Here is a 72089-nt window from a genome sequence, read left to right as displayed (position 1 = left end):
CATGTGATTTTATAAAACTGGGACAATCCTTGTAAGTTTGTAGTAAATGCTGACTTAATTTTTCCTATTTTTAGCTGGCATAGGCTAAAGCAACCCTTGCAATCAGTATTGAATGGAGTCAGCAGGAAAGATCAAAGAGAAAGATTGCTGTGCGGTGCACATGGCCTTGTGCTGGGATTGACGTCAGTGCTACCTATTATCTGCAAACGTACATTCAGTGGAGACACGAGTAGATCTCTTTGGCTGCTATGTAAGTGAGTTGGGAATTGGACTTTACTCTCATTTGTGATTAGGAACTTTAATTCTGAATGGGAAAAAGTCTTTCTTCAAATTCATATGCTAGAGCATATAAAGGAAAATGTCCCTTAAATGCCTGCTAGTATAAATCTTCAGGTTGGATGCTTATAATAGGATGTCAACTGTTAATATTCCTGAGGCCACCTTACTTTATCTTTTGTGTACAATGCCTGCAGCCATGAAAAATATATTGTGATTTAGTACCTGTCTGAGGAATGTGATTTAGATAAAAAGAATATGTTGATAATACCAAGGTAAAAAGAACAGTGCTTGAGAAATTAGTTTTATAGTCCCTTAATGGATGTATGAATCAATACCTTTAGTTAAGACATCAGATGTTAATTACTAATGTCTTTATGTTCCCTTCCATGTATTGTCCTTTCCGATTTATATTACATTTTATGACTTAAGCTGTGCTTTGCCTGTGGGATGGAGGTACTCACTGTTTGCTTTCCCTTTCCTTCCTGCAAAAGTGGGAATTACAATCCACTGGGGGCTTTTAGACTGGGAGAACGATGGACACAATATCCTGAGGAGTGAGGCAATTACTCCTGCATCCTTAGAGGGCTCATGTTGAGTTTCAATCTTTGAAATGGGAGCTGGGAAATGAGTTAGGCATGCATGGTGGCAGTTGGAAGGGGAAGACATTGCAGAGGCACTTGCTGAAAGCTTTGGAAAAACACAAGCAGAGCCTTTCCAAGCTGTTTCTGTCTCTGAATTTTTACTTGTATTTTTATTAATGCTGACCCTTACCTCTCAATTACCCTGAAATACCCTACAGTAAGTCCACCCAAGTTATAGTTTTGTAAATTACCTTTAAGGGACTGTACCACTATCTTTGTTCCAGAATAGAGACTAATTCTGCTTATTACTGATTCTAAAAATGCATAAAGAAGTACTTGCTTTAGATATTTGTTCTATGTATTAAACTTCATGGACTTAAGTTTAATTTAAACATATTCCTAACATGAAGAAACTGCCTCACTGCTTTATAAAGAAAGGATTTTTCAACTGAAGTTTTTAATCCAAAATTATCTAAATCCCTGTAAATTAAGTGGCTTTGTTTCTAGAGCTACTGAACCCTAGATATACTCACTGACTTAATTCAGAGATGGAACAGCTCATTAATGCCCAAATTCAAAATATTAATCTCTTTTATAACAACTGAAAATGCATTTAATATTTTAATTTCATTGACTTGTGATGTGATGTTGTCATAAGATTAATCATGTTACCAAACGGGAAAAAAAAAAAAAATCAATATTCTGTAAAGAGCAGTGGAGCAGGAATAATGAAGATTAGGAAACACTTCTAAAGATATTGGTGTGAAAAAATTACTATCTTAGCCTTACTTTGTAATGTACTCTATGAAGCCAGCATATTCTGGGGTAGCCAAAAGCATTTTCTCTATGTTATTTCTACACAAGCAGATCTCATTGGAGACAAATTATAGATCTGTAACTTTGTTCTCAACCAGAAAGTTGTGTGGAACACAACAGTGGGTTTCTAAGACTAGTTTTAGTTGCAGCATTCTGTGTGTGATGTGGAATGAAGGCTTTCATAGTCTAATCACTTCCTGTATCTTTATAGCATTAACTTGCCACATAGGCCCTTCAGGAAGTTAGGCTAGAAGAAAATTTCCTTTTCAAAAATATCTAATATTACTCCACCCTTGCTAAAATGCAAATTGCTTTTTTTTTCCTCCTTCTTCTTTCTAAAGGTCTCCAAAGTTTGATTTGATGCATCTCATACAACTCCATCCTGTGGATCTGACAAATGCCTGTGATTCTTTCTAATTACTGCAAAGCAGAGATCTTTGAAGTTTCAGAAGATAAAATTTATCTGAATTAAGATGTCAGATATAATAGCATTTGGGAATTATGCAAAAGTAATATAGTTATGTAGATAATTTTGCTAAGAGGCAAATATCTGTGTTACAAAGACCCAGAATCACTGTGACACCTTGCATTTTCTTACATTTTTACATTTCTAAAATTGAAAAGTTTTTTGGTTCTTTTACTGTGAAGTTCAAGTTAAGGAAAAAACCCCTTCATAATTACCATGCACTTTAGGTGCTGGGCTACTGCATAGAAGAAAGGCAGCTTGAGGATGGTGAAAAAAGCAAATGACTACTGGTATTCACTTTTACAGAGAACTTGAGCTCAAATTATATTTTGTAATGGTAGAACGGTTACCAGCTGGAATATTTTCTGCTGTGGACACAGAAGAAAAGCTCTCTGAGAAAAACACCAGTGCCAGGCAATAAAAGGTCCTTGTTCTTTTCACAGTCTTACCTGCAAACTTCTGTCCAGTTAATCTCCTGCAGGACAACTTCAGACAGCTCCTGAAATTCATGTCAGTCTGTCTGTCCCTCCAGAATTACACAGAGTTACAATGCCTCAGGCCTGGGATGAACAAAGTTCAACTCTGCACAAGCAGCAGCTCTTATAGTCATTGCTATGTTACCTTACTTACCAGAGAAGTTAAAAATACAATAATGCATAGAATGTTTGCAGACTTATGGTATATGCTACATCATAACTGATGTATAAGGTGAAGAGGTAAAATTCTTATTCTCATGGCTTTATTAGACTGAATTTTTGGGTCACTTTTCCTGTCAGTGTGGTTTAATTAAACAGCACTCTCTAACAGTGTGCATCAGCAGTGTCAGTGGAAAAGGAAAAAACACTGAGCAATGACGTTGTATTGACGCCGTAAGCCAGACAAAAGTGTCTCAATTAGATGCTGATTTGAGGAGTGAGAGGTTGTTGACTTCAGGGCTGGAGAATATGTTCTATTTTCTTTCTTTTGATGTAGACTCCCAGTAAACAAAACAGTAATGGTACAGAGGAAATCTGCCAAAAATATTGCCACAATGCTCATAGTAGCTGTAAAGAAGTTCACTGTGTTCTCTCTGTCAGTGTCATTTGTGGTCCAAACAGCAAGGATGTGAGCTGATCAAAAGGCAGATGTAATTGTGATCTTTGTCATTCTGGTGGCAGGATAATCTATATGGCACATCTGTGGATATCCTGTCAAATAAAACAAATGCACAAAGGCTTTATGGCAGCACTGCGGACATGTACGGACACTTGTCCCAGAGTTAGTCTTCAGGTGCATCCTCTCTGCATCTGTGATGTTTTCTGGTTTAAAAAAAATGTTGTAATCAGGTATTTTGGATTCACACAAAATGTCACAGATTTCATAAGTTCAGGTGTTCATAGTTTACTACAATATGACGGCTTTGGTTGCTTCTTACCCAAAAGAAGCTAGGGCAAGGGTATTTAATACCTATAGATGCTCCCACTGAATAAGGTGATAATATGCTTAACACTTCTGAACATTGGACCTTGAAAATTTCAAGGTGATGTCCAGGTGTCAGTCATGCTGTCATGTCTAGGACATTCTTCAGCAAACAAGAGTAGAACAAAAAAAGCCTCAGGGACCAGATTTTCAGATGCATGCTTTTTCTTTTCTTCCAGTGGGCACAGCAAAGTTGGAGAGCAAGTTAGACTGGCTGTGGGCTACCAGAGCCAGCCACAGGTGAACAGGTTGGGCACTGCCAGAGCCCCCATTGCCTTAGGTATGAAGTGCTTAGCTGAGAGAAGCCTTAAGTGTCTGATTTGAGACAAGTTCTTGTGTAAACCAGGAACACCTAAGGTGGGAGAAATTAGTAATCAAGGTAGCACTGTTCAAGCTGGAGAAGAGAAGGCTCTGGGGAGACATTACTGTGGTCTTTCAGTACCCAAAAGATAGGGACAGACTTTAGTAGCAGATCTGCAGTGACGGGACATGGGGTAATTGTTTAAACTAAAAGAGGGTAGATTCAGAGGAGGTATAAGGAAGGCTTTTTCTTCAGTGACAATAGTGAAACTCATGATCAGATTTCTCAGAAAAGTGTTGGATGTCCCGTCCCTGGAAAACATTCAAGGTTGAACTGGACTCTGATCAACCTGATCTAGTTGAAGATGTTCTGGCTGGTTGCAGGGGGTTGGACTAGGTGACCTTTAAAAGGTCACTTCCAACTCAAAATATTCCATGGGTCTATGAATTTTATGCCCAAGACTGCCTAGATCATTCTTTTATTCTTGTATGGGAAATGGGAGAAATACAAAATTAGTGTAAATGTGCCAAAAAATGACAGGTAAGCAAATGAACTAGTCTGTACTGACTTGTCTCTTCTTTCCTTGCCATCACAGAAGAATTTGATTGCCAAGCTAATTTGTCTCTAACTCATTTTAAGAGGTCATAAATGAAGTTACAGCCATCCTAGAGGAAGTAGTGCCAGGATCTTTTTATCTATCCATTGACTGCATGCTTCTGGAATAGATGTCCAGGCCATGTGCCAGGTCTTCCTGTGTGTGAGTGTATGAATGAGGAGCAGGTTGTTGCTTTAGCAGCTGCTGGGATAGAGCTGTCCTCTGCCTCCCTCTAAGCCTAAAGGTGTTAGCCTTGAAGGACTCAGTTACTAGAAGTATGCATATACACACTGGCAGATGCCCCCCACCCCACTTTTTTGGTTAGATTTTTAGAGTAAGAGGAAAACATCTGCTTATTTTATTTAAAAAGGTATATGAGGGGCTTATTTTTGCATGAAATATCTTTGTAGAATATTAAGGAGTTCCTTGCCATCTGGTGTTAAGCCATGAAAAGACCATGATCTTCAGTGGTCTAATATCCATCCTACAACACATTCCCTTATGTGGTAATCTGGCTATAAGTAAATTAATCAGGTTGAAGCTGTTCTGTTTTGTTTTGTTTTGTTTTGTTTTGTTTTTTGTTTTGTTTTGTTTTGTTTTGTTTTGTTTTTTTCTTAAATAAGGACGTATAATGAATATGTAATAGAGAATTCATAATGTAATCTAATGTTGAACCAAATGTCCAAGGAAAAATTTGATTTGCATGATGTTCACAAACCCTAGATAAAGTCCTTAAATAGCCTTGTGACTAACTCCAATCCTATTTTTAGGTACTAGTAAACCAAAGATATTAAAAGTTTTTGCCTTGTTTTGTCCTTACAGGTCTGTTTTCTGTCAATAAATCCATTGCAGGGCAGGATAAGAAAAATCCAAAGAATAATATCCTGAATAAGAATAGACTCCTGAAAGATAAGAATAATATCCTGAAAGTATACAGAGTAATGAAGTCCATGTATAAGGTACCTTGATTTCATATTTACAAGTAGAAAAACTCTCTTAATACCTTATTGTTATCCTAATAACATATTCTGAACACCTTTAGTAGCCACTATTTTTCAGATATCTGAAAAATTTCTGATCACTTAAAAACTGTGAAAAAACAGACATCTGCCTAAATCAATTTTAACTGCAGCATATACCTGATGTAAATGGTCAGAATTTAGTCAAGGGTGCATGGAAGAAATATCTTTAGATTAGCACTTCTTATCATGCGTCCTTTATCTTATACAACATTGTCAAGGTACTAGTTTATAGATTAGAGGAGTAAAGTGAAAAATACACTTGATGATAGTATTCATCAGAGCAGTCATGCATTAGCAGATCTCTTGAGCAAGAAGCTTTCCTTTCAATATGTTCTCCAAATTCAACAACCAGAATTATTTCTATAAATCTGATTTTTTAAAATGTATTTCAACAGATGAAACCTTTGTAAAAATTAACTTAATGAGGCAGTCGGTTTTTCATGCCTCTCAATTCTCCCTCACAAAAAAATGTTATTTTCAAGGTGACTCCTCTATTTCCCACACAAATACATACGTCAGTTGCTTCCACCCAATGTGAGCACATAATCAGGGCCCAGACAGAATTATTGTCTCTGTGACTTTTTTGGAGGAAGTAGATGGAAATAAACCTACATTTTGAACAGAGATCTGAAATATGCCCATTACTTCAAAGTGGTAGCAGCTATTTTTTCACCAAAGTAATATAAATATAATTTGATAATAACCCATACATTCTTGCAAACTGCTCAATGAAAATTTTCAGATATTCTCATACATAATGATATGAACATGAATGATAGCTATACTGTATGGTGAGTAGGAAGAACACATAAATACATATTCACAGGTGAAGATGTTACATATAAACTCTTAATACTATTAAGCTGATTTTTCTGTTTAAAGTAATACATTCAGTCCTATATTCTTAAAATTTCCAAAACACTAGAAAGCCTAGTCATGGGATTAATTCCATGGAGCTCATCTTACTTTTTGCTCAGTGCATAAAGGTTGTATTGCAATGAATGCAGAGGAGTTACCTGCAGGGGAGTGATTTGCTACAAAAATTTGATAAGAAGTTAGAGTTCAAGGATGCTCTAAATTGTACACAGTAGTGTACACAGTACTCCTCTGACTGTAGGGGGAGCTTCAGCAGTTGCCCAGATGATGTGATGGCTCTCTCCAGTGGCGCAGAGCCAGCATCAGCAAAGGTGCACCTCATTTTGAATAACCAGGATCCAACAAGAGTGGCCACCTCTTATACAGACTGAACAACAGGAAAATACTGAGGTGAAAGAGGAAGAGACGTCTCTGTGCATTTATGTGTGTGTAAAGCTACGAGGCTTAACATTTAGTATACAATTCTACTGGTGAAATACATTAATCACGATAACTGCAAAAGAGGAAAGGGAAAAATGAAATTTAACACTAGCCCTTTCAGACAGAAGACAGTATTTCTGGATGTTTTAAAAACAGAAGGCTCCATGCAACACATCTGGTTTTTGTGGATCTCCTGTTGACTCCAGACTGAGTGCCACACAGTTGGTGGCTGGGTATAGAGAAGCTGAGATGCAATTAAGATGCTAATTATAGTGGTCTGGTGTGTCTTTCCACTTTGATGTATATTCTCATTTGTGAGAATATACGTGTGTTTCTTACTGTTTTGCTTATGGAGTAAATTCTGTCATAATCATGTGGAAACAAAGTGGAACATTTGGAAAATCAGAGCATGCACACTGCAGGAACCTGTATGGATTGAAGGGCACAGACAATGTGCCAATATAACCCAGGAAAGTTGGAAAAATTTCTGCTAGGCAGCACAGACTAATAGCTAAATACAAAATGCTGATATCTAGTTTCTGTTCATTACAGTAAGAACTTGTCATGTTTAGGAGAGTCATGCAGTTCTGTGAAACTGCAGTAGGATCCTATATATAAATAATTAATCACATTTAATAGAAAAAAATTCTCTCCAGTTTCCTTGGTTTTTTACAACTGCTACCTCTATACTCTCAAATTTAATTATTTGAATAACACATTTTTTGAAGAACAAAACTTTATGTATGTTTAAATAGTCACATTTTGTAATTATGGGAGTAGCTGATATTATCAGATCTTGTCCATTATTTTTATTTTAAGGATGAGAAATATCATCCTTAGGTTAAGGCCAGCATTTTCAAAGCACAAAAGTTTAGCTACTCCTGCGATTTGCAATAAGTCCCTTTCATAGAAAATTGTGAAGCAACTTACTCCATGGAGTGTTAGAGTCTCTGAGTTCAGTTGACAACATTTCTAACTTTCAAACCAGTTAAACATCCACAATTACTCTATTTCCAGTACCTTTAAAATTGTTCTCAGAATAGCTGCATGATAGATACCTAATATTAAATTTCCCAAAATCTGGATGCTTCTAAAATAGATTTATGTGAGTCATTTGAAACCAGCCTGTGGAAGAAATCAGGTGTTTCTTGTTGTCTGGACTACTACTAAACCCACTGACCTGTTTCCTCAGCAGTCTGGTACAGATTTCTGTTTTACAGTACATGGAGATAGTGATTTTTCACTCAGCTGAGCAGCAAATGCCAAAGTGTAAAAACATACATCTCTATGTTGACTTAGAAAACAGTGCCATATTATGAACTGAATAATCATGCTTTATGTAGCTCCCTTGTTCAACAAGCATTTTGGAGCTAGTACTCCATCCTGATTCAGAAAATATTTTTTACATACAGCTTTTTTTCAAACACAAGAGCACTTTTTCATCAAGAAACCTGGGCATTTTTTTGGTTCATTTTCATTACAGACAATGTTGTACCTAGCAATCCAGCTTGCATTTCATAGAATCTAAAGCCATGGAATTAATCATAGAATCACAGAATCACAGACTTCAGAACCATTGGATCATAGAATGGCCTGGATGGAAAGGGACCTTAAATAATGATCATGTAATTCAGCCCTGCCTGCCATTGCCAGGAACACCTTAGACCACATCAGGTTGCTCACAGCCCCATCCAACCTGGCCTTGAACACTTCTGGGGATGGGACATTCACATACTCTCTGAGCAACCTGGTCCAGTGCTCCACCACCCTCTTAGGTAGAGTCATGGCTCAGCATAAACAAGAACTGAGCCAAATTTAAAACAAAGATTTTAGAGTGAAAACTTGTTTCTTGTTTTTCTCTTCTTTTTCTTTCTCTTTTTTCCATAGTCATCTTAACTTTCTCTGAATTATTTAATTACTGTGTTCAAGTCTAATTTTTGTGTAAGACTTAGATTATTCTTCATGAATGGAGTAACGTGGATCTATCAGCAGTATTTTTCATCTTTAACGGTTGTGTACAAAATAATTATTTCAATGCCAAAGATCAGTCTTCTATATGTTAGCAGCAAATATGTTTCCCAATAGAAAACTGCGACACAAAATTTTGTGACACACCTATGGGAATTCATGAGGTTTCTGTGTTAAAATCCTTAAGGGCAATCAAAAGGCTGTCACCCACTGTTAGCATAACAAGGACATGTGCTTCAGGGAAAGCAGTAGCTCATGAGAGTATATTCCATCTTCTAGGGGATTTTAGTTCATTTGTGTTGGTGCTGCTCTTGTTTCCACTTTAATGGACTATTTAGCCATTGGGATTTAAAAGACCTGGCAGCCAGCCTTGTGCAGTCCACAGAGCTATCCTAGCTGTGCAGACTGCATGTCCTGCTTGGCTCCAGCCTCTCCATGTTGCAGTCTGCATCTTGCACCAGGAAGCAAAATGAATGTTAAAAAAGGCTGTGGGAGTCAGGGCATTACCAAGCAACATGGGGACACAAAACTGTAGGGAATCAAGTTTCATCTGTGCTGTTGTTACTCATAGAGCTGTTTGTTTTTCAGAGAGTAATCCATGTGCCATGAAGGTCACAGATAGCTTTTTTTTATTTTCTTTTTAGGGTAATCTTTATCTTTCCTTTCTGGAGGTTTTGGTTTGTGTTTGAAATGAGAAAAGAGAAACAGACTTGTATAACAAAGTGGCTGATGCACATCTGCACTTCAGCTCAAAGGCTAAGCAGCTATTTATTCTAACATAGTCTAGAGCCAAACAAGTGGGACTAATTCTTCTTCCTATCCTGCCCACCCTCAGATTGCTGAGTTTGGTGCCAGAGGGTTCCTGCAGGAGACAGTGTCACTTTCACCTGGGTCACAGACAATCTTCATCTATGCATAGTATGGTCCTGAGGCTGTCACTGCCCCTCCTGCCTTTGTGCTTCTTCTGTGGAGGAAAAATAGCAGATAGTCCATGTAGCATCTCTGGTACTCCTCAGCTTGTCTGCTTCCATTATCTATACAGTCTCCAATTCATTACTCTTCACCTATTTGAATGGTCAAAGGGATGTCTGGAGATGTTTAGGAAAGGACTGATTTCTTTAGGGCTGATTGCTAAAGTGTAAATGTGCCCACTGTGCTGAGAAGGCTGAGGAGAGAAGTTGTGCTGCTCATAGCCCTCTGTAGTGCTGGGGTAAGGGTGATCTTGTGATTATGACGTGGAAATGCAAACAACTGACTAAGATGACAGAGACTTTATCCAGGTATCATTAGGCTTCAGTGTTTCCAACTGAGCAACTGTGACACTGACATGTCCCTACCTTTTATATCTCTGTTAAGAAGTAGGATAGCGTGGGAATGTGGATGAATGTTTCTAGATGAATAAAACATGCAGAAAAACATATCCATTTAATTTTTATCTGCATTATTAGAGGTTGGAATTATCTGAGCATCTCACTGAGCTCACACTTGGGCCCTGCTTTGAATCCTATTGTACATATTGTCAGGAACAGAGCAATGTATTCTTTTCAGAAGAGTAGAAGTCTGAATGTTGTCCCCTCATAATCAGTTGATCTGGTTTTAATTTGCTCTGACCAAATCCCACATTTTTCTGTGAATGATTTGCATCCTGGAGGGACTATTCCTCTGCCCCCTCAAATGATGTTGTAACTGGAACAATACTTAGAACTTTTATAGTGCTTTTTTCTCTTTTTCTCTCTGTCTTTTTATTTTTTTTTTGTGTGTGTGTTTGTTTTTTTTTGTTTTTTTTTTTTTTTTTTTTATAAATGGTCTCTGAACTGCTTTTTATTTACTAGTTTCATGTCTATATTTTCAAGGCATACACAGGGACCCTTTCTCTCAGCCATAGCTATTTAATTTCTATTGAAACATACAGTGAGCTAAGTTTGATTTTTCTTCCAAAAATGTGTAGAGTTTTTTAAAAGGAAATTATTCCCTTTCTCTAAATATTAGTTCAAAATCAGGTCATAATGAACTAAGGCTCTAAATCATATCCAGTGGGACTGCTATTGGAGTAAAACTCAATTCAGCTTCTTCTATCTAGCCCAAATTAATTCAGTTCAAGATAAAAGACTTCAAAAGATTTTACATCAGCTTTAAGGTAGTGTAGGATTAGGTCCATAATCCTACATTTACTTAAGGTATTGCAGATGAACTCGGAGAGCACCTTCTCCCTCAATCATATCCTTCAGGCACAGAAAGTTACTTTAAGCTGCATGTTTAGTATTTAATTATGTTTAAAATACAAGTCTTCAGTGAGCCTAATATGATTATTCCATATTAGTGCTGCTCATTACACAGCTGTCACTGCTACCTTCTGTGGCTGTCAGTTTATCAGCTTATCAGCTACCTTCTGTGGCTGATAAAATTTATACAATTATTTGAGAATTAAGCTTGCAAAATTCTGCGCAAAATTCTCCTCATGAAAGTATTGTGCCAATTTTATCCTTAATGACTGCATACATATGTAAACAAATATTTTATATACATATAAATATTTTAAATTGTTGAATTACAGCTTGAAAAGCCTTATAAGGAGCTTTAAATCAAGCACAGTGGAAAAGATAGCACAAGATTTTGTGATTGCTGAATGGAGTCTTAACAGATCCACAGTTCTGGTGCTAAATTTATTTAAGAGATTCTCCTCTTTAGACTTCGCTGTTGTAAAGAGGTGGGCACAGAGGGAGCTTAGATAACAACACTGACAAAAGAAATTAAGGTGGTAGCAACTCCATTCCAGATCAGGAATCAAGTTCCACAATACTGCAAAAAACAGAAGAGAAAGAATACTGCTAGGGTGAAGGAAAGAGCTGGACAAATATATTATTTGAGAAGATAATCTGTGTTCATGATAAGGTGTCATGTGATTTTGTAAGCCTGCAATGTTAATTTCCCATGACCTTTTTTTTTTTTTTTTCTTGGTAAGACTATATAAAGAATATAAATTTTAATCTGATATACAGGTTTCCAAGAACACTATTGTATTTGCTTGCCAAAATCTGCTAGCTTCTTGTTACTGAGTTAAATAAAACAGACAGCGCCTGAAAAAATTAATGTTGTGTGGGTGTGAAACAGAAAGAAATATAGCTGAAATTTAACTGGCAATGTATATTCACCTGCAAACCCCCTATAAATGGGTGTGAATCCTCTGTTCTACACACTCAAACACAGAAACAAATAGATTTAACATCCTTGGTTTTCTTCTTTCCAGTAGCATCTGTGCTGCCAGCTCTCTGTAATCTCATAGTGTAGTACGGACCTAACTCTTGAGGGTATTTTATATTACTAATATTCCTTGGTAAAGATATTTATGTGTGTGAACAAAATATTTTTCATGGTGTACAAGGCACTTTTTGCAGCATATCAACTGGTGTACTCTGAACAAAACTTCATGAAAAAAAAGGAATTTCTCTAGTTTTGGGAGTTTTACCTGTAGGTAATTGAAATTATTTTACAAATAATTAAATTCCTCTTCAGATACAACAAAAAGTCTTTTCCAATAGGAAATGCGATGCAGCTGAAACTTGACTTTGTACCAGCTGTCCACTAACAAAGTAATCTGAAGGACAAATAGAACAAAAGTAAATAACCATTCAAATGCTTACCTTGAACAATGATGAGTCATTGCACAAGTGGTTTTGATATACATCCTTCTTCTGAAGCTGCCCAATTTAACTACACTTTGCTTCACAAGTGTCTTGGATATGCATAGTGGGGAGAGATCTTAAGAAAACCACTGTAGAAGTTGTATTGCTTGGAAGGGAATTGGCTATATTGAGACCAACTATAAAACTATCTGTCTTAAAATCCACCAGTAAAGGACTTTGTCTAAAAACCATAGCTAGTTTTTTTCTCAAGTGGTAGACGGTCTTTATTATTGTAATAAAAATTTTTCAGAACAAATTAAATTGAAATTTTTTTCCTACCCCAGTGGGCAGGAAAGAAAATTGAACGATTTCTTCTTTCTGCTTTCCTAACCTAAGCAGCACAACTGTTTCAAGCTACACATCTTACTCTGAGAAAGTCCTTGGAAAGTGAACCAGATTTGCTTTCTCAGCTATTGTGCAGTTTCTGGCATAGTTGGTGTTAGGATTGAAGCTGTTTTTGCAACACAAAGAAATGAAAAGAGCAACAACTGATTTGTGAGAGAATCTTGCATGAACTATGTTCATCATGCATTGACGTAAAACACACATAATTTCACAGTATGTGAGTATCCCCACCAGCCTATTTCATCACAGTGAACTTTGGGGCCTTCAAAAATGGGCTACTTATATCCTGTTTCTTTCCACTTTACAAAAAGACTATCATAAGTGAATTTCATCAGTCCCAAAAGTGAATGCAACAAACAAAATTGAGCTCTTCAGTTATCTCAGAAACTCAGTAGTCTCAGGGTCATGGAAATGGAACCATAGGATGGTTTGTGTTGGAGGAGTCCTTAAAAATCACCTGGTTCCAGTCCCCAGTGGGAACAGGGACAACTTGTACTAGACAAGATTTCTCCATCCAGCCTCTAATCAACTTGGTGACCCTCTTTGGGACTTACTCCATCAGTTCCCTGTCCCTCCCGTGCTGGGAGCCCAGGCTGGATGCAGTGCTCCAGGTGGGTGTCAGCAGAGCAGAGCAGAGGGGCAGAATCCCCTCCCTCCCCTGCTGCCCACGGGGCTCTGGATGCAGCCCAGGACACGTTTGGCTCTCTGGGCTGTGAGTGCCATGGCCGGGCCATGTGCAGCCTCTCACCCACAGCACCCCCAAGCCCTTCTGGGCAGGGCTGCTCTGGGTCTGCTCATGCCCAGCCTGGGCTGGTGCCAGGGGTTATTCCTACCTGGGTGCAGCACCAGCACCTGGCCTTGTTAAACCTCTTCAGATTCTCAAGGGCCACTTCTCAAGCTTGTCCACGCCCCTTTGGATGGCATCCCATCTTTCAGAAGTGTCAAGCTGGTGTCATCTGCTAATTTTCTGAGAGGGCATTTGATGTCTTTATCTACATCATTAATGAAGTTATTAAATAACATAGTTCCAATACAGACCCCTGAGAGACTCCACTTATCACTGATTTCCATCATGACTCCAAGCCATTCATCAGTCTCCTCTGGATGTGACTGTGCAACCCCTTTCCTATCCATTTTAGCTGTCCTAAAGCACGTCCCTGTTCTCCATGTGTCTTAGCACAGCTTCTAGGAGTATGGTCCATGATCTTCCCAGGCACAGAGGTGAGGTTGACAGGTTGGTATGTCCCAGAGTCCTTATTTCTACTCTTTTTAGCTGTGTTCTATGTTTTCCTTTTTCCAGTCTCCTGAGACTTCACCTGACTTGCATGACTTTTCAAATATCACGGACAGCTAAAACCACAAAGAGGAATAAAAATTCAACCTGAAACAGGTAGTGGAAAATAGAGATGTAAAATCTTAAAAATAAGGTAAGGCTGTATTTTACTTCAGCTGGTGTGGAAAACAAATTCCACTCAACTTCTATAGAATTGGCTTTATCCAATGTACTGTTGTATGACCATGGTCCCCTTTGCTGGAAGTCAGAGGTTGCAGGGACACCACGGAGTAACAGGGTGTGCAGAGGGCCCCATGACTGCTATGTGTAATCTGGGCTCCTCCAGTCCAGCAAGTTTGCAGTTTTAATCTAAAGCTGAAATGTCACAAGATTTAGAAATCCCACCTCTTGAAATCAGACAGCAATCTTGACAGCTTCACATTTATTTAACTTACCTTATAAAATGGTATGGTTTCTTAGAGCTATGTGTAGCTGTCAGTCACTGTCCTTTTAGTTCATGATTTATCAACAAAGATATAACAAATATTTTGCACCTATTATATGATTTTTCTCTATAAATATTTTGTATGTGAGTGTGTAAACTGCATTTTCTAAATCTTTGATTTCTATTTGTAAAGCACGAAGTAAGCGATTAGCTTTATCTGTATCAACCTCCATAATAACATCTTTGCTATGCTTGCCAAAGGCCCGATTAAGGACATGTGTTTTGACACAGCAGTTTCTGTGACAGAATCTGTACCAGTTACTAGCAGCTGCAGCTACACTGGTTGCTGAAAATTAAACTAAACATATGGAGAGCTACTTGAAAAATGTGGTTTTGATGCTCTGTCTAGAGTTTTGCAAAGTAAAATTTCAAGATTTAGCTCAAAAATAACACTCCCTAAATCCTATTTTCAATCCGAATGAACTCACAGTTTGCTAATTTGTGTGAAAAGGAGGACATATGATTCAAATCCAGCTTGTGCTGGTGATTTTGGAATCCATCAGTAATACATAATAATTGCAAAGGATGTTTATTTTGAAGCAACAACTCTCTTGGAAATGTGAATTATGTGATTCATGCCTTGAAAGGGAGAGGAGAGGAGAGGAGAGGAGAGGAGAGGAGAGGAGAGGAGAGGAGAGGAGAGGAGAGGAGAGGAGAGGAGAGGAGAGGAGAGGAGAGGAGAGGAGAGGAGAGGAGAGGAGAGGAGAGGAGAGGAGAGGAGAGGAGAGGAGAGGAGAGGAGAGGAGAGGAGAGGAGAGGAGAGGAGAGGAGAGGAGAGGAGAGGAGAGGAGAGGAGAGGAGAGGAGAGGAGAGGAGAGGAGAGGAGAGGAGAGGAGAGGAGAGGAGAGGAGAGGAGAGGAGAGGAGAGGAGAGGGGAGGAGAGGAGAGGAGAGGAGAGGGAGAGGAGACGACTGGCTCTTTTTGCAGCAGCAGCCTAACTGTTTACCCACCCCAGTAATAAGGGTTTGACAGACTGGGTTTTTGATCAGATAAAACCTCTGGCCTTGTATTTAATATCTGTATTTTTAATATATTAAGTCATTAATTGAGCAAGCTGTTGGAGGCTGCTAAGCAAAGTCCGCTCAATTTATGCAAAAAATTTCAATGAGTGGTAAAATTCTTCAAAACTGTAGGGGAACTTTGGGAAAAGTGAGATGAAATGAACAGAAATACAATTCATGAGTAGTTTAGACTACAATTTAGTGAGGGCAAGGAAAAGAGGGCAGTAGATTGACTTCATAATATGACCTAAAAATAAGAATTTAGACACTGCTCTGCTTAGAGAGAAATCCTGATATCACAGGAGTCTTCTGAATAATCAGGAAAAAAAGTCTTTTTCAGAAGACATACTTAGATTCTTTCTATCCTAATCACTAAAATTTGTATTTCCATAGAACATATGTATATTTTCATTACTTGTTGTATATGAGCCATTACATTGTGAAAACCATAATAGAATAACACACAACATAGAATTAGACATAAGCTCTTCTTTTGCTGAGTTTGTGTCTAGATTTGTAAAACAGACTCTCACCAGGGGAGGAAAGAAAAGCTGATGCAGCTAAATCACAAATTAGCTGCTAAAATTTAGTCATACATTGCAAAATGCTCACCTAATTGCCACCTTGAAAACCCTAGTGATAAAGAAAATAAACCTTCAGTCCCATATTTTATTTCTAGTATTACACTTAAGGATTGTTTCTCTGTGTGTGCAGTGTGCAGCACTGCTTTTATCTGGGAACTGCAGCTATTCTAAACATGAGAGGATAACTTCAGTAGCAGGATAAAAATTTTGATGAACCAGAAAATATTTTGTGATCAGAGGAGAGTTTTTTTTCTCCTTTTGTGTTCTGGATGATAAATAATGGATTTCTGGCTGGTACTTGTCTCATCTGACAATGACAGGTTCATTTTTACAAATACCCTATTATCATTTTACCATGTTTCAGAATGCAGCAACCCAAAGAAGATTGTACTTACAGACATCAAAGGAAATGTCGCTGAAATTTCTTATTATCTGTATATAGATAAAAAAATAAAAACTTATATGCCATTAAAATAAAAAATAAGGTGTATCTATAATCATTTAAAGACAGTGTGCTGTGGAAATAAATCCTATGGCCTTGGGTGAAAAAACATGTGCATCACGCCTCAGGCTGTAAACTGAAGTGGAAATGCTGAGAGAAGTTTTCCCTGTCATCCCCTGTGGAAGAAAGGAATTGCAGCTACATGACCTGCATTGTATTTTCCAAATGGCCAAAAATAAAGATGGGATGTAGTCAGTACGAAGAGGGAACAAAAAAAAAGAGATACATGCTAACTCCAGGTCATTGTCTTGGCTATATGTATTGCCTGAAGTATTAAAATTAAAATGCTGTCTACCAAAAGTATCTCCATTTTTTTTTCAAAGGTGCAACTGAGTAAATGATGTTTTTGTGGAAAACAGTTATTTTCAGTTATCTTATTCAGAAAAGTCGACTTTATTTTACTGTTTTATTTTTTTGGACAGCGTGACAGTAAATCATAAAATAATCCAACACGCTTTTATAAATGGAATACTGCATAATGGCATCCTGATGTGACATCCAGCCCAGAAAATCTCAAGACAAAGTGAGATACTCAGGGAAATAACTCAGCAATGCATTCTGTGAAAGCAACACAATTTGGAGTAATGGGAAAATGCAACAAAGTTACTTCTGACTTTTGCTGCCATCACTGTCAGTGGTTGCCTCAATTAAAATTTGTATCGTACACAAGCAAAGCTATGATACAAAAATCTCACTGTCAGGACTTTTAACAATGTATTTTTTTCTTTGTCTTTTGCTCGGAAATGGTTGAATCATGTTAGCTACAGTTTTCACAAAAAAATTTCATGGGAGGCAGATTAAGCAGATAAGAAAGTTGATGAAATGATGTTCTAGACAGCATAAGTGATGAAAAAGATATTAAAAGCAGGCATGAGATGCTGTACCTCCCACATGTCAGGAAATATAGTAGTAAAATTGTAATTGTAATTTAGTAGTAAAACTGTAATACAGTAGCAAAAACCAAAATGTTATTTAAATCTTAAAATTATGCAAGGGAATGATTTTTTTTTCCTTAAGCTTTTTGTAGAGATAGGATCTGGGGGGGTCCTGTCCTGAGACTGGCAGCAGGAAGGGCCACTTGCACCTGGAAGTCAGTTGGATGTGGTTCATGGCAAGATGACAGAAGATGCAACCTATATTTCATAGTTTGGTCCTGAGACCACCTGGATCCTTGTGTCCATCTCTTCACTGCTGCATGGTGTAATTTGCTCATTCAGTGCATGTCAGCAGGTGGATTTTAGCTGATTTCCTAGAAAAAAGACATTGTCAACTGGCCACAGTGGCTCTCTGACACAGCTGAGGCCTGACTCATGCTAGAGTCAGAAGTCTGGCTCCTTCCCTGAGACAGGATGTTCTCTACTATGAGCTATTCATTTGTCTTCTGAATAGAATTACTCCTGCAATTTTTCTGACTTTGACTTTATAGTGAATATTCTAGGAAAATAATTTTCATCAGGCATTACTCAAAATCCAGTTGTTTTCAACAGACAAAAGGTCTGAATGATGGTAGTAGACAAGAGAGGTACTAAAATCACACAGCCCCTTTTTTCACACTTATCAGGTCACTCACGGCAATAGCCATAGAGGGTAAGAAAATAATGGACTTCAGAATCCAAACTCTGCCTCTGTAGCTGTGCAACTATGTCCAGATGTTGTCTATCCTCCTCCTCGAGTGATGGTGATGATCGGTGCATGCAGACTCTGTAAACTGGTTTAGAAGTGTTTGTGTTTTATCTGGCAGTGAAAGTGGCATATCTACTTATCCTGCTTGCTGAAGAGAAGGAGGACAGGACACTGGGAATATTTCTCTCTCTGCTCTGGGTTTCCGGAAGCCAAGAGTCCTCCAGAAAAGACCCACAAAAAGAAAGAGCAAAAGATAAATATTCCCAGTACCCTTTTCTGGCCTGAAGAGATGTGTGTGCCAGATCTCAGGCTTCTCTCAGTGGCCCAACCAACCACATTTCCTTTAGCATGTTCTCACAATTTATGTGTTTTGGTGCCTGACTGCTCTCCTATGCACTCTTCTCATTTGCACCAAACATCTGGTCTACTTAGCCAGTGCTAAGTAGAGCAGAAGGATTTCTTCTTGTCTGGTGGGGTGTATTCCTCCAACTGGAAATTTGAATTTTCTTTGCAGTATCATGATGGGGGCTCTTGTTCTGCCTGTGCTTCGTAATGATGTTGGGATCCTTTTCTTCAGCTTGTTGTTCTTGTTCCCATGCAGTTGACACTTTTCTTCATATGGTACTCTGCAGTTTTCTGGTTCATCTGAGGTGTTTTGATTTCTCCTTGTCTGCTTCAACATGACAACTGTCAGTTTGTGCAATAAACCTCCTGTCTGTTCTCCTGCCCAGCTACCAGTACCAACTCAACAGGACAGGACCTTTGACAGCTGTCTGTTGCTCATCTTGCTGTTATCTTCTTTAGGAATATATATCTATATCTACATCTATGTATATATCTACATATATATATCAATCCAGTAACTGACATTAATTCAGGTAGTCTGCAATGCCTTCATTCTAACTTTTATGAAAAAGCCCATTAATGCCCTTTTCATTGTTTTAGTTCAAGAATTTTGAATTTTCAGCATTAACTACTCACCATTTCTGAGGTTGTTCTGGTCAGGCTTTTGGATTTTTGTGTTGTTATAGTTTTTCTGTTTGGATTTGTTTCTTTGTGGGTGTTTTTGTTGTTGTTTGCTTGCTTTGGTTTTTCTTTTTTTTTCCTTTTTTAAAATCCTAGTTTGCCAGACTTATGTAGTTTAAATAAATAAATCTCTAGAAGGACGTGCTCTTTAATTTGCTCCCAATGTTTCTAGTTTGGAACAGCACCCTTTTGTCTTTAGTATTAGACAGATGGTTCTACTGAATCTTCTTAGTGAATATTGATATAAAGAAGACAATAAAGGTTTTGGCTTTCTCCATCTCATTTGGCAATAGACTCCTCTCCTCCTGAATATGCGGCCACTGCTCATATTGGTCTTCTTTCAGCTTCCAGAACAAATTTCTTCAGGTCTCTCATTAGCTGTATCTCTATTAGTGACTTGCCCTTTCTGGTTTCCAGCATAAATACTTATTTACACATGTCCTCAGCAATCTGTCTTTGTGTTTTTGTGTTTGACCTTGGTAAAAGGCCCCTCTTGCATCTTGCCTGTGTAATAGGGAATTTGATGCTGCTCTCACTACTTCAGAGACTAACAGCTTTCTGCACTTCTTTATGCACTTGCAATTGTTTCTCAGCTCTTGGGCCTGGTCTTTTTAAACTTAGTTCTTGGAAGTCAATAATTTTTTTTTCCCTTTTCTACTCCTGTTTCTTTTTCTTCTCCAAAAATTACTATTTGATTATTTTTCACTCAGTCTTGCCCTGGTTTTTCTCTGCTCCTCTGTTAGAATAGAAACTAGGATACTGTTTTTGCCATCTCTGACAAAATGCTCACATGTGTTCCAAGTACTCTTTGGATATTTCATGTCTTACTGTATTTTTCTGAGAAATTATTTCCAGATATCTTATATTACATTTATCACCTGTATGACAGTGCAGAAGTACAAGAGACAACATCTGTTTTATTTGGCAGCCATGATATACAGTGGAAATATGAGTAAATTTCTTATGAAAAATATCCTAATTTCAGGCAAATTCAGCTGGAAGTACCAAGACTCTTCAAGTAAATATTGCAGACTAAATCTGGACAGAGTAATAAAAATTCCAAAATGAGACAGAGCTTGAGCTGAATGGGATGAAATATACTGCTTTTCATGGTCTGTACTTTTCAGGATAAAGTTCCTGACCCCCTGGAATAAAGGACATAGAAAGAAGGAAACTAGGCACTGATGACGTACAAGCACAGTGAGTAGTTCTGGGGAAGTTCTGAGCAAATAATTGAATAATAAATTTGTCTGGTGTCACATGCGTTCTATTGAATACTAGTATATCAGATAGCTAAAATTAGAAAAGAAAGTATTTTGCAATGCCTCTTTAGTAGGTCATGCATTTGTTTCATTTGTTGACTGACACTGTAGCCCAGTTAGTGGTGTGTGACAGCTGCTGGTTTCTGGTCTTGCAGTTAATTGTGTTAAGGCATCACCACAGGTTTCAGTTCATGTAATCTCTCCACCTCACATGGCTTGCTTTTAATGTTTTAAACTCCCTGAAAACTAGGAATGGAGATGAATTATTAATTTTATTAACAGTAAATATGATGTAAAAAAGAGGCATAAATTGGAGGCAGGTATAGGACTAGAAAATAATACACTTCAAAAATTTTATTAATATTTGTAAAAAAATTTAGATTCATCAAAATATTTCCTTTGATCTTTCCACATCTAATCTGAAACTATTGAGTAGTAATTACAGCCACATGACTTTGTGAAGCATTTACTGTGAAGTACAAATTTGAGTAAATTTTATACATATGCCCATCCCCCATGTTGGCCAAATATTTATGACTATGTATGGAACAATTTCAGAATCTCCCTAAAGAGGGAGGGAGATTCTGAAGAGAATGGTCTAACCTTTCATATTCAAGATCCAGAAAGCAATGTTTTTGTGGTAGTCTGTTATTTTACAGTTGGTTTTTCTGTAGTATGTTTTAATATTCCTTGTTAAAAGTTTGTAGTGGTTCATTCTATGTACCCCATTTGGTTTCCCTAATGGTTCAGTCCTGAGTTGTTTACCACAGTTTTCCCTGTCAAAATGTATGTCAATCTACCTGTCTGTCTCCCTGTATACCTCCCTTGTTCCCTTGTCTTACCCCTGTCTGTCAAAGATAGCACAGTCCTTTGGTTCTGGAGTGCTCCCTGTCTCTCATCCCTTCCTGGTAGCAGAATTGGGTTGTGAGGTTTGCTCCCTCCCCATGTTGGTTTCTACTGGGGAGCCCTTACCCTGCACCCCTCTCTAATGCCCCGCTATTGCTCACAGGTTGTGTCCTCCCCGTGTTCCCTCTGCCCTTTAAAAGTCCCTTCATGTTCGGCTTTGTCACTTGCTCTGCCCCCCTTGGAGATTAAATCTTTGCAGACTCAGCCAAGTGTCCTTCCCTTATTCCTCTGCCTCGGTTTCCTCGTGCTCTGTGCCTCTGCTGCGCTCCCCACGCCGCAGCGATCACCAACACCCGCACCAGTCTGGGCAGAAACTCAGGGCTGGCCACTCAGGTGTTTGCCCTCTGGCCACAAGCAGGACAGCGAGCCAGTGAACCTCCCTCCCGTGGCCACTGAGAGCCAGACACACTTTCCACTATTCTATTTATCCCTGGTTCACCTGGGCAAGAAGATTAATATGCTCAGAAAATTATTTTTATGCCCAAATTTCAGAAAAGACTGATTCACTTTTAGCAAGTGTTTCTAGCTACATTCCTAATTTAACAGCATGTATTTGTATTTATGTATTTACTTTCACTTTAATATAGCAGAGGGATACTTTTATTTTTCAAGATTATTTTATCTAGAATACCTAAGTATTACAAGTTTGTTTCTTACCAGGTAAAGTATGAAAAAGTACCCGTCTGACATTGCTTTTAAATTAAATTACATAAAGCACATATAAGCCACTGGAAAAGTATTTCCTTTCCTCTTCTCACATACATGTAAATTGTTATGCACAGTCATCTGCTCAAATGGAACCTGACAGCAAAGTCAGCAGCAGTTTTCCATAGCCAGCACAGAAAGACAACCTTTTTAAGGGAAGTACATATGAAGGAAAAAGAAGTTAATTTAAAGGGGATTTTCAGAAATCCCTCATAGGAATCAGTAACACAATGTTCACATGTAGATGCTAAGAGAATGTCCCGTATTACACCTGAAACTACTTCAGTCTTTAATGATTTCTACCCATTTTTACTCTTCTCATGAGCTAGAGAACTCTAAGTTCAGTTGAAGATAGGAACCTGAGAAAAATCTTCATTCAGTGTTGCTTTTTTCTGTTATGTTATTTTGCAATATTTGGTTTTTTCCTGGAAAACAGGATTAAAAAGATTGTAAGTAAGAACTTGAAGAACTTGACCATGCTATGTGATACAGAAAAAAAAAAAAAAAAAGAAAAAGCCTCAACCATCATAAAATCCCAGAAGACAAATAATAAACAATCTTCTATTTCCTTACTTTTTTTTTTTTTTTTTAAGGGAAGATGAAATCATGTTAATGAATTTAGAATGCTTTGATGAGGCATCTCTCATGACTGAAAGGAAAGATCAGCAAGAAAAAGTCCCGATTTAAGTTCTTGCCTTTTTTTCTTTAGATCTGTTGAGGCCCTGAAATAATACTGTGTTTTACAATCCTAATTTCTAATGAAATCATGTGATTATGGAGCAACTCCAACTTCCAGATGTCTCTAATCAGTCTGTCCACTCAAAGCAAAGCCCTCTTCAAAGTGAGCTAAGGCTGTTTCAGTGCCTTGTCCAGATGAATATTGAATATTGTCAGGGATGGAGATTGCACAGTGTCCTGGACAACCTGCTCGTGCCCAGCCATCTTCTCTGTTAAAGCGGTTTTGGTTTTCATTGCTGCAAGTTGCAGTTATTGCCCTTTGCCTGCATCTGAGAGAAGAATCAGTGTCACTCATCACTTTAACCACCTGTTGGTTTGAAGGTAACAGTGAGGCTCCTCCCTGGGAGAAGTTAGCTCAGCTCCCCTGGTCTCTGCTGGCCTAGCATGTCCTCACTGCAGTGGAGCTCACTTGGCCCACCAGGGTTTGTCTTAGTTTCTTGTGCACTGGGGACCAGAAACAGACAGTCCTCTGTGCAAGCTGCAAAGGTGAGGTGACCAGTTTACTAGATGTGGGCTCACTAATATGGTCTGCATGTAGAATCAGGTTCTTTAAGGCTTACAAATTTCTATTTGTATGTGGAACCAATATGTTTGCAGAATTGTTTTCTCAAAAAATTCTAAGCAACATCTAACATTCTTCATTTGATTTTAGGTTAAGCTTTACAGCTTAATTTCTGTCCTTATTTTCTTCCCTTGGAGGACTTTAATGGAGAATATTCAGGTAGTTTAAACCTACATGAAATAAAAAAAATGTTGGTTTTAGTACAGATGCGTTAATACAGACAATACAAAATTTAGTGCAGATGCATTAATACAGACAATACAAAAATCAAACCAAACTGAAACTTCAGTTTCACTCTTTACCTAAAACATGAGTCATTCACCCTTGAAAACTGAAAGATACTCAAAGTTTTTACTGAATTGCTACATCTCCTCCACCACATATCATTATGGCAATAGGCTACTCATTGTCTAGCCTAAAGTAGGTTCAATGATAAAAACTATAGAGTATGGATGGGAAAACTGGGCATACATGCCAGAGAAGGAATTTAAAAGTGTCTGGACAAGTCAAGATCACATGCCCCTCTAGATGTCCTCTGAATGATGCAAAAGTTTTACACTGGAAATACAAAAATAAAGCTTATTGAGATAGCCATAATAATTTTGATTAAATATTAACCATTCATTGAGTTCAACCAAAATTTATTCTTTCATGTAGTTGCTTTTTAACCTGCACATCTTTTTAGGTCTTCATTTACTAGAAAAAGAGCCAAAACGGTGGCAGAAAGATGTTTTCATATATTTCTGACTTAGCCAAAGCAGGAAACACTGAAAATGTAGGTTCAAGTATCTCATGTAATTTCCACTTTGGCTACCAGAGAGCTGGGTTGATTATACAATCAACAATCTGAATCACTAGAGTGTGATTATCATTCATTGTTAGTAACAAGTTGCACTCTTTTTAAACAATTATTGACTCACTCAGCTGACACAGCTAGAGACTTTAAATAGTTCTTCTTGTACCTGTTGCACCTCTGTGGTTATGAAATAGTTTGTGACTTGCTCTGCTTGACTGTTTATTTTTCATTGCTTGATCTGGGTCATTTTTTACTGGATGCAAGCTGGTACTGTTTACTCCTTTTATCTGAATGACTGAAAGTTTGAGATTTCTGACTGGGAATTTCACTTACATTAAATGTTATGAAATCCATAGTAGGCTGTTCTAAAGCTGATGAAAATTCTTGAATGTATTAACATTTTAATTGTGAACCCATAAATCACAGACAATTAAAGTCTGTGATCAGAGAACTTCCAGTTCTCATATTCCAGTCTTTGGACACACCTTGAGCACCAGAATTTATCTCTGTTTATCTGAATTGCAAAGCCCATTCTACGTCTTAATGGAAATAATTTGTGCTTCCATTTTAGCTACTTGGAGAAATGGATTGGAGCTCTTCACTCTGCACGAGTGAGCCAGCACCAGATAAGAAGTTCTGTGTGTTGTCTGGATGGTGTGCTTTGATGTTTGCCAAATGCTTTAACCTGGTCAGGTTAGGGTAAAAGCAGGTAAAAGCATTTTATTTACAAAACCCAAACACAGCCAACATGGTTACAGAAATAACAATGATTACTAGAAATAAAAGGAAACCATGCATATATTTTATTTTCTGGGGCTTTCCTTGAAGCTGGTTGCTGCTAGTAAGCTGTTTAGTCAGTCTTCTTGGGTTAATCAAGGATTCATTTAAACCTACATCCTTTGTTCTTCCAACCCTTTTTCTTCTCAAGTGAAAACATAAACCTTTTCTTACATGGGAGACGGTTTGACGTACTTATGCTGGGATTCTTAACCACTCCTGTGCTTAACTAAACAGCTAATAAACTATCCACCTCTATAATCCATCAGTTTTTCATTGTGGCCAGTGGATATTAATAAACTTTTCACAACATTTCACATGTAGCTCTTTATGAAGAATACGTAACTTAACAACAATTGCATGCAAAACCAAAATGCATTTAATGTCTGTGTCTCATTGCAGGCTCTAATTTATGATATGAACAGATTGGATCAATAATATTAGGAAGGTAATTCAGGGTGTCTTATCTTCTAAGATCTTTTCTGTGCTTACTTGCATGCTGGCCTGATTCCACCATGGTTTTCAATTCTGTCTCTGTTACATACTAAGGCAGTTCCTTCTTGGGATTGAGCCTTCTTCAAGGAAAAACCTGCCACCCATGGTGCCTCAAGCAATTCAGGAACCTGATAGAGGTTCCCACACAGCTCAGAAAGCAAGGCCTTGCCCAAGGAAGTTGGTGTTTAGTGAACATGTGGCCATGGTATCTAGAGGCAGGCAGTAACTGATCAATTTGGAGTGCACCAGGCTACCATAACCAGTGGTATGGAAACTTCAGGGGGGCATTCAGTATCACAGTTCATCCAGGACTGTTGACTCTAAAGTTCAAGCAGAGTAAGATTAGTAGATTTTGAGTCTATGTTCTCCCAAATTCATGATGAAAGGAGTATAAATAATAAAGTACATATCCCTTGTCATTTATGGATATGGGTTTTCTTGGTTGTGGAAAGGACTAGTGTAGGAGGCGGTCCCAGGAAAAAGCTATCCAGAGATGCCTTGGGAAACCACAAATGTATAGGATTCCCACCTTCCTCATGCTAATGAAGGTGTCCATCACAGGTCCTCCCTAGTTCATGTCAGTCCCTGTTTGTATCATCTCCTGGTTCTGGAAAGTTCTTTGTTCTTTGTTTCCCTGTTGGTCCCTTGTAGTTAACAGCTCCCTTCCCTCATTCTCATTGGTTCAGTTTATGTCACCCCATCCCTGCTCCTTCCCTAAGCTCTTTCTCTCTTGGTCTCCACATACCTGACTCCTCCTATCCTTCCCCTGTTATATACCCTGACCCCTCCCTGGGAGGGGGCTCTCAGAGCTCCCTCCCCTAGCTGAGGTTGTCTCCTGCTTCCCTGCTTCTGCCTTCCCCTTCAATAAACCCATGTGAACTGGGGCTGCCAGAGTGTCTCTCAGTGGATTGCTTCATTACACTGTCTGGGCTCCTGTTGATCATCCTGCGGCGGGTCTCCCTGTGCGACGAAGGTCCAGGGCAGCCTGTAGACTAGCTTATGACAACCAAATGATTATGTGTGTTTGAGTGTCTTCAGTACTCAGTCATTTGCACTTCAGCTGTCTTTGTGAAATTGTATGCACATTGTTTTTGCAGACTATGTATAGAAGGGACCTTAAGCAAACTGATGCTTTTCATAGTGTGCCTCCTGCTAGCATTTAAAATGCAATGAGTCTTCTGGTGGATCATTTAAATGAACTTCGGTAGACAGAGCTTTCCAGTAAAACATAGAAATAGAAAGGGGACAGCTCACTCTGCATCTTAGAGTTTTCTAAATGAGAAGAATAGATTTTTATGTGTTTCACCTGTAGCATAGCATCTCCTGGAAATACCAGGAGATAAAACAGTAGAAAAGTTGCAGATCATATCTTTGTTCTAAGTTTCTCACATGTAAGAATTACATCACTATACTTTACAGTCAGAATATAACTGAGTATGGAATTTGTGTAGATAGATGGCTACTGTCTTTCATATAAAGAGATGAAAGATTTATTTTTAAAATATGGTGGGGTTTTTGTTTTGGTATTGGTTTTTTTTTTTGTTTGTTTGTTTTTTCTAAAACTTAAGCAACTATTAACAGCTGAGCACCAAGAATGTGAAGAGTATAAATTTTTAACATCAAAAGGACCATTAAATTGTGATTTATTTTTTGCTATCAGATATTAATACCTTCAGCTCACTTCAAACTTAACAGCAGGATACAGACTTGCATTCATCACTAGTGTCCTTCCCACTGTGCTGGACACAGACACTGTCCAGGACTGATCTCCTGAACATCTCCTTGTCCCTCCCTAGCATAATAATAATCCAGTCAAAGAAGTCAGTCTGTGCTCTGTCAATGTGTCATCCTATATCAGATATAATGAATATGCCTGATTTTTGTGCCACATATTTTGCTGATTCTACTGGTTCTTCGGTTCATCCAACTCCAGCATTAAACCTTTGGACAACTTCTGATTTACTTACTCAAAGATCGAAGAACTTCGTTATATTGTCTGTTAAACTTTATGCCTCAGCTCTCTGACAGTGCACAGTAGCTCATTTTTCAGTTGCATTACAATGGCATGTAAATACACAGAGGGTGACCAGGGAAACTGGGACCTACAGATTCCAGAGGGACTCTGCAGATGCCCATGTGGTGCTCTTTGGCTCATATTTATTGCCAATAATTTCTAAACATGAAATATAAATATTAGTTAGCCTATATTATTGACTGGAAGGTGTAATTTACATAAATTCAGTTAAGTGTCACCAGAAATATTCTGTAAGTTCTTGCAGTTCTTTAGACAGACTGATTGCTGTTATTAGGATTTGGCATTATCCCAAGTGTGTTAGATGATAGATGCAAAAATGAACTGGCTACACATTCACCTTCTCCATTACTGCATTTTTTGTGTCCTTGGGAAAGGACAGCATGCTCAAGAATATTGCAGCACATCCATGCAGGCAGTAGCCAAGCCTTTCACCACATATTACTGCTTTTGATTTGAGGTACATTCTCAGATACTTTGCTTTTTTCTCTGCTGTGAAGCTCACTTTCATCTACTAGGTTTAGTCTTACTTAGGTAGCAGTGGAAAAAACAAAGAAAGAAAACTTTTTTTCTCCTGGCCATATCAAATGAATACAGCGGGCCAAATTATCAGCAAGGACAAGACCAGCAAAGACAATTAAGCTAAGAGTTTGAGTTAATACACCTAAGAGAAACTTGATCCTGGGAAGCGGATAATTTGATATAATTTTATGGGAGGAAATTAATAATTTTTATCCTATTTTGTACCAAAATAATGTGGTTCAATAAAGAAAAACAAGCTTATGTTATTAAATCAAACAAATTATTTGTAAAGAGGTTAACTGAATAGTGTATTATAGTTCAGTTCGAGTTGATCAGATTTCAGGGTTAGGCAAGCTGTATTTCCATGTGGTCCTTCATACAGCCCAGCCTGCATTTTTTGATAAGGACAATCTGCATTAGGTCTGCCTAGCTGAGTTTTAGCTAGTGGTGTCTCTTCTCTCTCACCTGTGGGAAGTGGCTCTGCACTGCTTTCACCTGTGGGAACTGTTCCCTAGACATATGGACAAGTCCTCTTTTCCCAGCATAGGTCAGAGGTGGGAATGACCCCCAGATCCAGAGTGACACCAGCAGGGGCTGCACTGCCCCTGTGCACTTTGCAGCCTCATGGGTTCATTCTGCCCTGTCTGTATCTCTGCAGCTGCTGCAGCGACCATCCTCAGCACCAACCAGCAGAGAAATGCCTTGCCCTGTTTCCTCCAAAGTAGGAGTGAGATATGGTGGCATGATGTGACAGCTCCTTTTCTCTCTGCATGCCCAATCTGAGAGTCCCTGACTATCTGATCACAGTTTCCTTCATCCCTTGTTTTGTGAAATATATACAGTGGTGGCTGTACAAGAGCAACAAGGTCTGATCTTGCTTTCTTCCGCCTTTCAGTTCTGAGCAAGATTCAAGTTGAAAGGTTAAGCATGTGAAGTATTTTAAAAGTTAATATTTCAGAAAGGTTCTTAGCTACATGTGCCATCCAGCCCTTCCAGGTAAATATTTCATAAATCAGTAACATGAAAATTATGCAGAGGCTTCAAAGTTTGTAAAAACTAAAATATTTGGACTACACCAACCTTTGGAAAATTAAAAATTGATATATTTTTATAATTCAGCTTAATGGTTTTGAACACCTATGGACCTCTTTTGAATGCTGAGTAACTTCACATTGCAAATATATGATCACATATATTTCTAGATTTTTTTAGACAATATCTTCCTAATAAATAACTTGTGATCACACCAAGAACTGTAATAATTATGATAGGTCTTCATAGAGAGAATATTTAAAATTTTTATTTCCTTTAGTAAAATAATGATTGACTCAAAGGGTCTTTCTCAGTTTCAAAAAAACAAAAATCATAGTTTTCAGAAATGCTAAGCAACGACCCATACTATCGTCCAGAATATTAGATGCTGTTTCTTTGTTATGTAAAAGCACAGTTTGGGAGGCAGGATCTGCTGCTTCAAAGTGGACTTGAAAGGGACTTTGAAAGTGTCCCTTTTTTTTTTGCCATTTTATGAACACTAAAAACATCCTATTTGATGTTTTCTTTACTAGGATTGGTTAATGTTTTCCTAACTGATAATAGTTTAATATTTTTACCTAAATGGACTTCTGTCCTGCTGGATTGCTGTTATATACTGAAGTGAATTAACAAACCATTTGGGCACTCAGTTTTTTGTTCTTCTTTACCCTGGGAGAAACTCTAAGGAGTTTTTAGGAATTTTACTGTGACCCATTATGCCTTAGTGGAAATGGCAAAAATATCACGTATTGTATTAGAGTGGTTAAACAGTCAAAAACAAAGGATTGTGCATAGTCCAACAAAAAGTCAGGTTTCCTGTCAAATTGCTCAATTGTATTCTCTTTAGTCTATCATGACATCATCATTCAGCAGTTCCCCTGTCATCACACAATCTTGGAAGAAAGACAAAATCTGTTTTTATAATGCAAAAACCCCCAAGCCAAGTAAAAGGAAGACTTGAGTTTGTTTGAAAAAAAATTGAAAACAAATCCAAACCAAACATGTTTCAGAACAGCTTTATCTGTTACAAAGACAGAAAAGGCTGCCTAGGTCAAATTCTTGCTTTTTTTCTACCACTGGAGAATTCCAAATGGCATGCAGTTTTTCCTATACAAAGTGCCCTCACTATGGAATGAAAGCCATATATCATGCATGGGCAGAGACACAGTGAAGTCAGTGACCTCTGTGGGGATGTGCAATGGATCACAGCCCAAAGAACCATATTTCAGGTCCTGCTCAGGGACTATGTTGCAATGAGGCCTGGGGATGAGGGTGTGCTGGATGCTTCCTGCCTTTGATCACTGAAGATTGGCAGTGGCTGCCAAGCCTGAACAAGAGGCAGAGCTGATGCAGAACAAAGTCTCAGAGGCCAGCTGCAGAGACCAGAATTATGAAAATTTGGGAGTTCTCAGTATTTTTGTCTTTAGGCATAGGAACTAGGCAAATAGAACTAGCAGCTACTCTGACAGCAGAAGATGGCCAAAAGACAGAAGATGCAAATTAAAAACCCTAGCTACTGAATCTGGGCTAGTTTTCTGGCTGGAATTGTAAAAGTATAAAAATGAAGGAATGTGCCCCACAGAAGAAAACACTTGAAAATTATGATCATAGGCTAGAGCTCATGGTGAGTCTTGAATAGACATTTGAATACATGATAAGGCCAAAGGGAAAATTCCACAGAGACACAGTAAAATTGCAACATCTGTTGATGTAAAGCACCTAAGAGCACACCATGAAGGGTGCTATTTTATTTTAGCAAAATTAAAAAGTTTTGGCCCACTGATCCAGGAAAGACCTTTTGTTAAATATACCATCACTTTTTTAAATTTAAGTTTTCAAATTTCAATTTTCAGCCAAAATGTCTAAATCGCCAATTTAAATACTTTTCTCTTGTGTTAGTATTGTCCTGTAATGTAAGTAGCTCTTTTCTCTCCTAATGTACCCTTCATCAGAAAGGAATGGACAGCAAACATAGTCCATTCAGCCATATTCATTCAGCCTTTATTTTCCTAGAGTAGGAAGTCTTTCTTTTTCAAGTGTCTTTATCTGAGAGTTGAATACCTCTGACCACCTTACAGTCAGCCTCGTAGTTTGCTCTTTTTGAAACTTTATTGGACATGGCTTCCAGGAGCACAAATAAGCAAATTATTACCAAAATCTTTCACAATTAAAAAAATAATCTGGGTAAATCCCAAAATCTTGCCTTTTGTTATAAGTGCATTGTTTTGATATTTCACTGCTATTCCATGGTCAACTAATATCTGAGCTTTTTCTTCTCTTAACATCTTCCTTGCTGATCACAAGCCTCTCTTCTTTGTCATGTATTGTTTTTCAGGTCTTGCATGTCGAGAAAGAATTAATTTCCACCATTTGTTACTCTAGTAAAGTATGTAGCTTGTTCTTGTACATGATCCCACTTTCTGAGTTGAATATTTTATTGCAAATATTTAACAGCCTGTGTTATGCAGCTGAGTGCAAAAAATTCCCCTAGCATTCAGACAAGTATCTTTGAGTTGTACCAGCTGTCATTTCCTCTTTAATATTTCCAGTCCCATATGTCTGTTAAAAATTACAGCCTCTAACTCTTTTCTCTTACTCTCCACACTCTTCCCTTCTGCTGCAAACCATCTTCCAATCCAGCAGCACTCTTTTGTCTTCCTTTGGTTTCTTTACTACAAATCCTTGTTCTCCTGTCCTTCCTCTAACCAGAAACTCTATTCACCCTCATTGTTATTTCACCTTCTCACATGGCTTCATTGTAATTGACTGTGTTGGGTGGAAATCCTCTCCTGCCCTACTTTTAATGATCCCTGTGTTATGGAGTTCCTGTTGTTGGCATCAACCAGCACACTTGAAACTCCTGAAATTTGTTTTTGAATGATTCTCAGCACATCCATTACCCATTTCTCATCATGTTGACAGTTTCAAAGATGGCAGATTATATTGCCCATCAGATGAGCTGCCTGTCCATGAACAGCTGTGTTATCCTTTCCACTTCAGCAGACCGGTATTTTTCATTTTTCTGTTCTTCTAGTCCACTTCCTTACCTAGTGATCTGTTCCTGTCCCTTGTTTTCATTTCAGGCAAGTCTTTTTCCATATGCTGAACAGTTATACTCACTTGTTGATGATCTGAAAGAGTACTGGTCTCTTCTGTTTTTTATATTCATGCTCTTTCTTCCCAAATTTATATCCTGTTTTGGTGTGGGCCTTTAGGCAGAAATCATGTTATACATTTCTATTCCCTGCCAACTTGAAGTCCTTCTTCTGCAGCTTTGAAACACAGGGTTTCAGAAGGTGCTGTGGGCTAGGATTAGGTATGTCCTAGCACCGGGCAGCTCACCTGGGATGTCTGGCTCAGTCTAGCAGCTCTTGGAGCAAATGACCCTCTGTGACCAGAGTAGTGCAAAGGCCATTTAGCAAACTCCTCCCCAGCCAGCAGGACTGGGCAAAGGTGCTGAGAAGTTGTCTACTGGTTTTTGAGATCCAGGCAGGACAATTTGGGAGCAAACAGCCTCAACACCACCACACAGGCATGTTTGTTGCCTGTACACATGTGACAATTCCAGCATATCTTGTACTTCACTGCTTCTATGCAATGAGATTAAAAATGTATTCTTTCAGTGAAGATCAGCACTGAAACCACATTGACACTTTTTGTTAAAAACAAATGCCTTACCAATCTGATCTTTATAGTAGTCTTTCTTGTAATTTTCTTGTGTGTGATCTTAATACTATTTATATTATGGAGGACGAAGGTAAATACTCTATCATGGTCACCACAAATTTTTTTTAGGACTTTTTTCCTCTTATCTCAGTAAATTGATATTATCTGTATTTGTTATGAGTCAGAGGATGGGTTAGCTATCCAGAGAATGCCGATGGGTTTTCTTTGCTTTATCTTTATGACTTCAGAAAAGCAGCATAGTAATACTGAGGACAATTCCCACACTCCAACACTCAAGGTAAATCTTCAATGACTGTAAGTGAATGGCAATAAATCTTCAATTCAGTGTTTTTGAAAGTTAGATCACTTTCTTTTCAACAGCTCACTATCATTATTATCTTTTTAATAAAAAAAATCTGGACCAAAACAAATTTTTGTGAAACTCTGCAATGTTAACATCTGAGCAAAAGCAGTTGAAAGAGACTGAGGTCAGACTGTCAGAATCAGGGTGAATGTCTTTATTAATACTTCTGTGAGAAGAATAGGAACCCAAGTATGGTCTCCAGACCAATGAGACAGCAGGCTAAGTCATACTATCCCAATGGCAAAAGAAGAAACCTATGAAGCTGTAAATACAAACTTCTAAAGAATATGTGACTCAGAGCTGATGCAAAGTTTTCTAATTTCCTGGGTGAATAGGCAGTGTGGTTTCAGCAACATTCCTTCTAGATTCACTTCAAGTTTAGGGCTTTCCAAACTAGAAATACCACTAGGAGAGAAATAATAAAGCTGTGTGCAGCAAAATACACATCTAAGTGTACCTTTCAAGAAGGTCTGTCTTTTTCAAGAATAGTAAATTATTCCATTAACTTGAATAATGTTGTCCTATTCTTCTTTGACATGGTGTCATGTTTTGTGCCACTCTGGAGAGTATGACTTTAAAATCCAGAAAGTGTTTAGTGTAATTAAAACAAGTTATCATTACTTGAAGAATACCTACTTAAGGAATATCTATTCAGGAAGAGAAAATATTGTGGTTTACACCTTTATTAATATTTCATCTCAGTCTAGAAATCTTGATATTGGAGCTGTAGAAAACACCCAGATAAGGCAGCAATTCAGCTGGCAAAGTTTTCAGAGGACCTGGGCTCTGATATCCTCAAACAAGAATAATAATTCTGAAATAAATATTTTAAAAAATTATCAAAAAGAACCCCACTGGATAGCATTAATTGTTTAGCTAAAATTTCTGATTTTCAGTGTGATTAAGGCTGCTCATGCCTTAAAAAAGAGTTATGTGCCTCCTTCAGAGGAACTTGAACTTCACTCAAAAAAAAAAAAAAAAAAGGAACCTAACTTATGGAATTACTAACACTTACCTCAATCCTACACTAGGCCAAATCAAACTGAAGCAATTTATATTTGCGCCAAGGTATGTATCCTGAAATTATGATATCTCTCACACTTTGGAGTAAATTGTTATCTAAAAGGGTATATTCAAAAGACAAAAGCATGGGTGTTTTCTCTGGCTCCAAAATTTGATTGAAGAAGAAAGTACATTTCTGTGAAAAAGCTAAAATTACAGTAAGTCAGAATTTGTTGACCGTGCACAGGACACCACCTTTATGTCCTTCCTTAGCATCTTAGCACCACCATGAATGATGTGTTTGGACATAGTACTTGGAAATGACAGTGGCTGATGGGGCTTGCGATGGCTGTCACAGATATAGGCAGCCTCCCCTTCTCCTGTCACAAGCATGTGGAAACAGAGGCAAAAGAAAAAAACTAATCAGCAAGAAGTTAGAAAAGGGCCAAGAAAAGCAAATACTCAAAACAAAAGAAGGCCTCTGCTATAGGTCCCAAAAGTCATGGTTGTTAGCACAATGGAGGTAGAGGTAATTTGCTTCATTAATCTTTGGCCCTCATTGAAAATTGATTCTAGATACATCTGCTCATCAAATAATGAAAAAAAATATTTTTAGTGATTTCAAAACTGTTATTAAGCTCCAGTCAAACATATCAAGGCACTGCTAATATCTTTGTCAAAACTACAGCATTCCAATGTTAAAAAAAATGTCTTGTGACCTCTCTTTGTTGCTTCTAGGGCTAAGGACAGGCATTGAAGTTTTTTCTTTAATAAAACCCAAATAGTACACCAGTATATAATTACTTTTTTCATGCTAAGTGATAATTTTAAACTCTGTTGAGTACTTTAAATTGCTCAAGGCATTATTTCTAGTTTGTGTGGAGGAGGCACGTTGTCTTTTGTTTCATTACAATGCAGACACAGAGCACGCTGAGTGTGGGGTTGCAGCCAGTGGTGGGTAATTCATGCAGTGCAGCTAAAGTCCTGCTCTCACTTGAGTAACATCTCAGACACACTGGCAGGAAGTTCAAAGGTTTTGGACAAACAAAGCAGAACCAGTAATAGAAGTCTGGGGCAGTATAATAAACCTTTGTGTAAACATAACTCTCCAGCTGCTGCATCTGAGTACAATCAGTCAGAGCCAGTTCAGGTATTTCTGCCTGTGTCCATGTCCTGTCATTTGGGTGACTCAAGCTACCTCTGGAACAAAGCTTCGGGACAGAAGCATCACCTAACCAGGCTGACGAAAGTGCTGGGTTATTGGCAGCGCTGAGGTGTCTCAGATGCTGTCAGTGCTGGGAAACAACCCCTGCTTCTCCTCATCAGTCAGGACACGATGACTGGAGGACTCAGCCTGAAGTGGCTGATGGACGTGTTGTTTCCTTCTTTTTAATTAAAGATGTTTAAGGGACCACAGCAATGGAATTCATGCTTATGTAATCATTAGATTTAATTTATACAAATAACCTCTCTGTCAGAAAAAAAGTGGCAAATAAAATAGCAACAACAGGAGGGCTTTTGACTGCAAGGTGTTATAGGTCTGGATTAGAGGCTTCAAAAAAGAAACAACTGGGAGCTTCTTTTTCTTGTTTTGAAAAATATCCTCAGAAATCGTACAGGTAGGTGTGTAGACTTGCAAATGAAGTTCTTTGGCAAATGACAAGAGTCCCAGTATTTCTCTAGGTCTGCCTAAGGAAAATTTCTTGCAAGTTCTTGTATTCAAAGCAGAAGGCATCCAAAAGGAAGTGAAGGAGCACAGTGCTGGAAACTGCACTCTAATTATGGAGGTTTTTCCAAAGGGGCCTCTCTCAGTGAGCCATGTCTGAGCCAGGGAAGAGAGGAGACACATTGCTGCATACTTCATCTCTCAGGAACCAGCCAATATTCTAGGGATAAAACCAGGAAAACTTCAAGCAGCCAACAGTAGCTCTCCAAGACTTAGCCAGATAAGCCAAGCTAGCAGGGACTGCTAGCCCTTCTCCAATAATTAGGTGTTACAGAGAATGGTAGCAACATTATACACATGGTTTCCTAGTCCTCTCCTATCCCACATTTCTGAGGTCCAGCTCAGACCTGAGACAAAGGTGGGTACCTGAGACAAAGTCAGTCCTGGACAGGTCTCAGCTCTGTCCTTTGCATGAAATCAGCCCAGCTTTTAAATCCCTACATAGTCAATACATGTGAGATCAGCCTATTAGGGTGCCATGGGAATTTGCTTTTCCTAAGGAAAGAAGAAAGAAAGAAATGAAAAAGGGGAAGAACACAACAGAACTCTGAATTATGTTCTTTGCTTGGGCATCAGAGCCAAGAACATCATGACCCAGAAGGTACCCTGTTTGCAAGTGCTGAATGATACCTTCTGAAACCTAGTGCACGGCAAATGGCATCAGTGTGGGCAACTCCAGCAAACAGGTCTCTGATGCTTCCTTTGAACTTCAATTTGCTGTGGTAGACAGCATCACAGAGAAAAAATAGAATCAGTTAAAGGTATTTTCTTGGCTTTCTTCCAACTATGCTAATCTTAAGATGAGTTGCATTACTGTTATGTATTACTGCTTCCTTAACCAGAATGTCTCCAAAGCAACCCTCTGTTCCCTGCTGCCACAGCAGAATGTTTCCAGAGGCCAGAATTAAACCTTTTATTCCCAGGACAATTATCTGAGGATGTTTTCAGTGGAAGTGTGAAAACAGAGAGCTGATACGAGTCTCGATGACATAGCAGAGTCAGGGCTGATCCCGTGTTAGATCTCAGTGCTTAAAAGGCACCATCAGCCCCACACAGCTTGGTGCTATTTAATTGCTGTGCAGATTGACTTCAGCTGTTTGACAATGAAGCTGTATCTTGCACCATTTATGCAAGTCCAAGCATATTTGGATTTACAAATCTAGCTATTTTCCCACTGAAAGCTCTGCCTTTGAGCCTGTTCTATTTTACCAAAATCCAAGATAATGTTGCATCCAGCACAGGCTTATAAATTATCTAGGCTGATTTAAGAAAACAACCTAAACCTGGTTTTACTACAAACCAAAGCTCACAAAAACATCAACAAGTGTTGCAAAATAAAGAAATCCCAGAGGGAGTTACTGCAGTAGACTTCTCCAGTGGAGAGCTCTTACTCTGAAACCTAGCATGTGTTCCTGGAAAGTGTTCTTTCATAGTAATCTAAGCTACCCTGTGTCTATGAGGTCAACTTAAAAAAAAAATCAATTTTAAACAAACAAACAAACAAATAAACATCACTCTGAAAGCATATTTACTTTTTCTCCATCATCAATTTTTTTTACAACCCAAATTGTTCCTGTAGTTTTGATCAGTATAGTTAGTTAGTTAGTTAGTTAGTTTTCAAACAGATCTACAAATTTAGACAAATATTTTTGCTGCAAAATTGAAACCAATGTGTTTTTTGGAAATGGAATTTACATTTGTGCAAAATACTTTCATCCATACAAGAAAAAAACAAAAAAAAACCAACCAACCAACCAAACAAACAACAAAAAAAGCAAATGCATCATGGTATTAAGACAAAAAATTTATTTACATTGCTCAACTTAATCTCAAAGTAAGCTGAAGCATTAGGACAGATCTCATGTAAAATCTTTTTGAGTCAAGAGATTCCTAATTACTTTGGTGAGCATAGTGGACACCTCAAACACAATGGCTTATGGATTATAGAGAATTCCCAGGTGACACCTGAATAATACCTTCTACACTTGCTTTCAGCAAAGTGCGAGCATTTTATCTGTACTGGCACAGCGAGACAGAGAGTACTTCATTGTAAGTGTGAAAACCACTTCTTGTACCCCTGCATTTTTTCAGACACATAGGTGCTGTTTACATGAGAGGTGATGGACATCTTGCAGGCTGGGGTAGGATAGCTTGATGGCCTGGTGAGCATTTCAGCTCTCCACAGAGTCCCCCACTGGTGCCAGCACAGCAGAACATAGTAGCCAAATGGCAGGTGTCCCAGCCAACTGGTTTTTTACAGTGCAGATCTGAAACAAAGCTGCAAGTGCATAGTCATAACATTTTTCAGTTACAAAGAGGTATTTGGAGGCTGGGGATCAACAACACCCATATTTACAATGTACAAAAACGTTGCTCTTGTTTTAGCGGCAGTGTGTAGGATGTGCTTCTTTTTGTAAGTCATCTGAAATTATTGGTTTAGTATTCAAGGAATAGTTACACTCAGAATGCACAGCTGAGCCATTATCGGGCTAGGATCTACATTATATTATTCTTAGAGTACAAAGCACCACATTTGTGCAGCTTGATAGGACCTGCTTTTAGATACAGAATGCTTCTTGCTCCGTGTTTTCTCGTTTTCTTTCCAAACAGATTTATTGTTGCGAAAGGGGCCTGACTGTCTTATACCAAGGAGCAAACTCTGTTCATTGCTATAGAAGGAAGGAGATACACGAACGAAAAAAAAAAAAGAAAAGAAAAAAGAAAAAGACAAGGTGACAAGATGACATAAAAGAGAAGCAGGAAACAAAAGCAAAAGAGTAATGGAAAACAGGAAAACAGGAAAACAGGACTGGCCAGCACCCCACATACCCATATCTTTGCAACATGCAGCTCATAAACACATCTAGGCACTCCACATAAACAAGGAGGAACCCAAAATAGAGATGCTGTAAACAGGAGAAAAAATATCCCACTCACAATGCTCTTAGGGACAGCTGCCATAAGAGCAGCTCCCAGTGACATCAGGGGCATTTGTTTGTGCACATTGGTGCGTGTCTGGGGCCTCAGAAGGAGAAATGTGGTAGGGAGAAAGTGTCGGTCATAACTGCTCCAACTATGCAGCAAAAATGTCTATCTAAAAATATGTCAGGCTCCCTAGAAACTCCCTCCTCACTCCCCTCATTCTTGTAATACCCAGCAACATCACTCAAACCCTTTTGGGCTGTCTCTGGGGCAGGAGACCACAGAAACAGGCCTGCCTCCAAAACAGCTGCTTTTGGTATGCACTGCGACTATTTTAAAGGAAAATGCTCTAATCCAGCCACCACAGGAGAGGAATAGTCTGAGACATCTTCACTTGTGCAAGCATGACCTTATGAACCAGTTTTGTTGGGATGCTGGGGCTGGTAGCAGATCTTCACTCCATTCCATTGATTATGGCCACAAGCAAAGCCCACATTGTTAAAAGTCCTGCTCCTTAAATTTCTTCTTGCATCAGTTTCCTCTTTGGAAGCCTAGCTTGTCTGTTTCACTAGCTTACCAAAAATAAGTACAACTAAAGGAAAATTCAGGGCTAATACCCCTCCTGCACTGGCCATCCAGGCCTTCTCTGACTTGTGTTACTTGCAGGGGAATAAAAGTCCCACACTGTGGCTGGTAGTTTTGTCTCCAACAGACTCAGAAGAAAAACAGTATTGACCAAAGAATGAGATCAGCTATCCTATTCCTTGGTCTAATAAAAAAATATAAAATGTAATTAACTTTACATCATTGTTCTTGTTTGCTTTAAAGAGTGAGGAACAATTTTTCTGCTTTTCTTTTTCTTTTTCTTTTTCTTTTTCTTTTTCTTTTTCTTTTTCTTTTTCTTTTTCTTTTTCTTTTTCTTTTTCTTTTTCTTTTTCTTTTTCTTTTTCTTTTTCTTTTTCTTTTTCTTTTTCTTTTTCTTTTTCTTTTTCTTTTTCTTTTTCTTTTTCTTTTTCTTTTTCTTTTTCTTTTTCTTTTTCTTTTTCTTTCTTTTTCTTTTTCTTTTTCTTTTTCTTTTTCTTTTTTTCTTTTTCTTTTTCTTTTTCTTTTTCTTTTTCTTTTTCTTTTTCTTTTTTCTTTTTCTTTTTCTTTTTCTTTTTCTTTTTCTTTTTCTTTTTCTTTTTCTTTTTCTTTTTCTTTTTCTTTTTCTTTTTCTTTTTCTTTTTCTTTTTCTTTTTCTTTTTCTTTTTCTTTTTCTTTTTCTTTTTCTTTTTCTTTTTCTTTTTCTTTCTTTTTCTTTTTCTTTTTCTTTTTCTTTTTCTTTTTCTTTTTCTTTTTCTTCCTTTTCCTTTTCCTTTTCCTTTTCCTTTTCCTTTTCCTTTTCCTTTTCCTTTTCCTTTTCCTTTTCCTTTTCCTTTTCCTTTTCCTTTTCCTTTTCCTTTTCCTTTTCCTTTTCCTTTTCCTTTTCCTTTTCCTTTTCCTTTTCCTTTTCCTTTTCCTTTTCCTTTTCCTTTTCCTTTTCCTTTTCCTTTTCCTTTTCCTTTTCCTTTTCCTTTTCCTTTTCCTTTTCCTTTTCCTTTTCCTTTTCCTTTTCCTTCTTTTTTTTTCTGGTTTGTTTTTTTTTTTCTTGTTGTTGTTTTTTTTGGGGTGGGGATTTTTTCTTTGTTTTCTTTGTTTCCCACTCTTTCCCCCTTTCATTTTCTTTTATTCCTTTGTCTTTCTCATTTCCATTTCTAAAAATTAGTATAATATTCTTTTGCTGGAATATTCCCTTTGTGCAGATCCACTGACACCCTGATTATTTCACCCAGCTTCAAGATGCTATGGAGGAGCCGTACAGTCAGGATTCATTTGGCAGAAAGGTGGATGCTGTTCCAGAGTTGTGTGCAGGATGGGAGTGAGAGTCCAATTATGGTATATTGACCTGAGGTATTCAGCAGAAAGACAGCAAGAAGATGCAGGATTGACTTGTGAGAAGGAAGAGGGGCAGGTGGATTCCTTGGTAATATATTCAGAGTGCAAAAACTCTCCTTGTTACAGAGTCACTGACGTAATTGAAGCCCAGCTTACTTATTGGTCTTAGGCTTTGCCTGCACGTGTGCTATTTCACTGGAAAACCAACACCTGACCTATGTATTTCCCTACACTTGCAGGTAAGTGTTTATATCCTTGCCTCTTGAGAAGAAATTCAGCCTTGAAAATGAGTCAGTACTTGAGAAGTCTTTTCAGGAGCCCCTCACAGAGGACAGATGCTTTTAGTAACATTCTCAATCTTTCCAGGTTTCTGTAAGATACTGTTTGTATTAAGTGCGTATTTCAGTAGATAAATGACTCATATTGATCTGAACTGAAGGTAGCTGGACTTCCTTCTGTGCAGCTCCTGAAATAGTGCCAAAGAACCTCATTGCTGCACTTTACATAGCTTGACTATATTTAGTATGTGCTATACCACAAGCTCTAATACAGCCTGTGAATTTTGCCTTTTGTTCAAGAGATGCAGACTGTTTTCTCAATCAGGGGCATGTTAGCATGTGTTCACATCTCCTGGATTTCTACTTTATCTCTTTTTTCCTAAACCTTCCAGTACTGTGTCTGACAAAACAGCAAGGCCATCAGTTCATGCACTGCAAGAAATAGAGGAGAAAACTCTAGTAAGTCTAATTTATTAAAAGTCATATTAAGTATAAAAATCATCTTGGCAGTCTTCTTCCCCACAGTTTTTTCTGTTTATTCAGAGGAGATAAGTGAGTGGTTAAGATGTGACTTATGTTCTTCATTGAACTGGGATCATTTTTGAGGGCAATTACTACTTGCTGGTTTACCACTTGCTGTTTTGTGGTGTTTCATAATAAGGAGATTTCATTTTTGGAAAATGAAGCAAAAAATGTGATTGGAAACATGAAATTTGGTTTTTTTTCACTATAATACTTATCTTTATAATTACATTGACATTTATTAGTGAAAATGGAATCATTTTGTGGGAAGGTGTTCAGAGTCCTATGGAACTCCAGTGGAAAGCAGTAATTCTTTCTGTTTATTGAGACATCTGAACTGGACATACTTCTTGCTGTGTTTTGGAAATGTTAGCATGGTCGTTGTGCTTCTATGCACTGACAAGTTCTCTTGTCTTTAGCTGGATGGTCCCAGAACCCAGTGATCCCAAATCAGCAAATTAGCATTTCAACAGACTTGTAGATAGATGTGGTCTAGGAATTCAGTTTCCTATGCTTTAGTCTCAAGAAGCTTTGAATATTTTAGAAAGATTAAAGTTATTTTGATTTCTGGAATCTGGAAATTTTCAAATGGCAGTTCAGTCGTGCTTGCATGACCTTGAGTAGGGCTGTTCATAGAATATAAAGGGGTTTGGGTTGGAAGGAACTTTAAAAATTGTCTAGTTCCCATTCCCCCATCATAGGCACGGACACCTTCTGGTAGACAAGGGTGCTCAGTGTCCCATCTAACCTAGCACTGGATACTTCCAGAGATGAGACATCTACAGCCTATCTAGGCAATCTGCTCCACTGCCTCATCACCCTCTTTAGTAAAGAACTTCCTCTTACTATCCAACCTAAATCCACCTTCTTTCAGTTTAGAGCCACCCCTCCTTGTCCTATTACTGCATGCCTCTGTAAAAAGCCCCTCTTTTCTGTGAGTCTTTATGTAGCTTTTAGGTACCAGAATGCTTTTCTAAGGTCACCCTGGTGCCTTCTCTATTCTCCAGGCTGAACAACCCCAGTTTTCTCAGCCTGTCATCATACACGTGCTCCAGCCTTCTCTTCTTCTTGGCCTTTCTCTGCCCTTGCTCCATGTCTTGTGCTGAGGACTGCAGAACTGGATGCAGTGCTGCAGGTGGAGTCTCACATGGGCAGAGAAAAGGGGCAGAATCCCGCTGCCCACACTGCTCTGAATGCAGCTCTGGATGCAGCTGGCTCCCTGGACAGTGGGTACGCATTCCCAGGTCATGTCCAGCCTCTCATCCACAAGGAAGAAGTCAGATTTGTTGAACTCTTCTTCCATGCTAGAAAGTTAGATTCCCATTGACTCATCTTATGACCTTATGCTAATTTGTAGATTCCAAGCCCGAGCAATAAATGTTCATGGGTTATAAGTCACATTTTTCAAAACTTGTCTCTGAGGTATTTGCTTTAAATACTTAGGAAAATCAGATTTTCAGAGAACATTTGAAGGCTGAGAAAAATCCCTTATATCTATAGAAACTTTGAACTGGTATATTCTATTAAAGTGACAAACTGAGGCACATGACTTCAAAAGGCATCATCTTATGTAACTTTTTAGGATCATATATTAGCTGTGAGAAGAGAAGGTCTGGAAAGGTGGACCATATGGTGCAATAATTTGGGAATCCACTTACTGTTTTTTTTAATATGGGGGAGAGCTAGTACAATTTAGCACATTTTATAGTTTTTACTGTTTGTGTGTGGAATTTGTGAAAGATCTTCCCAGAAATGTCTTCATAGACACAGATCCCCAAAGTGGCACATTTGGAAAACACCTTGAAAATACTTACTGTGACAAAATTAGAAGCTCTGCTAAGAAACTTGACAGTATATTTCAGCAACTGGCACTGTCCTCTGATATATTGGAAACCCAAACCTCAACATTATACTCACAATGGGAAGCTGATCCATTCCAGTTACTCCCAAATTCTCTTTCTGAAGCATTACCATTAAAAGAGCTGTGGTAGTTTCAGCACATCTCTGCTTATGATTTAACACAGAAATCTCTCTATTCAAATTTTATCTTTAGTAGCTGAGGAAATGCACAAATAGAAGCAGATGTCCTGTGTGAAGAAATGCAGAAACCAGAAACTTAGGAACCAGTCCAGATTCTTTGGGAATCCATGTTTTCTCTGTTGAGTTTTGCACAGTACTATTAAAGGGAAATTGTTCTTGTTTGAACCAAAAAATATTAGCACATTTAGAGCCAATGCAAAAATGATGCTGCATTCAGGAGACAGACACTCCTCTGTTAGAAAGTGAGATCTTTGTCTCTGGAGAGAAGGAAGTGTCGGGTTGCTGCTGCCTGGGAGAGGGACAGCTTAGACCTGCCAAAGAGCCATCTTTGTGTGGCTCAGGAATTTCAATGATGGGTTGGGGATAAAGACATGCTCATTCTTTGGCTTGTAACAGAGCCCATATGATGCATGAAACTACTGAAGATGAAGAAGATAAAATGGAAAAGGCAAAGCCATTTACGAGCCTACAAGTAAATGTTCCGGTAATCATCAAATAACTGTGAAGTTTCAGAAGTTCCAGAAGCTGAGAGGAACATATTAAAGATGACACTCTTCAAAGAAGAATGACACATTTTCCAAAATTTTATTCTGTTCCTTGGTCTGTATGGAGCTTGGCATGCATTCTTCCTCCCACTCTGTCTCGCCTCTTTCCTAATTTCCTCACTATATGTAAAAAGCATTAAAAAGTTAGGACTTCCTGGACATTACAGAAGAATAAATTGATGACAAAGCTCTTTCTGAGCTTCTATTTCTATATACAAGCATGCCATCTTAGTGATACGTATGTTATTCTGATTTACAATCTTCTTCCCGTTAATCAGAATGAGTCACAAGTGTTTGCAAAGTGATGTTGAGCCTCTCTGTAGACACAGGGCAGTGACCCGAGAGGGAAACTCAGCTTTCCAACAACTCTTAAATCAATGAGAAAATGGAAAGTGAGGTACTCTACAGACTAAAGATTGGTTGATCATTAACTTTTTGTTATGATAATATTTGATAGAAATATTTATTTATTTTTAACTATGTGGGCAGGGATTTCTTTTTGTTCATATATTGTCATCCTTATGTAGATTGCCAGCTTTGTCTTACATTTCTTGTTCAATTGACTGTATAAAGAGCTGTGTGCAGTATCTGGTGAACTTCCTAACCTCCTTTATTCACAATGATGAGATGCTTTGAGAGATTAAATAAAATTCCTTTCTTTTAGTGCTAATCATAATGAAATGCAGATGTTTGATATTCCCCATTTTTATCAGTGACTCCATTTCACAAAGTTAGATCCAGCACTAGAGCTGTTATAAGTATTAATGTATTCCCAAATGCAACCCATTCCAAGTGCATTTGGTCTGAAAAAAAGTTTGTTTCCAGTTTGCTCTCAAAAAAACATGCAGTTGAAAAACTGTTCATATTTGTGATGTATATTTGACCTTTCCCACCCATTCTGAACTAGAGTATCCTTTTAAAATAAAAAACCATTTTTGCCTCACATTACTAATCCCAGATGCTGTGAACAAAACAATAACTTGTCAGTCCTTCAGAAATGGAGCGCTCACTCTTTATGGTCCTGAGAACAAAATACTCAGCTTTAACTGACCTTGATGAAAATGGTTAAGTGCTTAGCTTGCAGTCAAGTTAAATGGTTGTCAAGTTAAATAATAATAAAGTTAAATGGTTGTCAAGTTAAATAATAATAAAGTTAAATGACATTTAGGCCCCTGATTCTATTCCTAAAAAGCTCCTGATGGTTTGGTAATGGGCAGGAAAAGGAACTGGATCAGATTGATCTGGTAAAGCACTTTCCTTTATAGAAAAAATTTAACATCATTAAACACTGATTATACTAGCAATTTGATTCTAAAGGGGAAAGACTCAAACACATTCTTGCACATCAACTGTGTCAGGGCAATGTCCATATGTGTGCTACTTGTCTGTGGCAATGCATAGGAATTTATATGAGTTTGGCATTCTTTCACTAAGGCTGAGTTAATTGGAATTACTTCACGTCAGCCTGGGGCAGGGAGCATGCACATACATAGTTACCCCAACTCAGCTGACAAACAGCAACTTGCTGATGAGTGCCAGTGAAATCCGGCTGTTGATGGCTGTTTTTCTATGCAGACCCACAACTGAGCCAAAGCATCCTTCCACTTTGAGAGTTTACTTCTGGATTGACCATCAGAAAGAGAATAGAACATCTGGCATAAGAGCCTGATATGACCTGAAGTATAAAATACCTTATAACCAGGTTATAGTGTTGGCTTTGACTTGGGCTGCAGTGTCTTTATACAAATAATTTCCTTTTATCTATGTATTTATAATGTATATAACGTATATGCATAGGATTTTATTTATAAACTGAAAAACCACAAAATCCAAGCCACTTTTGCATTAAACAGCACTTATCTGGCGGAGCTCATTTGAGCCTGAGTAGCATATGACAGCAGTTAAGGCACAGCTATGTCTGGTGACAGGTAAAAGCACAAATGAGTTAGTATTGAGATATTCCTTATCTCCCTACAATGCTTCTGTGTGGAGATGAGTTGAGCAGGATCTTAGATGTGCCTTGTGATCCTCAGCAAGTCCCTGGAACAGTCTTCTTCCCTGGGCTTGCTGTTGGAGTGATGTGGGCACAGAGCTTCCCTGGTCCCTACTGGCACCAGCATGGTACCTGCAGTGTCCTGAGCACATGAAGGCTCCATGCTGCTGCTCCTGCTCCTCAGGACGCTGCACCATCACTAGGAGCAGCATCATGAGCGACACTGCCAGAAAACCACAGCACTGAAGTCGCTGGGAAATATGAACCTCATGCTCCCAACACAAAATTTACAATTTCCAGAGTGATGAGCAAAACTGCCACTGTCACACGTGTTTAACGGCACTTTTAGGTCGTAGGACAGATATGCAGTGGCATAATGTACTATTGAGGACAGCAGCTGAGTAATTCCATAACAAATCTGTTGCAGATGAAACACAAAAGAAATCAAAGTGACTTGTTATGTAAACCTGGGATTTTTTCCTGCTTGTTTCTGGCCTGCTGTTACCCAGCTACTGCCTGGTGAGAGAAACAATCACAGGTGAGAGTGATTTCTTCCAGCACATTAATTCATTGTGCATATAATAAATATAATTCATCATTTAGATTCTGGGAAGTTGGTGTTGGAATTGAAAGCTCATGATTTCCTATCACCCACACCTAGATACACATGACCCAATCCAAACATGCACACTGTTTAGGAGAATTGCTTGTCTTAAAAATTATTCCTTTTAGCACACATCTGGAGGTGCTTTTTCCTTACACCTACCAAATGAAAGATTATGCATCCTTATTCTGAAAGGCAAACCATATTTGTCCTTAATATCTTTCTTTCTTTCTTGCCACAGTCGCTGGGGTTAAGGAGCTACAACACATTTGCAGTAGGAATTTTGGGTTAATTATGTTTAAGCGATACTTTAATTTGGGATGTCCATAGGATTTGTTTTCTTTGTTGATTTTCCATAGTTTCTTGTACTTGTGATATTGTTAATGTTGCCAATATTAGAAATGACTGGTACTTAAAATGTTGAGAAATTGGAAGCAAAATAAAAAAGTCTATAGAAATATAAATATACCTGAAGGCATGCAGATAATTTTCATATCTCAAAATTCAAATCAAAATAAATCCAGGTATTTTCCAGCATGAGATGAAACTAAAAGTAGGAATACTCATCCTGATTTTTTATGGTAACAAGAAATTTGCTCCACATATTGCATTACTATCTCAAGCATGTTGGCCAAGCTTACTAAAATGCATGCAAAGATTTTCATTAGATTATTTTTTCTCTCTCCCTTTTTCCAACATCATTTCAGCGTCCCTTTAAGACTTGGCTCAGTTCAGCCAAGTCAGAAAAATTAATGCAGCTTTTCATCTTTCACTGGTACACAAAACACCCTAAAATATATATTACACATCTGAGTTATGTAAAAATTACCTCATATTCAAGACTTGAGTGTGCTTGGATTTTCATTAAACTCTGTTTGCTAAGATCTCTTCAATTTGCTTTCTAGACCAAACTCAAGGGGAAAAATGTCCATGTTTAAATTGAATTAAATTTGTAACTTTGCAGAATTCTCAGTTTGAAAGACATGCTGTAAAATATGTGACATTCTCTCTTCCACAGAGAGAGTAACCCAAGAAGCTCTGTGAGCTTCACAAAATACATTCTTTTTGTAAGACAGAACATGAGAAGAAAAGTATTGTCAGGCACTGAGAAGTGTTACAATGGCTAGATCCATGTATCTATAAAAAGAATAAGTTAAAAAGATAAAACATCACTGAATAATTTCCAAGTCTGCATCACAATGAGCTTCTTGAGTTTACAGACCAGTTAGCAAGTGAATAAAGGATAGAGGAATTTAGGGACTGGCCCACAAGAAAAAAATTCCATCTTCTTGTCTAATGTTTTGGGTCATGGGCTTTATAGTGCATCATACTTCAAAATCTCACCTACACTTACTTAGCATTAAAAATATGTATATTATACTAAACAATTTTATTCTAACTCAGGAAGTTTTATAGATGAATAAAACACTGGTCATCCTCATTCTTCAAAATGCATGTTACTTTTTCGAGTAACAGAAGTCTTTTATCCCAGAAAACATTGTGTGTTTCAGCACTTTGGAGGAAAGTTTATGATCTGATCTGTTCAACTTATACTTCGTCATTGGTATACCATCTCTGAATCTTCTGATCCCTTTTTAGAATATATACTGTGTCTGAAAAATCTCCCTGGTGTATACTTACTGTCATCTCTCAGGCCTTTCTCAAGGATTTATTGTTGTTTTTTTCCCTTGAGAAAAACTCTTTCCACTTATTTCCACTGAATGTCCATTTCCCATTTCATTCATGTAATCTGTTTGATGTATTTGAAGTATACATACATACATTTTTCAGACACGTCATTGTTGAAATCCCTTTGCTGCTTGTTATTTTAATTGCTAATAACCCCTATAATGCATGAAATAAAAATTTCTCTCATTTTAAAGAAGTAAAAAAGAATTTGAAGTGCAAACTGAGATATTTGCTGTCAAAGTCCTTCTCTAGATGCCTTAATCTTATCTGGTTATGGAGTCAAACTTAATTGAAACTGAAACCACTGAAGACCTTTCAAAGTAGAAGTCACTGCAGTAATGGCTGTGGACAATTAGTATAAAAACATGTGCTCTCTCTTGCCAAATGACACATTTATTTCTGTCCAGTGACATTGTTGCTCAATCTCACAATAAGATCTCTTATCTACTTTTCTGCAATGCCATATCTGCCATTATGAAGAAGTACTGAAATATCAGTCTGCTTTCAGGGGACTAAAGATCTTGTACCATCAGTCACTTGGGGATAAGTAGGAGGAAGAATTTCAAGACCCTTCTCCTCTTCAGTTAGAACTACTGAAATAAGAATACCAGTAACGGATCTGGTAATCTCCCATCTGTTACTGCAATGTTTCTGATGGTACTCTTCTTATTAAAGAGGACAATTAAAGCCTACTAAATAACTGGATATAATTCACATTTTTCAGGCTCATGATCTGTTAATTGAAGAGACAGCTGGCCATTGTAATTTTAATTTCTTTCTGAGATAAGCCATCAAGCCAGACCTAATGTCACTGTAAATCTTTCTGGATGGGTGGTCATCTTTCTGCGTGGTGTAGTGCCTGGTGTGTGGGAGGCTGTGGCTCTTAAGTGCTGTCATTACACTGAGTCACCAAAAAGGTAAAGCCTTTTGGTAGGAAAAGTGGGGCATTAGGTGATATGAGTGGTGCTACAATAGGGATAGTACGTAAACAAGAAGGCCACCCCTATCTTCTGTCCAGTTCTCTGTGACTAGGGCACTGGAAAGAAGCTGGTGTCATGCTGCAGCTTGGTCTGTGGTTCCACATGCCTCAGGTGGAAGGGGGATGAAATGAAGGCATGGGGCCAGAGGAAATCTGGTGTGGCTGTAACTGTGCTGAATATATATTTTAGGAAGCACATGCAGCCACCCACATATAGGCAGACTCCTGGCATTTTTTATAGTGGGGTCTATAAATAAGAGGGTTGAAGGAGATTTATTTCTTTTTGTATATGTCTAGTAGCATGCTAAATATGGTACATTCCTATGATAATTCTGATCATTGCCCAAAGTTTCTCAGTTGTCTGGAGAAAGGGAAGGCTACTACTCCCTATATAAATAGCAGGAATATCTTCTAATAAATATGACAGCCATGAGCTGAAGATGAAAGGAGAATATATTATGAAATCAAGAGCTGACTTCAGAAGGTAAAATAATGAGGCAACCATATGAGAAATTAAAATAATGAAGTGCTTGCCTGCACTCAGGGAGTTGCCTACAAGGTTAGCAGTGAAACCTGAAACCGTATGAAACTAACTTGGTTTTGTACTGCATTGCAACTCTGAAAATCACAGCAGATTTCTCAAAACAGGCCACAAAAAGCCTTCAGGAAAGTTGTGTGGTGCCACAACTCTTTTGGCTAGCAGAGACCACAGCTGTGCATCCAAAGGCTCTGCAGAAGCCACAGTGTGGCTCGCTTGCCATGGGCTGGCCACCCCGCAGCTGTGTCTGCACGGCCTGACCCAGGGGCCCTGCCGATGCACCACAGTGCTGGGTGCTGCTGTCCAAAGGAGTCGTGACAAGGAAGCCAGCAACTAGGCAAAAATACAGAGCAATGAAAGGCTTGCACAAGTTTGGGTGTGAGGCAATAAGACAACCTCAATAATTTTTTTTTCGTGAGGTCCTACAACAGCATCTTCCAGTAACATGCATCTTGTTTGGCACACATTTTCCCTTTCTTTAATGAAGGATTTCTTTCTGCTGAGACCAAAAGGCTCTACCTTTGCTGAGACACTGATAAAGGAAATAAAGTAAGCCCTTTCTCTTCCACGATCAGAACAATCCTTGAAAGTTTTCCTTGTCATAGCATGTCTCTTTGAGACCCATCTCTACTGCCTTGTTCAAAAACCTTCATTAGATCTCAACAAATTCTGAAAAGATGGAGAAGGAAGGGTTATTTTCCATATGTTGGTAATTTACAGCAGAGCTGTGTTCCTCTAAATCTGTTTAGAATGTGCTGGGCAGGAAAACAGGCACTTTAATTTGGGAAAAAACACCAATTCATCCTAAAATAAGCAGTCAGAAACAGGACAAGTGAATTGTTGGGTAGAAGCATCTGTTTTGTTCAGTTGGCTACCGAGTTGTTCATTGCTGCCTCTCCAATCTGAGAGATGTTTGCAAACAAAACTCACTTACTTTTACTCCCTCTGGATGCATATATATTAAAAGTGTAGGGAAACTTAACCTGTCTCCATGGAAGCCATATATGATTTGAACTAGTATAGGTACTATCTTGTGTTTCTGTGCATGTTTTTTAAAGGGTGTATAATGACCTCTGAATATTCCATTGGCCCTGAATTTATTTGGTTGGGCACAGAACTGCACAAATTGACTTTGTTGCAGATGTACATAAACTGGTATTCTGTACCACTCAGGGAAGCTTTACCAGCACAGGTCAGAAGTAGCTTGACAAATATTTTCCAAGAATTTCACATTTAAGACATAAACCTAAATAACCTCTCACTCCCTTTATTAACTGTTCATTCTCTGTTGGTTAAGTTAAAGGAACATATTTGATTAATTGTTTTGATTCTCCCAAACCACATTTTCTAATCAGTTCTTTATTTCTATCCTTCAAACTGAGCTCAGAAGTTTGTTGGTGGTAGATTTCAGGCTCTTCACAAATATCAGCTCTTTTTGCAAGAAGCAGAAGACCATTCTGAGCATTCTTTGACATCAGTGACATTATTTTGCTTTTTATTTTTAAGCAGATTACTTTCTTTTGATCTCTTTCATGGTTGTAGAAGTTAATTACTTTGTAAATAGTGTGTAAAGAACCTACTGTCAGTCATTCCAGAAGGCTCTGGTGAACAAGCCATAGTGCTTTATTATGTGCGTACTTCCATACATTTGTAATATTTTAATATCTGTCATCTTATCTGCTTCATTTTTCACTTTTGCTAGTAGTGTGGGAAAATGAAATCTTGTAAGTCAGTATTTAGTTGCATTAGGAATCCTTTCAGTCTCTTGCTGGGCCTACTCACCAGGATGGACATGAAGGGAAAAGACTTCAACTAACCAAATATCTTCAGCTACATGCTCTCCATACTGCTCAGCACCACAGTCTGATAATGTGCCAAGTCCCAGTGAATTGCTTCTTCTTTCTAGGCACATCCCAAAGTGTGGCTTTGCCCCGAGAAGGGCTGCTGCTTCTCTTCAGCTTTTTCTGCTTTCCTGGAGAAAGAGAGCTTAATAAGCATGGCTGTGGCATGACAGGCTAGACCTTGCCCCATCCGACCTCCCATGCTGCCTGCATGGGGATAGGTGAGTGGGATATTTGCTACCTCTTTCAGATGTTTCCTTTCTTTAAAGTGGTCCATAAGATATGAGATACAAATTCTTCTTCTTCTTGGATGATATTATCACTCATTTTTTTCTCTTTATATACTGAATCAATTTTTATACACTTTTATTAGCTCAGTGTCAGTTCACAGAAGGAAAATTTCTAATGTACTCACAGTAAATTCATGTATGGATCAGTTAATTTCTGAAGAAGAGCAACTAAGACCTGAGTTATCAGCACAGGCACTGGGGTGGCTTTCTACAGAAACTGAACGTACGCAGTCACTTCCTGAAGGTTCAAATTGTTTAATGCCAATCTTAAATATAGTTCCCAAAAATAACCCCTATTATTCCCTATTTTAAGGAAGATAGTTTAATAGATATTAAAAACTTTCATCCATTCTCAATTTTTAATTTTTTTAATATGACTTGAACAAAGTTCAGAACCTGATTCCCAGTACTGACCTCAGCATTTCTTGTTCTGCAAACCACAGAACAGAAATAAAAGTGCCTACTATTAGCACTCATCTCTTAAACTCTTCTAACACTAGTGAGAAGCAGCATTTCAGATTATGCACATCATTTCATTTCCCTACTGTCATTAGAACAGTTTTCTGTAGCAGCTGTTGACAAATACCTGAGCAGTGCTTACACATCATGGCCTTCTTTGCATGGATGAATTTCTATAAAAGTTCATATAAATAAGAAGAAAATGTATAATCACACTCCCTACTGGTAACCAACTTATCAGAAAATATTCTTTTTTCAGTAACAGTTTATCTTGTTGGTAGTTTTGTGTCAAATATTTTGTGTTCAGTTGGAGAAGGCCCTTATGACCTTCCCTGGCTCCTTTGTATTCCTTCTTTTTCAGGCAAAAATCATTATGAAAAGCATTTTGAACAATTTTTTGGCTGTAAGTTAAGCTGGTGAAACATAACACACAAAAAAGTTCTGTAGAGTCCTTCCATTTGTTCACATGTATAGCTGTGAAGAAAGCTTTGATTCCAGCATGGGGAAGCATAAGGTCATATGATGTTTATAGAGTACAGTGGCATAAAATGTAGGAAATTATCTAGTTATTTCCTTTACTAAGTGGAAATTGTATTTGTATTGTATTTGTTAGTAATTTAATTATGATTTCAAAAATGAATTTTTAATGATGGAGGGGGGACAACATTAGATAGTATTTAGGGAAATGAGAGACCTGTATTCAAATAAGCCCAGCCCTTCTGTTTCTTGGATAATGAATGTTATGAAAATATGATTTCATAAGGTATGATAATTCATTTTGGAAATACAGGAAAGAATTGTCCAACCAAACATGAAAAAAAGATTGGCATTTTAGTGGGGCTACATTATTCCACTACAGAAATTCAGCATCCTGAAAAAACCTGCAATTTCAATTTTGACCATGATTCACCAAAGTACATGCTTTCTTTTTTTACCTGTAAACATGTTGAACAGCACACGGACAATGAAACAAATTGAATATAAAATGAAAGTGAACATTTCATTGAATTCATTTTTTTAAGTTAGCTAAGGCTGTATACTTTCTCATAAACTAAACAATGCATTAGAAAATTGTAGTTTCACTTCAGAGAGCTTTTGGTTAATATCTCAATGGAATATATTCTAGTGAATTTTAAAAACTTTTTTAACCCAGATATTTTCAGTTAAATGTCATCTTCATTGTTTTAGTTTATGACATTGTTAATAAATACACTGTGAAATTATATTTTTATCTGATCCTGGTACCTAATGCTCACCAGACATATTTTATTTCCTGTTTAGTTCCTGTTGATGTAAAGTCCCCATTGTTTATAATCCTTGATTCTACAAAATTCATGGTTATCCTAATTCCTAAATAAAGTTAAAAAAAAAAGGAATTTAAAATTTTCTTGCCGCTATTGTTCTTACTCAAATAGGATGATAAAAATAATGTTACAGATAACTAAATGTGTCATTTATCTACAAGGAAGTATCTCTATGAAATGAGTACAGTGCTGAGCTATAATTGTCTGCAAATATGCATGAGGAAGATCTACATAACTAAATCCATTCATTGGCAATCACAAGAAAGAGTCCAAGCTGAGCAGTCTCAAGAGCTTCATTATTTCTACACTGAATACAGAAACAGGAAATGAATGGGGTGGTTATATAAATGAGTGTAATACTTTGGACAGAATGAAATTCACATGATTAGGCTGAATATTATACAAGTAGATCTACTGACTTCATAAATGACATACAGACGTAATTAGGATTTCCCAATCCTTGTTTATTAAACTGTCCACAAACTAGAGATCTGTGAAACAAAACCCCAAGTTTGGTAATCTGTATATGCAGTTTTATGTGTGTATTATGAAAAACTATATCAAATTTTGCTTTTAAGTGGGACTTTTTAGACATTCTAGAACTAGAACATTTTGAAACCTCCACACATTATGACTTTATGTAAGTTTAATTGTATCATCTATACAAAATCTTAAAGTGGATTTTATAGCCATATTTTCACCATGCTGAAATATTACAGCACAAATACAAAGAGTACCAAATGAAGCAAATTGTAATTAGCACTATCTTTGTTAAATTACTTTCTTTTACATTTTTTATTTGTTTGTTTGGAGTGGGTTTTTTTGTTTGTTTCTGGGGTTTTCTTTTTTTGGAGGGGGGGTTTTTTGGGAGGGGAGAGAGTGGTTTTTGTAATTGTTAGATTTTTTTTTAAAATCCCAAAATTGTATTTTGATAATCCAATCCACAGGGGAATTTCTCCCATATATGAACTCCACAGAAAATGCCTATAAAGAAATAAATAATGGAAAGAGTAGTCAGATTTTCTGTCACGTCTGACTTGGGAACAAACAGTACATAGTCCTTTCTCATTATGAGGAACACAAGGATTCAATAAAAGAGTGGAGTTGGCCAGTGGGTAGCAGTTCCAGTACATAAAATGTTGATGTTTCAAAATTTGTTTTTATTCTGGGTTAGAATAGAAAAGAAATCATGCAAGCATTTTGTAAAGTAATTCTGTTGAAACACTCCTTTTTAAATTGAAAAAGACTGTTCTCTTAATTTCTTTTTCAAAGAAAATGAGCCTTGAGTTGAAAACTGTAGTGATCCACTGACACCTTTGCAAAGTGTGGGCTTTGGAAAACATTTTACTTCATAAAAAAATAAAATGAAAAAGTATATGTTATTGAATTTTCTAGTGATTTCTAAGACAAAGTAATCAGCAGAAGCTCAGTAATTATGCTTATCATAGCAATCATTATCTATTACAGCATCTTGGCTTATGATATTAAACTAATGACCAAAAATTATAATATTTGACTTCTTTTTTACTTTAATAAAATGGCAGACACCATCCAGGTAGCACAAACATAGCCCATAAATTCCATTCAATTATTTGACCAAAATATGAATGCTTTTGTCATCAACTTTTTTCACATGGGGATGATACTACTCAAATATAATGATAGCATAATGAGAATATGTTTATTTTACTACTTTTTTAGTACTTTTATCCTTTTTAATAGATCAGAAGCTGCTAACCACATGAAGTTGGTCACTTAAACCTGCTCGCCATTAGGAACATTTGCCCTGCACCCTCCTGTAGAGAAGAAAGCTTTCTGCTGATATGTCCCAACAGATTGAATTCTCTTCATGGAGTCATACAATTTCAGTCAGGCACCCTGAGAAGCACAGTATCTCTGTTAGTGGATTCAGCTGTAAGAGCTATGATCTGATGAAGTCCTATGGTGTCTCATGCTAGAGACCGAAATCCAGGTGTCATCATGTAAATGGGAGGTTCCATGGCGTTGTAGTGAAACTCCAGCTAAGCATCTCACAGTGGGGATGTTGCTGTCCTCAAGTACACCATGGTATTCCACAAGCAGAGAAGACCTGGTTCAACAGACCATCCAGCCCAGAATCTAAATTAGGTGCCTAAACATAGTCAGATACTACCTTTCTGTAATTTTAGGACTTAGTTCCCCTCACTCCCCTCAAAAAACCCCCAAACCCCACAACACTTTTCCAGTGCCAACAACTGTTGGCTTCTGATTAAAACAACAGAAAGGTAAATAAGACCTTGACAGACCCCATGCAGCTCTACCTTCATGTTCTTTGCTAATGTATGTATCTGTCTTCAAAACAGGGGCACAGGGTGTCAATATTCAATCTGCACAGAGACCTGAATAATTTGTTGTGTTTGCATCATCAGCTACCAATGTTTTAGAACTTCAAGGCTCCCTATTACGACAAAATTTTACATGCTTACATTTCTAAGGAAAAGCAGCCTTATGCTGTCAGGCAGAGTGGCTGACAGCTTTTGAAATTATTTTTTCTTTAATTAATCTCCTCAGCTGATGTTGATGTTCAGATCTTGGGTACAAATCATTGCTTTTTCTTTGAATCCCATTGAATCTGTTTACCTTAGTCACAGTACCAAAGAAAGATACATGAAGGGGAATACAAAATTCAGTGTGAGGACAACTATGGCTCACAGCCTCATCAACTAATCCACAGAGCATTTTACAAGAAGCAAAACTTCAGAATAATTTCCTCTTTTATCCTCTAGTTCAAAGTCATTAAGAGAATCAAACCTCAGAGGTTCTTTCTAACCACATACTCTTAGAGGCTACTTTGAGGATTAATGTTTCCCTCTGTAATTTGTAGCCATCTCTGTACACATTTATGTAATTAGTAGCAATGGTTAGTCTTCACATTTTTTAAGACTGTGTTACTTTGAAATGGATCTGCATCACATATGAAACATATTTTAATAAATTTAGTGAATTTCACAGTCTTTTCCAAGGCTCAGACAGGGAACTGTAAGGTAGGTACCTAGAGGTTCTCTTTCAACATTTGTGTTGTAGGTGTTGTGTTTGTATAAACCCCCAAAAGTATTTGATTTTGTCCATCCTACAGAACAGGAAGATATAATTTCAATCCGTGAAGAGCTGAGATGAGCCACTGGCCATTGTGAGCTAACTGGTGCAAGACAAAAAATGTATCTGGGGGGCATCTGCCCATAGAAATATATTTGGGTGCTGCTGCTGTCCATGTGTGCTGCAAGACACTTTATGGTAAGAGTAAGACACTGAGCAGGGCTGCACAAAATATAATATGTTGTTATCTGACTAAATTATGCTTTTGGAAAGATGCTGGAGTCTAGTGAAGGTCAGGTTCTAGGAAAGTCCATCACTAGACTGGATTTAGACTAATTTCTGCATTTAGTTTTGACTGACACCAGTTAGCCTTGTTTTCAACCACTGATACTGTTGACAGTGTTGTATGTCATTTTGCTGCATATTTATATTAATAAAATTATGATAATGCAGTTATCACTGGTATTTTATAGTGCATTTAAAATAAAAACAAATACCCCATACTCAGGGAGTATATGTTACTGAGAACTAGTTCCCTTACACAATGAAAATACCAAGGCCCAGGTAAGAGGTTTGGGGTTTTACCATGAAACCCAGAACCTTAATCCTGAAGGAAGTCTCTTCTTGTTTACAGCTGTTACAGACAAGTATGGACTGCCATAAATGCAAATAAATTCCGAGTATAATGGCTGTTCTAACCCAGGCCAGGCTTTAAAGTGAGATAGTGCCAAGATGCTCCTTGAAAAATATCTGTGAAGGAGAGAAGTCTCACAGGTGAGACTCAAGGTGAATACAGCAAAGCTGTGGTTCATCCCTGAAAGAGATGCAGTTGCTCCTCTCACTGCCTCATGCTCAAGCATATAAAAAAGAGGATTGGTGGAATTTCCTGGAAAAGGAGGGAAACAATCCCCAGGAATACAAAGAATGTAATATTAACATACAGAATGAGTGGATTAAAACGAAACATTCTGAATTTAAACATGCTATTTGAGCTTCCACCAACTGGTCTTTGAATAATTTTTTCTCCCAAATATCATGTGATGAAGTAATTTTTTAATGCTCCAAAATTTTAATCTATGTAAAAAAACCCCAACACATGCTGTAGTATCAGCTCAGTAAGAGTTCAGTTTATCCTTCTTTTCCAGGTGATATTTGGTTTGACTTAATTTATAGTAGCTCTAGTTCAGAGTGGGAAAGAGAAATTTTCAAATCAAAGATGTGACTGTATAATGAAAACAATTCCATAGTGTATTTGTCTTATAACTGCTTAATACTTTGGGGGAGGGAGGACTGTTCTGAAGGGCAAGTGGTGATTGAGGATGACACAGGTTGTAGGCTGGAGGTGGCACAGGTCAGCATCTCTCTGGGTGGTGGCTGTGCTGCTGTGCCAGCCATGCACTCTGGCTTCTGAGTCACAGGTAGCTGGTGGGCAGTGTGACTGTGCTGTTCAAGCCAGGGTTACACCACAAGACAAATGGTGGGTCTGGCATAGAAGCTGCTGAGGAATCAGAACTCTTGGCAGTGACAGAAGATGATCCCACCAGATGTGCTGAGGCAAACACAGCTGGGTAACTCTGGGTATGAGCTGTCATGTCCCTTATATCATCCCCCCTCCGGAGAGCAGGGCTTGCTGAGGGACGTTGTCAGCAACACCAAGAGCAACCTCCTCCTACATACATGGAGGGCAAAATTTTGTCATGGATTCATAGCCTTCAAAGCATGGCTTAGTGGAGTTATAGCTTCCTTTTGGGTATATGGGACATTTAAACATATGCTAGAACATGGGAGCTAACTGTGGCCAGGACCTGCCTAAATATTATGCAGGATTTTAAAATCAAGACCTTTTTTGTTAACATAACCATTCAAAATTTGTGATAGTTTTAAGCCCTGCTATTGCAGTGCACGATTATGTGATGTTGTTGGCTATGATCTACATAAATTGTAAAAGAGTTTCCACATTATCAACATTACAATGTCTAGAGTATAGAAATTACACGTATGTTTCTATACATGAGTATAAACCATATGGGAAATGTACATATACCAAAAGAATGAAAGAACAAATTTTATAAACTCTTTCTTGTATCCACTCACTGTTCAGGAATGTCACAGCACTAGGCAAGGATAGTAGCTGTGTAAATGATTTTCACAGCTTAGTTTAGAATTATTTTGTAATGTGTGGACAAAGAGCTAATTATAATGATGTTAATAGACGCATAAATGTCTGTTTAAGCCCATAGCTGTTGCAATCTTTTAGGTAATCAATTTAATCCGTGATCATTGCAAATGGAACTTGAAATGTGGTTGGCTCCTAATAAGGTTATAGATTCAGCTTCACATCTGGAAGAAAAGCCAACATGTTGCTCTCTTGAAGGCATTTGATTGAGCAATGCTCTTGGTTTTCTGCCTATGCTGCTAAGCTTTCCTCCTGACCAGTATGTATATCTTTAAATCCCCAAAGAAATTATTTAAAGTATGTCTGTTTTGAATGTTAACTCCCTTTTCCAAGAAATGTAAATGGCAGTTTTAAAGCACTTTTTCCATTCACTTTCCATGACAAAATTAACTTGGACATTAACCTATATAGTGCCAAAAAATACATAAATTCCCAAAGTAGAACTAAAACAGAATTATATGCCAACATATTAAATTGTCATCTAAATAAATTTTTCTTAACTCTGCAGTTACTTTGGTTTTGATCTTAACATTGTTTAGTTGCTTAGAATTGCAGGTCTGTTAATTTCTAACACTACAATTGTGTTCACAGCACTAAGTACTTGGAACTTAATGTCCAAGCTTAACAGGCATCCCAAAGTGAAATATTGCTCTTCTTTGAGGCCTTGAATAGATTTCTCTAGCAGACATTGGGCCAGCAACAGAACTGGGCACCTTACAAAGATTTCTGAGACTGTCACACTAAGACCTCACTGTGTTTCAAATTCAGGATTTCTGCTCTTTACTGAGTGCTCTGTTTATCAAGACACTCCCTCTTGCTCTCACACACATGCACACATACTGTTTTAAAGTTACACTGGGATATAGTTTCTTTTAGGTTTGTACAACATCACCAGAAAATGTCCTTTGTTTGTGTGCCAGAAGAAATTGGAAATTGATAGCCTCTGGTTAGGGCATATTCCCAGGCAGATGAATATGTAGAGCTGAAAAATGCCAGATAACACTATGACATTTCAGATCCATGTTTTATCTATTACTAGAATGTTCAGTAAAAGTGGTGAGGTAGGAGAAACAATTAACAAAACCTATAGCAGTTGCAATGCTGTTGATTGGTCAATAATATTCAGTGTGTCCTGTTTCACTGTCTGCTTTATTTATGTTACCACTTTATATACCCCATGTGACAATATGCCAATTTATTGCAGTGTGAATTAAGGCATTTAAGAATTTTTCTTGATGTTGTGCTGGAAAATAGCAAAACAGAGTAAATACTGATTGACTTCTGGAAAAAAGTACTAATGATGCCAGCAATGGGAGGGCATATGGGCTGTGAATATGCATGGTTGGTACACTCCTTAGCAAATCTTCTGAGGAGCATCTTTCCCCACAGCAGTTTTCATCACATGCTCAATCAGGGTGACTGCTTTCTGAGAATTAAATTCAGGATATTGCCTGCTCTGAATAAAAGTTTTAGGCATCAGTTTTTCTCAGTTCTCATACAACAATGCCATCAGTTCTGTGTTTCATGAGGAGTTTCTCCTTTGAAAACCTGATTTTTTGGGTTTTTTTTGGTTTGTTGGTTGGTATGGATTTTTGGTCTTTTTTTCTTTTGCTACATTCCATTTTTACATCACTTATAATGAGACAAAACCCTGAGCTTCTTTTTACTTGCAATCTTAGAATCATAAAACAGTTTAGGTTGGAAGGGACCTCTGGAGGTTGTCTGGTGCAATATCCTTTCCAAAGTAATTGAAGTTAGACCAGCCTATCCCACCTCCTGCCCCTCAAAGGGGTTTCAGCCCCTGAACAACTTTGTAGCCCTTTGCTGAACTTTCTCTGTTTTATCCTGGTCTATCAGTATCTACTGGGAAAATCAAAGCTGAAGAGTGTTACATGAAGGTAAATAATCACCTCCCTTGATCTGCTTGCTGATTCCTTGTTCACATAGCTCTCTGTGTATCTCTTCCAACCTCCAATGGTATACTGCTGTCCCATCCTAAACCTGTTGTCTATAAGGGTTGCCCAGATTATTTTCTTTGAAGCTCATTTCCAGCCAGGCAACCTCCAGAGTGCGCAGCTGTATAGGATTTGATCCATGCCAAGGATTGGACTTGGCATTTGTTTTTGATGAACATCATGAGCTTGTCCATTTGGCTTGTCCACTTTTCTAGCCTGTCAAGACACCTCTGAAAGACAGTTCTGCCCTCCACTGTGTTGACCATAGTATGCTTTTTGGTGCCCTCTTCACCTTGCCTAGGTTGTGTTCTGTTCTTAGGTCTTAAAATCTCAAAAATATTGTGCTCCCTTTTAGCCCCTGAGCAAGATCAGTCACAAGTGGAGAGTTAGTGCCTGAACACCAAATCACTGATCACAGTCTCTGAGACCCTTTGAATCTTATTGTTCAGATAATTTTCAACCCACCCAGCTGATTCATATGTCCCCATTTTGGCTACAAGGTTATTACTGAAAAGCAAGCTAAAAGTCTTCCTAAACTTCAGCTAACTGATGTCCACTGCTCTGTCTTCACTCAAAGCAAATCCTGTAAGAAGGCTGCCAGGCAAGTTTTGTCCTTGGCAAGTTCATGCTGGCTGTTCTTGTTCATTCACCACCCTCTTGCTCTTGCTCTCAATTCAGTGACAGACAGATAGCTTTTTATTAACCGAATGTCTAGAATTTAGTTTGTCACTTGAAGGCTTCAGTTAGAGATTCCCCTCCAATTAGCTAATTTCCCTGTCTCGGGCAAATCTAAGCAGGAATCAGGACTTCTGTGTGAGAAAACTCACAAGACACAACTGCACAGGTTCCTTTACCAGAGGAAGGTATCAGGTGTATGAGACTACTAGATATTATCTGACCAGAATGGATTTATTTTGCTTATGATGTAAATAAATATGTAAGGTAAGGAACATTTGAAAATATAACCCATAAAACCATTTGCCACTTGATTTAATGTTCAAGAAGCAAAAATGGATGAAGCAGATTGCCAGGACCAATATAATTATTTATTTAGATCCATTTATATGCAAATTTGCAAGCTGCAAAGCAAAGTTTGAAGTCATTTCTGAAGGAAACTCATGAGCAATAGGACCTGAGCTCGCTGAGGAAGTTCAGTTTTGTTCTGATAACTGCCCTGAAAAGTGCTCCTCAGCAGTGGCCAGGCTGGAAGCACTTTAAAGATAACAGTAGTGTAGTTTGGCTGCAAATCAAACCATTTTGTTGCTCATTACCTTTACTAAATCACTGAGATATGTGCTAAGTAAATCTGTTGTTAGCAGCAAATGATTTATGAGGCAGAGGGAAGAAGGCTAATAAGACTAAATCCCTCTTAGTACAGCTGCACAGTATAATCTATCATCAATCTATCATCGCAAAGTGGAGGAGAAACTCTGCAAGTTCTTCCCTAATCAGCACTAAAGCCATGCCCAGACCTATTTGACACACAACTTTAGGCATCTTTCTTGTCTTTTATTTTGAAGAAAACAGATTTTTTCTAATGATTTTTGTTTCTTCATGCAGTCATTAATAATTTGTAATTGCCATTGATAATTTTTAGTAATTTTGTTCTCTCTCTTACAAATTAAGCCTTACATTAAGAGTAGTGCATCTCTCATCTGCAATATGCCATACTCTACAGTGGAATTAATGATAAAATATAAATGCATTACATGTGTAAAAGTTACAAAGTTTGCTCAAGTCAACAGCTGATGAAATAGTAAAAATCTAACTGTTGACTTTCTGCAACTTCACACCTTTCATCCTTCCTCTAATTTGATGGTCCTTCTGAAGATGAAAAGAATTAGAAAATGCTTTACTGTTTTACTGTGTGATTGCCCCTTGGCGAAAGAGAAGAGTACTAGGTTTGTCAGAAAAAAAAGCTGCAGTCTGTCAATAGCTGCACACAGAGCTGGCAAATACTGTTGCTTTACTGCTGAGGAAAGCACGAATACAATTCCTTTTTTTGTTTTATAATATTAGGAAAGAGGCCAGTGTGACAGGAGATCTGAATGCTCTGTCTTCTAGATGAATAGGATCTTTTAATTCAAAGTGATTGTCTTTACATATCATTATGAAACTTGACTTGATGGTATAGGCTAACCAGGTCAGTTTAGGAGGACCTGAATTTATTAGAATTATCTATATTGACAAATCATTTGAGCATAAATATTATCTTTAGATGGACTGAAGCTATGGTTTAACCATGTGTTTTATTGCCAGAAGATCTGAGAATTCAGTACTGGATTAAATAAAATTTTTAAAAATCCAAGACTGGACTTTGGTAGACCTGAATCATCGCATGAAGTACCACTCAGTCCCCCTCTGTTCAGTGGACGCCCAACAGTTCCAGGACCCAAGTTCACACAGTGCTTTTTATAACTGTGTTTTATAACATGTTTATAACAAGTTTTATAACTTGACCCTTCCCAAAGTGTCTCCAGTGCTGTTCTTGAACCTGTGCATGGCTCTTTCACGCTGGACAGGCAGGTGCCTAAGGGGGATTCAAAATACAAGGCAGTTGTCCAGCCTGTGCCCTTGTGATGAGTGAGGGGCAAAATCCATCAGCCTTTAGGCTGTTAGTTTTAACATGCAGCAGGAGGTGAGAAAGTTCGTTTTGGTGCTTCCTAAGCTGGCATCTGCAACATCCCACGGCCACTGAATTCAGCAGAGATCACAGGAGTAGCTGCCCTGATCAGGTCGAGGTAAGAGCAGGCCAGGAAGACAATTGGTATTACATGAAGCAAAGGTTATTTCTTATTGTCCACCAGCACAAGAGCACATCCCATTAAGTCATATGAAAGTAAAATAGCACAAGCCTTCACAAGAGAATTTGGGGCTGCAGCCCCTGAGTGGCTGAACATGCAGCCTCTGCCAAATGTCTCAGACTAAGGGCAGGGGTGGCACTGGGTGGACCCTTGTGCTCAGAGGTTCCTGGTGCCAGTCCTGGAAGAGCCTGTCTCAGTGTGCAGGGATCATGTTTTCCAAATCTTCTACCTTTGTCTGTGCCTGGCAGCAGCTTGGCACCTCACAGACCTGCTGGTCATGGTACTTAAAAACTACCCCACCTATTTATTTATTTTGCTTAACTGGACAAAGGCTTTATGACCTCTGAGAATCTAAATTGCTTCATCCAGTAAATTGTTGTTCATGTGAGAGCATTAGGACTTTTAATTATAAAACAACACTACCACAGATTAATGGTACCACAGAGAGGGATGAGGAAGCTTTGATGATTCTTGTGCTTGCTTCATATGTAGGGATAATCCTGATTCAGCAGCTAGTGATGTCAAAGACTCATTTACATGAACTTATATATATTAAATATCCTTTCTTGTAATTTTCCCAAAGTTTATCTGAGCAACATGAGAGATTGCTTGTTTTTCTTTCTCCTTCTCTAAAGCTGTATTTGCTCTTTGCCCACTAAGAAGCATGTCCATTTGTTCTGGGCATGTCCATGCAGAGATACAAATATCCTTGATTTAAGTGTTAGTCAGTAAAAACCAGGTAAGAACTCGAGACTTTTCTCATGAAGGACCAGGAATTGTAGCTACATTATTGTATTGACTGATCTGATAATAGTTTTTTTATATTGCGACCATGGGTATAAGCAAAGTGTAACAATTACTACAGGTGAATGCAGTCATTGTTTCATGGAATTTAAATCAGAGAATATTAAGTACTTTATACCTCTGTTAAATTATCTGTTGTAATTCTTAGGAACAACAACAACAACAAAAAAAAAAAAAAGCAGAAGACTGTTTTTGAAAGATGTTTATTATAATTTTCCAAACAGAAATGATGTGTTATTAAAAAAATGAGTTAGTCATGACAATTTTGAACAGATGTTACCCCAAAAAAGAGCTAGAACACTCAAAAAAATTCAAATTATGTAAAAAAGGAGAGAGAAAAAGAGAGGATGTCAAGTGTCAATGAACTCCCTGCTATCACCATTACCTTCCTTGCTGTATTTGATGCTAAAATACAGAGGAAGTCGCTGCCTATGAACCACTGAATATGACCCAGTCCCTAACTAATGCAGCTGAGTTGGCATTGACATTCTGTCAGCCATAACACTGCTATGATAACACATCTCCCAAGTTATGAGATAGCTTACAGATCACAAGATTATTTTTGAAGGATAGTATTTTTATATCATTATTCTTTTCTTTCTCACTCATGGCATCACAAGACTGACTCTAGCTGCAGAGACACATTCTTCTTTCTATAGGTAAACTGTGTGATAGTAACAGAGTTTTGTGTGAAGACAGGCCAGGTAAAGCAACAATGATTAAGCTATCTATACCTTGTGCTAATTTACTAATCAAAACAACCACAGTCTGAAAACAGAGTGATTGTCATCCTGACCTCAAAAAACAATGTAGTGCTTATGATTTGGGAAAGTTTTTATTTGTTTTGATCAGTGAAAATCATGGTGGTCTTCCTCCATGGACAGGGGTTTGGAGTTGTCCTGCTATCCTCAACCTTCTAGACAGAGTGAGTGAAGGGTGGGTAATGGATAATAAGGAAGATGTGCTCCAAGTCCATGCTTCTTATAGAACCTGGGGAAAAAGTCTACAAATCTCGGATGCAGCAGAATGGTGGGAAAGGAGAAGAAAAAAAGGACACAACCAGCTTAGCCAAGAGAGGTGCACACATAAATCTGAAACCAAGATAAATGTTAGAATTGCTCAGTTTAAATTAGAAGAAAACCAAGAGTGAGTGAAAGGAAGAGGTCATGATGCATCATGGATGAGGCCATGCACTGACAGAGGTGCTGATGACTCATCTGAGTATGTGAACTCAGGTGCTGGGAACTCTGACTTTGACTCTTCACCACGATTCTGGGTGAGTCCCAGCTTTTCTCTGAGTTTGTGTCCAACCTCTGAGTAAGCAGATTGAATTCCCACCATGCTCAATGCAGTTATGTTTACAGATGTTGGCTTCATATGTCACAGAATGCTTCACACACATCTGTAAATGCCTGGCTTGTTTGAAGAGATGCCAAAATATCTCTGTTACGAATTTTAAGCTGGAAATTCCAAGTGCAGAAGAGAGTAAGAGGGAATTTTGCAAAGAAATGTCACTATTAGAACAAGCTACGGGACTCTTAATCCTGGTTAAGATCACTGATCCTGTTTTTGAATATACTGAGTATCCGTTTCCTACTCTAAAATGCCTCAGGAACTCAACACCTCTGTCAATCAGACCACTTACTTCCCTTCTGGGATGTTAAGAGGTTATTAAGCTCCACTGTGTAGTCTCAGATCAGCCAACTGTTCTGCTTTAATTAGTTAGTTCCCTTGAACACAGAAAGCAATTTTCTTTCAGTTTATTTTTTGGCTGACTTTTCTACCTTCTGACAATAAACCACCATTATTTTTCTCCTTCCAAATTATTCCTTCCCTTATGAGGATTATTCTTCTTACACATTATGTCCTTGGTCCTCTGAATCTGTCTGAATGTCCAAGACAGCATGGATCCCAGCAGCAACTAAATTTATGTATGCATGGCAGAACTCACCTGAATTTCCTGAATTTATGGGCTATTGATGTATTGCTATCTCATTCTTCAAAGCCAATGTTTATTTGCTTGTGCCAACCAGAACATTTCCATGTAATTAATTCCGTTCTGTAACTGGAACTTAAGAAAGAAACAAAATTCTCAGTCTGTTCAACTCTATACCTATATCTTATAACTTTTGGGACTTAAATGTCATTAGCAGTGGTGGATATGTTTCCTGCCATGTGTCTCTGTCTGATGTGTGACTGTTCAGGCAGTTGTGGACATAATGATGCATCCTCCAGTCCTCCATCCAAATATATGTGATAAGCTCAAATTATTTTTGGTGGTGGTGTTAGGTTTTTTTTAAGTGCATATTACATAATAATATCAGAAATAAGTAAACTCCTAGTTTTTTCACTTAACTGATTTAAATACAAATACTTCCCATTCCAGGGCACAATTCCATAGATATCTGAACTTGTCTGTGTTGCACAAGTAGGAGCAAACCTATTACTTTGTTAAAATAGAGATTAAGTAAAAAAAAATAAACTAAAAAAGAAATCAAACTCAAACTTTAACAAGTTATTATGCTGAACAGCTAAAATGACTGTATTCCCAGAAACTAGGTTCACATAGTTATAAGAATGTCATGTCAGAGGTGACTAAGTTCTATCTCAGTGTGTGAACAACGTACAGTAGTAATTCCCAAACTGACCATCAAGGAAAAAAGGATATCAGAAAAGGGAAATTTGACAAAATAGGAAAGCATGTAAAGCAGTGAACTGATGTGTTTGAGTCAATGAAATACTGAACACAGCTGACTACCATGCCCAAGAGACTATCAGGAGTCTGGACAGTTCTGGTGACTCACTCTGCATATGTGGATGGTTGGCTTAGGTGAATATCCAAGACGACTTTTCTTTTTTTTCTAATATTAAGATTTGTTATTTTTCATTACCTGCTATCTCCATTTAGCACTCTGTAAACTTTAAGTACCAAATCTTAAAGACAGTAGCAGCTAATCTTTTATCTTTATGAACCTTTTCTTAGTCAAGAAACTTCCCAATTTATATTGATATTAGCATATGCAATATTAATATGAACTGAAATGCTGTGCTTTCAAAGAATTCAAGGTATCACACATTAAAATAGATTATGAACTGTTCACTTTAAAAATTAGTCTTGCCTTCTCTCAATTTTGATAAAAAAACTGAAATTTGATTGAGACTCTCAGATGTGCAGTTCTTATTTGTTTACAATGAGTAAGTACTTGGAAAGCTTCAAATAGAATAGTATTTCCAGGATGCATAAACTAATTCACAGGTTTTTGACAATCAGCACATTAAACTTACTGGTTTTATACAAGTTAATTGGAAACCAAGAAAGACTTGGAGTTTTGTCTGACTTTTGAACTGAAACTTGGACTTTTTTCAATCAGTTTCACATCTGCATCAATCAGAAAAACAGCTGGACTGCTATGGAAAAAGTACTATGTGTACTAGTGGATGATGTTGTGATGCATGAAATTACAATGTAAATTTAATATGGTTTTCTTCTAAAACCACCAGTAAGGAGAACAATTTGTTTCCTGAGATTGTATGTAAACATTTTCAGGTTACATTTACCACTTGGTTCCTGTTGCAAATTATTTTGTGCTTCAGGAAATATATTTTTGACTTGCATACCAAAACTTCTCAGTGCCTCAGAGAAAGAGAGAGAGGTTGAGAGAGAGAGAAACAGGTGAGATTTTCTAAAGTATAGAAAGTTCTGTCCTAGCTCTTCCACTGCGGTCTGCAAAAGCCCTTACATCCATCTCCTTGACATCCAGGGACAAAGATATGAGCTAATGGTAAATATGTTAAAAATTCCACACAGCACATTTCTGGCTTGACAAAGAGACAGCATCCCTTGTATTGATGGAAACAGTGAAGACGTCAACTGAATGTGACAAGTTTATTTGTGCAGATGTTTTAGGAGCATAAAAATCCTGCTGTCACACAGTAAAATTACTTTTTTTTATTTTACCTTGTAACATTATCCATTAAATTTGATTTCAAAGCTGTTTTTCTCTGTAAGGACCTAAGGACATACTCCATGAGTTTTGTTTCGGTTTTTTGTTTTGTTTTGTTTTGGTTTTGTTTTTGTTTTTGGTTTTTGTTTGTTTGTTTGGGGTTTTTTTGCTTGTAATCATTCAAAACACTTATTCACCTCTCCAGATGCCCTGAGAGCAGTGTATTTTACAAGTCTTTCTGCTCTTCAGAAAGACTTGTAAAAGACTTTTTTTCCAATTTCCAATTTTCCAAAAGACTTTTTTTTTCCAATTTACACCTTAGTGGCTAAGGTGTAAATTGAAAAAAAAACCAAAAAACCCACAACAATTAGTCAGTCAACCAATAGTGCCCCTCTAATATAAGTCCAAAAGATTTCTGGTTATAAGAACTTCTCTGTAGAACATTCTTGTAGAAATAGCTGAGAGGGGAAAAATACAAAGATATAAGTCACAGGATCTGTGTAAAATCATGAAGATTATAGCAGCTGTGTGCTTTGATATTCTTCTTGTCTGGAAAAAAGAAGGAAGTGAGAACTAACTTCTGACGCTGTATAAATGCTGGAAGTCTGCTCTTGACTTTGTCTTCAGCTCTGTATTTCCTATTGAAGATATATTATAACTCAATCCAACATTGAAGTAACAAAGGTCCACCATCTCCTGTGGCCAGGATATCTCATGGTTCATACCCATGGGATTTAACATTTAATTTTATTTTTATTATGCCAGTATTCAGTGTGGGTACAGATAGAAACTAAAGTAATTCCAAACACATGCAAAAGAAACCTGACTATGAATGTGTCAAAGTACTTTGTAAATGTTTTGAAAGGAAATTCATTTCGGAAGTAGAGTAGGGTGATGGAGTGGATGCACTTTTTTCAGGAAACTTTTTAATGAGAATGCCATATTTGGTGTTGGCATTCAGTTTTGAACTTTTCATTGCTTCTCATTTGTTCTCTCTTCTTTCCATTTCTTTTTCCTTTGTCCTCTGATGTCATGGAAAAGTAGAAGGGTTGGAAAAGGGAGGCCAATAAGAATTGGCAGGAAAATTAAAGATGTCTACCTGGAACAAACTGGACCTGTTGAGTGAATAGTTTCAGGGGATCACTGCAGTTATGGTTAATTAGGTAGTGACAAATTCAGCTTCGTAAAAGTCCTGCATGTTCCTCCCCATAAAATGTGCACTCCTTGTGTGTTCAGCTTTGGAAAATCATGTGTGACAGTTTCCCCTTGCAATGTCTGTTCCTCTTTTTTTACATCTCTGTTTTCTGTAGGACAAATTTTAATTTTCAAAAGAACAGAGAACAGTCAAACTCATGCAAGCTTTTGTTTTGTAGCATCTCTCAAAAAACAGGCTACATCATGCCAGACACTAGACTGTGAATTTCCTTGTTGTTATTGTTGATATTTGAGGGTTCCTTTTGGCACTACTTCGTATTGGAACTATTGATAGTTAACATTCTACCACTTCTGAAGCCAGCAAGAAACGTCATTTATTTGTATGATGCTTCGTACTATTTGGCTTGGTAATTTATTAGTCATCTTACTGTAGACTTCAGTATTATGTAATAGCCATAACATTTAATTGCATTCTATTTCCTGTACACTTTCTCATGCTTGTTTATAAAAGGAAGTTCTATCTCCTTCTAAGTGCAGAAACATCCCTTGATCAGGTAGACTGCACAGAAATCTTCAGATAAGCAGATTGCAGACTCAGAATTTATAATTTGTCACGATTTTTACCCTTATGTACTTCCATAAATTATTTTTTGTTGTCTCTTTCACTTTCTAGAAGTTGGAAATGATCATATGTAAATTAGCTAAGCAACCAAAAATGTACTATTTTACAATAATGATTGAGACATATTATAATTGCAGTATAAATGAGGACCTCCTACACTGAATTCACCAAAGCGCCCAAATAGAGGCACAGGAACTTCCATTGACTTGCACAGTTTTAACAGTGCAAACCCAGTGCAAAACAGGTCAGGGATAAGGATTTGTCAATAAGTAAAGGTGCTGCCACATGTGGAGTAACACATTTTCTTTTAAAAAACTAGAAATTATGAAGGATGACTTGGATTCTAAATGGAGATAAATCGGCCCATGTAGTCACTTGAATATGTTTGGCTATCCAAAGGTACCTGGGATAACAGTGAGACAGAAGCCTCTAAGGTGAATAGAGATTTTGTCTCACAGGTGATAATAAAGTTTGTGCAGGAGAAGGCAGCCTGATGTAGTTAGACACAGCTAGGCAAGACTACATGGTCCCACTCTCCACTGCAAATTAAGGTCTAGAACAGCAAAAATCCTCTTGACACATTTTATATATCTGAAGACATGTATGTCTGTGCTGGATCCATCTGTCCAGGAAGTTTCTGGCCTCCTTCACTCCTGCTGTCACAGTTCATGGCTGCCAAAAAGTCAAATCTACTTTATCTTCCTTGTGGTTAATTAAAATACCTTTTCTATTAGGGTTTCAGAAGGTCAGCTGTCCAGTGAGAGGGAGCAGTCTCCTTGACCCTGTCACCTCTGGTATGATCCTGGCTGACCCTCCACTGCTATAATTCATTATTCCTGATTTCTCAAAGGAGCAATAGGCAACTTGTAAAACAGTCTATTGGCTTCAAGATACTTGAGAAGGGGGTGAGAAGGGGTGAAGGGGCATCTTCAGCAGGGCTGCAGAGTACTGACAAAAAATTCCAGATATCTCACTGACAGGAAAAAATATATTTATGGGCAATAAGTCTGTGGCTTAGATAATGTAACAACCCTTTTCCTGATACCTATTCCCAGCACTGCTCACTTCAGGTCTAGGTTACGATTGCTGTACAATTATGATTGCTTTACTCCATGTTCAATGATTTATTTTCATGAAAAGCTCAGGGAATACCTCAAGAAAATAAATATTTCATAGTCAGCATGGAACCTGATGTGAGTCTTTTGGTCTGAAAGTACACATGTTACTTAAAACTGGCCAAAGCAGTATTGGAAGAACAAAGTGAATAGTGAAAATTATTAGCTGTCATATACCATTAGGCTGAGAAGACTTTTGTTTACGGTGATTCTCACTGTTCACACCTCTAAACCTGGCATGAATTTTGGAGTATGGATTCTGAGATTATGTGTTAAGTTTATAAGAGGTTGCTAAAGTTGCTTCTACATGCCTCTATGTTTGTTCATGTAAAAAATAAACAAGGTTTCATCTATCATATAATAAAATTTGATAAATTCTCTGAGGCACAGTAGCAAAATAAAGACTGATTTTTTTTCCACTGCATTTTTAAAACAAATATCTGTCATTTAGGGGAAAAAACCCCAGTAGTCCAAAATTATAGATTATTGATGTCTTATAACATTTTGAAGATTTTTTCCTAATCTCAGTGGTTATTTAGTCTTTACAGCTGATCCTGGGCTGGAAACAGCCCTACTTAGAGCAGGAGGTTGGACCAAATGTTCTGCAGAGCT

This window comes from Lonchura striata, chromosome Z, assembly GCF_050655825.1.
Source record: "Lonchura striata isolate lonStrDom1 chromosome Z, ASM5065582v1, whole genome shotgun sequence".
In the NCBI taxonomy this organism is placed as follows: domain Eukaryota; kingdom Metazoa; phylum Chordata; class Aves; order Passeriformes; family Estrildidae; genus Lonchura; species Lonchura striata.
This window is presented reverse-complemented; position numbering follows the sequence as displayed.